The sequence below is a fragment of the Nomascus leucogenys genome, chromosome 19, assembly GCF_006542625.1.
Source record: "Nomascus leucogenys isolate Asia chromosome 19, Asia_NLE_v1, whole genome shotgun sequence".
Taxonomy (NCBI): Eukaryota; Metazoa; Chordata; class Mammalia; order Primates; family Hylobatidae; genus Nomascus; species Nomascus leucogenys.
The window spans coordinates 67,428,180-67,482,209 of record NC_044399.1 but is presented as its reverse complement, the minus strand read 5'-3'; the positions used below and the strand labels follow the sequence as shown (position 1 = coordinate 67,482,209).

The 54,030-nt window shown below is 37.1% G+C and overlaps 1 protein-coding gene across 4 annotated transcripts; it reads right to left on the bottom strand.

Moving 5' to 3' along the window:
- Positions 1-677: 677 nt before the first annotated feature.
- MYH8 (myosin heavy chain 8) lies at positions 678-33,291 on the bottom strand. 4 transcript variants are annotated; one of them, XM_003274686.3, is made up of 40 exons: positions 33,271-33,291; positions 33,005-33,046; positions 31,336-31,575; positions 30,208-30,351; positions 29,966-30,122; positions 26,692-26,719; positions 26,484-26,592; positions 26,304-26,396; positions 26,114-26,177; positions 25,388-25,486; positions 25,201-25,304; positions 24,911-25,049; positions 23,618-23,736; positions 23,378-23,527; positions 21,788-21,958; positions 20,306-20,615; positions 20,124-20,191; positions 17,926-18,013; positions 17,724-17,841; positions 17,306-17,429; positions 17,073-17,209; positions 15,373-15,628; positions 11,913-12,155; positions 11,645-11,821; positions 11,416-11,561; positions 11,239-11,329; positions 10,765-11,154; positions 9,921-10,047; positions 9,100-9,218; positions 8,776-8,972; positions 7,146-7,329; positions 6,896-7,061; positions 6,673-6,797; positions 5,472-5,780; positions 4,586-4,789; positions 3,447-3,572; positions 3,191-3,361; positions 2,901-3,005; positions 2,244-2,339; positions 678-959 (listed from the first exon to the last, which is right to left on the bottom strand). In XM_003274686.3, exons 3-40 carry the CDS (start codon positions 31,543-31,545, stop codon positions 810-812), a joined length of 5,814 nt encoding a protein of 1,937 aa, XP_003274734.2. In that variant the 5' UTR covers positions 31,546-31,575; positions 33,005-33,046; positions 33,271-33,291; the 3' UTR covers positions 678-809. The 4 variants fall into 4 exon arrangements, with proteins under 4 accessions (XP_003274734.2, XP_030656388.1, XP_030656385.1 ...); XM_030800528.1 differs by lacking the exons at positions 33,005-33,046; positions 33,271-33,291 and having other exon boundaries at positions 810-959; positions 20,124-20,177; positions 20,295-20,615; positions 31,336-31,545; XM_030800525.1 differs by lacking the exons at positions 33,005-33,046; positions 33,271-33,291 and having other exon boundaries at positions 810-959; positions 20,297-20,615; positions 31,336-31,545.
- Between the last annotated feature and the right edge of the window lie 20,739 nt (positions 33,292-54,030).

The window sequence follows — 54,030 nt, the reverse complement described above, 5'->3', positions numbered from 1 at the left end:
AAAATTAGCCGGGTGTGGTGGCGGGCACCTGTAGTCCCAGCTCCTCGGGAGGTTGAGGCAGGAGAATGGCGTGAACCCGGGAGGCGGAGCTTGCAGTGGGTGGAGATCGCGCCACTGCACTCCAGCCTGGGCAACAGAGCGAGACTCCGTCTCAGTAAAAAAAAAAAAAAAAATAGTAAATGCTTCCCTCCTACTTTTTAATTTCCCATTAGTACTTATAGTCTGGCTCATTACATAGTTATGAATTTATTTATTGCTTTTCTTTCCTTGTGGAATATAAGCTCCTGGAGAGCAGAAACTATATTTTGTTCACTACCATACCCACAGAACTTAAATAGTGGCTGGCACTATTTATTGATTTATTGTATTGATGCACATAGCAGATGCTCAATATCTGTTTGTGGAATAAATGAATGGGCCCATACGGAGGGCAGCCTCAGGGAGTGTTTTTCTTAGTAATTTGTAACAATCTAGAGAGATATAATAAAAACAAGCTCAGCAAAAGATATTTGTATGTGTGTTGGGGGGCGTGAAGAGGTGGAAAAGGGACTGTTGGGTGGTGCTGAAGGTATAAAATATTGAATGCTCTGCAAAGCCGTATATAATATTAAGATATTAACAGCTAGGTGAGAACTGTGAGCATAATTAGCTTTGCAAGTGAAAAAATGAAAGTCCGGTTTAATGTATACATTTATTGTAGTTTTTATTTATTCAGCTTTAAGAGGAAAATAAACATCATAAAGCAAGTGACCAAAAATAGCACATTTTGTGCCTTTCTTCAGCCACTTGATGGCATCAGGCAGGTATGTTTACTCTGCACTGATTTTTGTGGGAACCTCTCGGCTCTTCACTCGCAATTTGTTGACCTGGGACTCAGCAATGTCAGCCCGTTCCTCAGCCTCCTCCAGCTCGTGCTGGAGTTTGCGGAATTTAGATAGATGAGCATTGGATTGTTCCTCCTAAGAATAGAGATAAAATTATGAGAATTAGACTGTGTGGTTCTCATTGAACTTATCACCAGACAGGATTAGTTCCTCAAATCAGGTATTTCCTTCTTATGGTCTATTTAGCATATCAGACTTCAAACCTAGACAGAGTTTATAACTTCAATTACAATTTTTACTTTAAAGAATGAAAGGACAGTTTTGAAGTGGAGGAGACAGCTTCATATAAAGCCCATACATCCTTTTATGATGTGTGTTCTGTGTGGAAAGGAGGAAGAGACCTATGTACCCTTACAGACATCAGTAAGTAAATGTAAGGCCAAATTATAATTGGGGAAATATCACTTAATATATATTTTCATTCTAATATATAAAGAAAGGGAAAAGACGGGACTAGGCAGAAAGTCTCCTCTGTTATTTGACTCATTGCCATTTATGCCTCTCCCTTTTTTCTTTCCTTTTCTTCCTTCCTATTTACTTCCTACCTACCACATGTGTCTGGAAGAGTGAAGGGATAACCAGGAAGAGTATAGGTACAGAATCTTCTAACATGTTCTTATAGTAGCTACAGCAAATGTGGGGACAAGAGCCCCCACTGATGACACTAGTAGTGAGTGAAGAAGTCAGGTGGGGTAAAAGATTGATGTTTGGCTTTTGAGAACTTGATTTTTTCTATGTCTAGAGGGAGAGGAAAATTTATGATGGTATTAATTAGAATTTCCACTGTATATCATTTGCAGCTATCAAGTAAGTGAGCTGTTTAGAACTTGTCCCCGTCAGCCCTTACAAATTGCTTAATAATAAAAATATCTTGGCTGGGTGTGGTGGCTCATGCCTGTAATCCTAGCACTTTGGGAGGCTGAGGTGGGCAGATCACTTGAGGCCAGGGGTTTGAGACCAGCCTGGCCAACACGGTGAAGCCCTGCCTCTACTGAAAATACAAAAACCAGCCAGGTGTGGTGGCGCACGCCTGTTATCCCAGCTACTGGAGAGACTGAGGCATAAGCATCGCTTGAGCTTGGGAGGCATAGGTTGCAGTGAGCCAAGATCATGCCACTGCACTCCAACCTGGCTGACACAGCGAGGCTCTGTCTCAAAAAAAAAAAAAAAAATCTCCTTTTGAAGTCTTATTCTGTAATTTGGATTTGGCAGGACAAATTCATATTTATAAAATCATCCCTCTTAAAATATGAGTGGTAGATTTTCACTTTGTCTTCTTCCTTATTGACACATTCTTTTAAAATACCTTCTACTGCAGAAGAAATTTCCTTCTTTCCTCAAGGGCTTAAAGATACTTACAGCCTCCTCAGCTTGTCTCTTGTACGATTTCACCTTCGCCTGTAATTTATCTACCAAGTCCTGCAGCCTGAGAACATTCTTGCGATCTTCTTCAGTCTGAAAGTTTGAAAAAAATAATCTGCATTCATTCCAAAGAGATAAGGCTACTCTGGGTACTAAAATAAAACCATTTGGCATGATGGCAGGTGGGCCTGGGGTAAACTTGATCAACTCTGAGATTTTCTTCATAGAATTAACAGCACTCTTGTTAAATGTTTCCAGTGTGCAGGCACTGTATTAAAGAACTGCACACATCTTCTCTAGTCCTTACCTCCCTATCCTGGAAAATAGATGCTGTTATCCCTATTTTACAGGTGAAGAAACTGAGGTTTAGAGTGTTAAGTTCAAGAAGCAAGAGAGGCCAAACTAGGACTAATACCCAGTTTATCTGCCTTTAAAATCTGTGTTCTTTACTCTCATGCTATTTTCTAAACTTTAGAAATCTGAAGGCCTCTCTAAGTTTTAGTATAGGTCTGTGATAAGCAACTGTCTTTCCTCCTTATACGTACCCAGTTAATGCGTATTTGTTTGTGAGTGGTATATAAATAAATAGTCATAAGGTTTTCAGTTTCCTTCTGGGCAGGAAGACTGGATATTCTGGAAGGCTATTCCCTTTACCTGGTAGGTGAGTTCTTTTACTCGTCGCTCATGTTTCCGTAAACCTTTAACAACCTCTGCATTACGTTTCTGTTCATTTTCAACCTCTCCTTCAAGCTCACGTACCTGCAGCCAAGAAAAATACTTAACGCAGTCGGTCTTGGGGGATATTAATTAGCCCAAGACCTACTGAAGGCATGGGATGGGTGTTCCCAGCCCCAGGACAGGATGGGAGTCTTGTGTAGGAAGAGAGAAGGGTAGAGAGAGTGCCCTTTTTCCCTTCCCAGATTTAGAGAGATTGAGACACCCACCCTGGCTTCCAGTTTCTGGATCTGCTTCTTCCCACCCTTCAGCGCCAGCTGCTCGGCCTCATCTAGACGATGCTGCAGGTCCTTCACTGTCTGCTCCAGGTTCTTCTTCATCCGCTCCAGGTGGGCACTGGTGTCCTGTTCCTTCTTCAGCTCCTCAGCCATCATGGCAGCCTATTTAGGAAATAAATTAAGAAAGTAATGAAACTTGATGGTAGCAGGTGCATACGTGTGTCAGTAGGCCAAATGTTCATCTTACATCAGTGATGGCCTTCTTGGCTTTCTCTTCTGTATTGCGTGATTCTTGGATTACTTCTTCCACTTCACTTTGGAGTTGGGAAACGTCATTTTCTAATTTCTTCTTGGTGTTGATGAGGCTGGTATTCTGTTAAAAGTAGTCAGTGGAAATTTACAAAATTTTCAGTTTGCCTTCTTGAGATTTTACAAGTGTCTTACTTGTTGGTTCTTGCAGGGGATCTGCTGGCAACATTTCACTAAACTTTAATTATTTGTTCAGTGGAAAATGTTAATTATTTGAAAGGTAGGAACTCCTTTCCCCCAACTTCCCCAGTGTCCACCTGATTTATGCATAAGGACTTCTGAGGTTTGAGAATGCTTTTATTGGCGTACATTAGTTAATTGTTCTTTTAATTATATTTCAGTCAGACATCACTAGTTATTCTCTCTCTGGAAGGTTGGAAATAGAAAAGAATAGATTCATTCTGTGAGTGGCAGGCACTGAGAGTTTCTTGCTTAGAAGGAATCTATTCTGTCTGAATTTTCATTTGTTCCCTTGGAGAGCACTGAATTTGTCTTATGAAAACATAATCTTAAGATTTCAACTCAGTGTTTCTCAGAGAGAAGCAATATTGTCTCAATGGGTATTTGAAAATGTTTAGGGGCAGATATTTTTGGTTGTCAAAATGACTAGAGGGTGCTACTGCATTTAATGCCTGGGCAAGTCAGGAATGCTAAATGTGCTGTAAGGCATGGGGACAGTGAACACAGCATTGCTAAATGCTTAAGTGCTACCGATGAGAAACACTGCATGGAACATTTTCAGATTTTGGAGGCAACAGGTATCTTTACTCAATATTATTCTACCTCATGGTTTCCAAAATAATCTAAATAGCCAAACCTTATTTTTAAATAAAAAAATAATAGCTTTTTTTGGTGGGGGGGGGTAGAAACCCCAAGAAAGAAACAGGAACACACACCAAAAAACAAAAAAGCACCCATAATCTAATTACTCTAAGATAATGGCAATGAGTATTTTTGAGCATATCCCCCATCCTTGTTTACATACACATATTTCTACAAATTGAGTACTTTCATGTTATAATTCTAATGCATCACCCTACCAGTACACCAGCAATTTGTTTGATGTGAGGGTCTCACCTGGGTGTGGAGGAGCTGGACACGCTCACTGGCATCCAGGAGCTCCTGTTCTGCGATTTTCCTGCTCCTCTCTGTCTGTTCCAGAGTGGCCCGCAGCTCCTCTATCTCGGCCTGCAGCAGGTTGGCTCTGCGCTCCACAATCGCCAGCTGTTCCTTCAGGTCCTCCTGGCCCTGGAGAGCATCATCCAGGTGGAGCTGGGTTTCCTGATAAGTGAAAAACAGAGAAAGGGCTTAAGGGTTCTGAAGAGGATTTGAAGATCCCAGGAGATGAACTGGGAGATTTACTGGTGCCAGGAACAGAAGATGACCTATGCCTGTCGTTTGAATGCATCTGAGTATGGTTAGGTCATTTGCTTAGGGTGAGACAGAATTATCAGGAGACATAGATTCTTGTTCTGTTTCTGCCATTAACTGGTTATTGTGTCATGTGTGAGTCACTAATGTCTGTCATTTGTTGAGCAGTTTCCATATGCTCTATCCAGGACATGACATCTGTTATTTCATTTGATCCTCACAGTAACTCGGTGAGGTGGGTAGTTTCATTCTTATTTTGAAGAAAGAACAGAGGTTCTGAGCGGTTAAATAACTTGCTTAAAATTAGGCAGCTAGTAAATGACAAAACTAAGACTCAGCCTCAGGCCTGTCTGGTGCCCAAGTCTGTTCACTTTCTTTCATATCATGCTGTAATGCCTAGGCGTCTGTTTGTTCTCCTACATAACATTTTCTTAAAAATAGTATGTTCTATGTGTATTTAATTCAGTTACCTTTGTGTGGCCAGCTGTATAATTTGTTAAGAGAAAAAAAGGATGGTTTAACAAGGTGTTTGGGAAATGGATGACAGGTACTTTCCCTGCTTCATCTGGGAGGCGAATGTGGACCCATTTACCTTCAGGATTCCTTGGGTGTTCCTGTAGTTCCTTAAACTCTCTGCAGCTAAGCGATTGGCATGGTTCAGCTGGATTTCCATTTCATTCAGATCTCCTTCCATTTTCTTCTTGACTCTCAGAGCATCATTTCTGCTTCTAATCTCCGCATCCAGCGTGCTCTGCATTGTCTCCACGACTCTAGTGTGGTTTCTCTTCAGCTGGTCAATTTCCTCATCTTTTTCTGCAATTTTTCTGTCAACTTCAGACTTGACTTGGTTGAACTCAAGCTGGATACGCAGAATCTTTCCTTCTTCATGTTCGAGAGATGCCTTAACAAAACAGTGATCAATTAATAATGGAGAAGAGCCTGAGTATTTGGAGTATATTCCCTCGTGAGCCAAACTCTTGTCAATATCAATTTGTCTAATTTTACAAAGTATAATACAGTAGTTCTGGGAATCTTCTAGGTAAATCATTATTTTGTTTATTTAGTGACAGATTATATAGGGCAGCTCTGCAATAAAGGTGCTTTGTGCTATACAAATATTGTTCATATTAGTACTAATAAAATTATATAATTAAATTCATGTATAGTAAATATAAACCCTCAATCTGTTTTAGAAATTAAAATGTTCTTGTGTGATATACTGGCCCCTGACCTAGAAACTATCAGTTTTAAAATATGTTGATTTTTTTCCGATTACATAATATATGTGCATTGTATAATGTGGAGGCAATACATAAAAACAAAGGAAAACCTAGCTGTTGTTCCCCCCAGTAAAGAGATAAACATTTTAATGTGGTGTATTTTTTCTAGTCTTTTTTCCTACTTCTATATATTTTTACATAATGAAAATTATATTGCTTATGCAAATTTGTGTCTTTAAAATTACTGTCTACCATAAAATATTTTTCCAAAATAATCATATTTCATGGCTATATAAAATTTCATCATATGACTGTTCTGTAATTTGCTTACTTTTGTTCTTAGATTGGACATCTTTGTCTTAAAGCTTTATTCCATTTGACATTTTTTGGGTGATAAAATCTTAGAAATAGAATTGATAGGTCAGAGTATTTACATTTTTAAGGATTTTGATAACTATTGCCAACTTGTCGTTTGTAAAGATCCTGTAAGTTTAAATTATCACTAGCCCCACTTTTTTTTTTAACTGATGTTTGTCTTTGTTTTTCCATAACATAATACAAGGTAATATGTACCTCTGCTTCCTCTAAAGCAGCCTGAATTTCACATTTCTCTTGTTCTACTTGCTTCTTTATTTTCTCCAATTCATGAATTTGCTTTCCTCCCTCTGCAATCTGCTCAGTGAGGTCAGAAATCTCTTCTGTGGTTGAACAGACAGGAGAGAAATGGTCAGAAAGATGGCAACATGGAAAGGTCCTCCCAGGGATATATGGAGTAGGGAGGACTGTGAGGACTCACGTTGCAAGTTCTTATTTTCTCTTCTTAGCGTTTCTAGTTGATCCAGGGATTCCTCGTAGGCATTCTTCACCTTGAACAGCTCAGTGCTAAGAGAACGGGACTCCTTCTGGGAGGCCTCAAGTTCAGCCTGAGTTTCCTCATACTTCTGCTTCCATTCTGATAGGACCTGAAAAGCAATAAATCATGAGTTGATCCAAGGAGAAAGGAAGACCGAGTAAAACACTCTTAAAGTGTAAGCAGTCTGGGCCACCTTGTCAAAGTTCCTTTGCTTCTTATCAAGAGCTGCACAGGCTGCATTAGACCTTTCCACATCAAGCATGAGGTCTTCAACTTCATTCTGGAGCCGCTGCTTTGTCTTCTCAAGGGAAGCACATTTGGCGTTCACAGCTTCTACATGTTCCTCAGCTTCTTGCAGGCGCTGGGCCAACTTCTTCCTGAAAAGTTAGCCAGGCATTCAGGAGAATGGCCAAGACCAGAAGCAAAGTGATAACCTCCTTGGTCCCTTTTCACAGTCCTGTTTCTTTTCTTTTGTTTCTGTTTTGAGAGATGGAGTCTCCCTCTGTCGCCCAGGCTGGAGTGCAGTGGCGCGATCTTGGCTCACTGCAACCTCCCGGGTTCAAGTGATTCTCCTGCCTCAGCTTCCCAAGTAGCTGGGATTACAGGCGTGCACCACCACGCCCAGCTAATTTTTGTATATATATATTTTTTTTAAATAGAGACAGGGTTTCACTATATGTTGGCCAAGCTGGTCTTGAACTCCTGATCTCAGGTGATCCGCCTGCCTTGGCCTCCCAAAGTGCTGGGATTACAGGTGTGAGCCACTGTGCCTGGCCACAGTCCTGTTCCTATACTGGCAAATAGCATATGATTTTCAAAACGGTGGCAGCCAGAACTGCTTTCTAGATTGGTAAACTGTATGGAAAGATCCAAAGTGGTGAAGAGTTGGAAACAAGTCCTTGGAACATAGAATTCTTAGAGGCTGCTGTTGGTGCTGCCATTGTATGTGCTTTACTACCTAAGTAACTCAGGATTTTCAAGACTTCTGATTATGACTGTGGAAAATTATTAGCCAGGACAATCTTGTTGTTTGACTTATATATCCATTCTCACTCTAATATGGATTTGAGGTTAACTAGATATTTTACTGGCTAGAAATATACTGAGCATATGCATTTGCTTTCTCAGACTTTCCATTCCATTTTATGTATTTTTTTCTCTAGAGAATAGCCAGTTTCTTCTAATCATTATATTCGGACAATCTCTCCAGGGAAAGAAATTGATAGGTAAATCAGGACAATTCATGCAGTTTAAACAAAGGCAGGTTTTTTTTGCCTCCTGAATTCTCTACATTCTCAGTTCATTTTCAGTTGTGTGCCAAGTACACATCCTTATGGTAGAGAAAAACCTTTGGCTTGATGCCCAAGGAGATCTACTTGAAGTTCTCCGTTTGTCTATATGCAGACTAAGGCTTCACTTTATTTAGGCCAACCCTAAACATTATGTATGGTTTGGTGGCCTCCAACGTGAGTTTTAAGAGGTATGTCTTCTACTCAATGCTTAAGAAGGTGGGCTGTAGAATCAGAATGATAGGCTCCAAACCCAGCTGTATCATTTATTAAGCAGATACCTTTGGGTTAGTTGGTTAACAACTTATAGCCTCAACTTCCTCATCTGTAAAATGGGGATTAGAATAATGATAGCAATATAATATTGTTATGAAGGTAAATAAGCTGATATACATACATACATATATATATGTAAAATACTTGACACAGTATGCACTCAATAAATCTTAGCTTTTGCTATTGTTATGTTATCATCATCATAAATATCACAGCTGCTTCTGGGAGTTCCTCTTCTAGAGTTCACACAGCACATACTTGGCCTCCTCCAGCTCCTCTGTGCGCTGGATGGCGTCCGTCTCATATTTGGTTCTCCACTGGGCAACCTCACTGTTGGCCTTGGACAGTGCCCTCTGCAGCTCAGCTTTGCCTTCCTGCTCTTCCTCATACTGTTCCCGCAGCAGGTCACAGTCATGGCGGGAGGACTGCAGGGCGTGTGCCAGGGCATTCTTGGCCTGCAGAAGTAGCAGTTCAGTGACATAAATTCATGTATTCAGTGATATTTAACTTACACATCCCAAGTAGAGCCTAATTGGGCAGGTTTAGATTTGGTTAGTCAAAAAAATCTTTGGCAAAACTCACTTTAGTTTCTTCCTCTAGTTGATGTTTCAGCTCTTCAATCTGCTGAATAGATGCTTGCTTGCTCCTTGAAAGCTGAGAGACTAAAGCATCTTTCTCATCTAATTGTCGGGAATATTCACCTAGGAATAATAGACATAAGGGAATTTTTTACTGGCATAAAAATAAGCCTAAACTTTTTATATTTATATATATATGTGTGTGTATATATATGTATATATGTGTGTGTGTGTGTATATATATATATATATATATATATATATATATATATATATATATATACAAGTTGTATATACCTTACCTGAAATGCCTGGGACCAGAAGTGTTTCAGATTTCAGATTTTTGTTTGATTTTAGGATATTTGCATTACACTTACCAGTTCAGCATCCCTAATCTGAAAATGTAAAATCTGAAATGCTGCAGTGAGCATTTACTTTGGACATCACGTCAGCCCTCAGTTTTGAATTTTGGAGCATTTCAGATTTTTGATTTTCAGATTAGGGATACTCAACCTGTGTGTGTGTGTGTGTGTGTGTGTGTGTGTGTGTGTCTGTTTGTGTGTGATGTGTTTAATCTACACTTCATCTGCTTCTAAGTATTTTTTTAGCACTGGTTAGAACTGGAGATTTAAAAGCAGCATTGCCATAGAAGTGTTGTAAGTAAACTTGTCTGCTCAGTTTTGCTTTCTTTCCTTTTTGACCTTCTCAGCAAACTCTGATCATTTGTTTATCTTTCTCTAAAGTGAGAATATAGCTATTTATTAGAATCCCTAGAATCCTTTTTATGTAGTCCATGGTGTTGGGACCCAGAGAAGATGTCTTTACCTGCTTCTGTCTGCAGGCGCGCTCTCTGTGCTGTGAGGTCATTGATCAGCCGCTGCTGCTCCTCTTCCTTGGTCTTAAGCTCACTCACTTGATCTTCTAGAGAGTGGCACATCTTTTCAAGGTTTCCCTACAGGATATGTAGCAATGAAAGATGAGACATTGAATGCAATAAAAAGGTTAAAACTTGATTCTTAAAATATTTGTAGAGTAAATAAATTCATGTCAAGTGTGAGTAGAAAGTTAGGACATCAACTCTGTGGAACATGCAAGAATTTAGGCACGGTGAGTGCATAGTGTGCCTAAACTGGTCATTGTTGGAGACCATTTATTCCAATGATATTGACATTTGCTTAAAGTGGATTTTGAAGTCATCTTAATAAGCCGGGCGTGGTGGCTCATGCCTGTAATCCCAGCACTTTGGGAGGCCGAGGTGGGCGGATCACAAGGTTAGGAGATCGAGACCATCCTGGCTAACACGGTGAAACCCCGTCTCTACTAAAAATACAAAAAATTAGCCAGGCGTGGTGGTGGGCGCCTGTAGTCCCAGCTACTCGGGAGGCTGAGGCAGGAGAATGGCGTGAACCCGGGAGGAGGAGGTTGCAGTGAGCCGAGATCGCGCCACTGCACTCCAGCCTGGGCGACAGCGAGACACCGTCCCCCCGCCAAAAAAAAATCATCTTAATAGATCATAACCAGCATTTTAAAAAATACCATAGAGTGGGATATATTAGGTTAGAAAATATTTGAGTAGTGCTGTTAAATGCCTGCAAACAATGTTTAGTGATAAGAGAACAATGGGTGTTCTTACAGATGATTACCTTCATTTAGAGACAGTATTGGGTACCTTGGCTTTGGAAATGGCCTCTGCGTTACTGCTGAGGTCATCAATCTCCATCTTCAGCTCACTCTTCTCCTTCTCCAGCTTCTGTTTGACCCGCTGCAGGTTGTCAATCTGCTCCCCAAGCTCAGCCATACTGTCTGCGTGCTTCTTCCGAAGAGCAGCCGCCATAGCTTCATGCTGCAGGGTGGCCTCCTCCAGGTCCCTGCGCAGTTTCTGAAACTCAGCCTCCCGCTTCTTGTTCAATTCCACCTGAGCAGAAGTTGCCCCACCGGCTTCTTCCAGCCTCTCGCTGATCTCCTCCAGTTCCCGGGAGAGGTCAGAGCGCTGCTTCTCTGCTTTGGCCCGGGAGGCCCGCTCTGCCTCGATTTCCTCCTCCAGCTCCTCAATGCGGGCCTGGGAACGAAAGAAGCACGTAAACATAAACTCAACTTCAGTGTTTTTTTGGTGTGCAGAAAAAATAAAGGTGAGATGACTCACCTGCAACTCTTTGATCTTCTTCTGTAGTTGAATTTCTACAGCTTGCTCATCTTCAATTTTGCTTATCAAATTGCTAATTTCAAATTCTTTCCTTTAGACAGAAGAGCAAGACGTATTAATACTCATATGTATTGAAAGATGATATCACACAGAAGTTTTTTTCTAAAAGGCTCCTACTTTTTAAGCTTTTCATCAAGTTGCTGTTTGTCATTTTCTATATCCATTGTGGATTCTTGGGCCAATTTGAGGTCACCCTCCAGTTTCCGCTTTGCTCTTTCTAGATCCATTCGAAGCTTCTTTTCTTGTTCCAGAGACCCTTCAAGCTAATAAAAAAGTAAATATGGTAAAAATTGAAAGTATATATTTTTAAAAAAATCTTTCACAGGGATATTTAAAATGTGCTTACATCATCCACTTGCTGTTCTAGCTTGGTTTTAGCTTTGGTCAGGATGTTTACTTTGTCCTCCTCTGCCTGCAGGTCATCCAGGGTCTGCTGGTGGGTCTCTTGGAGAGCCTTCTTCTCCTTGGACAGTTTTGCAATGGTTTCATCCAGGCCTGCCATCTCTTCTGTAAGATTTTTCACCTACAAAGGTTAAGAAAGAGATTACTTCTCCTGTAAAGCAATTTAGTTGGTGGCAGAACCTCTATACAGTACTGTAGAATATGACTGATACCTTGTTCTCTGTGGCATGTTTCTCCTTCTCAACCTTGGCAAGTGTCAGCTCAAGGTCATCAATGTCTTTCTTGAGCTCTGAACATTCATCCTCCAGTTTCCTCTTCTTGGCTGTCAGCTCAGCATTGATCTCTTCCTCCTCCTCAGCTCTTTCAGTCACCTCTTTGATTTTGGCCTCAAGTTGGATTTTGTTTTTAATCAGTTGCTCACACCTTTCCTCTGCATCAGCCAAGCTATCTGCTTCCTATGGAGAGATTCATTCAGATACTTAGAGTCTGTTAGTTATTTTGAAACTTGTTTTTTTTTTTTGCACAAAAATAATAATGTTTTATTGAATTCTGTTGAATTTTTCAGTATGAATATAAATTTAATTTAATCGAACGTTATTACATGGTCTGGAGAAATGCAGCTTATTGGAAGTGAGACTATAGCTTTAGAAGCAAACTAGTTTGCAAAGTTATTAGATTGGACCTATTGACTATTTAAAAAATAATTTGTAGCAGAGTGGAAAGACCTCTAAATCGGGCAAAAGGAAGCCTGGGTTCTTGTCCCAATATTGCTTGCATATGTATGACTTTGGGCAAATTGCTTTATTTCTTTTATTCTCAACTGTATATATATATAAAATAAAATATATATAATATAAAATATATATTATACTTTATATATAATATACACTATATATTATGTTATATATAATATATACTACATATAATACTATATCATATACTATATATAATATATACTATATACACCATATATCATGTACTATATATAATGTATGCTATATATACTATATATCATATACTATATATAATATATACTATATATACTATATAAACTTTATATATTATCTATAATACGTACTATATATAATAATATATATTATATACTATATATAATATAGTATATGTTAATATATACATATATGTATTATATATAATATATAGTACATATATAATACATATATACATATAATATACATATATAATTATACATATATTATATATTCTAATATAATATGTTAAATATTATAATCTAATATGTAATATTATATTATATATTGTTATATAATATATAATATATGACATATTATATTATAATATATATTATATTGTATATAATATCTGTAATTATATAATATATATTATATTGTATATAATATCTGTATATAATGTAATATATAATATGTATAATATATGCTATATAATATATGATATATAATATAATATATATATTTTATATATATATATTTCATATATATGTTTTATATATATATATTTTATATATATATATATAAAGGGGGTTGGAATAAATGATTGCCAAGAGCTTTTCAGCTGTAATATTTAAAGATTTTGATTTAGCTAAGTTGGTTAGTTTTGGTTTTGATCATTCCCCATCCCCCTCAAACCACTAATTGCTAGGCTGTATTGAAAAAAGAAAAAGAAGAAAAATAACTTAAATACATTTCCATGTCATATTTTTAATACACTAAAACCTTCCTGATAGTTCATACAGTGCTATAATTGTTCAAAATTTACATCTCTATTTAAAGAATTACCCATTAGTCTTAAGATGAATTTTATTTTTTGGAACTTTTACCCCAACTTTTATTTTGAAAACTATTAAACTTACCAAATGGCTGTATGAATAATACAATAAATTGCCATATGCCATTTACTTAAATCTCGTATTTTTAACATTTTACTGTTTTTTTCTCTCTCTAAACACACACAGACACATATATATGCACACGTGCATGCGCGCGCACACACACACACACACTCTCCTAAATCATTTGAAAGTAAATGGCAGATATCACATTTTAGCATTTCTCTCCTAAGAACATGAACATTCTCCTATATAACTACAATACTGTTATTACAAATGAAAATATTATCATGATATAATAATATTATCTAATATACAGTCTGTATTCAGATTTCCCCAGTGTAACAAAAACGTTCTTTAAGTTTTGTGGTTTCATTGTTTTATTTTTATACACAACATGGGCAATAGGCCTAAACTGCAACATAATTTTCAGAGAGTTGTACCATTGACTAGGCTAGAGGTTCTTCTGCCCAGGACAGTTCTAGTTAAGGAAAGATCGATGAACTGTTCTTAGTCCTTTCTGCTTTTGTGCTTTTGTTTGCTTTTGTTTTCCTATTCTCTTCTAAATCTGGTTAATGTGGAAAGTCTATTTTGAGCCCCTGAAATTTTGAAAATGTTCAAACCCGTATGTCAAGTTAGGAAAAAAAAATAGAATGAACAGTGATATGTTATGAACCTAGATTCACCAGTTGCTAAGTTATGCCACATTTGCTTTGTCCATTCCATTTGTGGCCCTCTCCCCTCCCCCCATAATTATCAAAATGAATTTTAGAATATATGAGAAAATGTAATTCTCAGAAACTGTATAGCTCAATAAAGTTTTTATAAGTGACTAATGAAAGGATTCAAATAAAAATCAATCCAGTCTAATTTATTAGGTTACCTTGGCCTGGGGAATATTTTTTCACTTCCCAGTGTTTGTTTTGTTCTTGAGTTTAAGAAACGTTTAAATGGAATATAATGGGAACTTATTGGAGGATTCTTTTCTTTTTTCTTTTTTTGAGCTTTACTGCTTAATGTATTTATTTTTAATAGTGACACACTCAATACATATTTACTCACTGACTAATGATAACTGTGAAAAGATGGTAAGATAGAGAGGCCACGGTCCTGTGCTTTTGGAAAAATGTAACCTTCATATAAATGAAGGTATTAGAAGGAAAAATTGAAAGTTGCTAAAAAAGGTAGGAAAACTATCCTTTTCACAGGTTAGTTTATGATACTGTTAGGTTTGTTGAACCAAGGAAATGGGAGGTTACCTTTGACCAAAGTGCTCATGCCAAACCTACTCCCCACCCCACTGCCCCTCCTTCCTGCACCAATAAACAGACGCTAGGAACTAGAGATTTGTATCAGAGGAAGAATCAGGAGGACACATTGCTCTGCCTGACATGCTAGTAGTTCAGTTCCATTAAATACAGATAGATTTATTGAGCTAAATCTTGGGGCTTGGGAAAGGAGATACAGAAAGAAATAAGTTTGAATTTAAATACAATCTCATAGACTTGCATTTAGAAAATAGGGCTATACTTTCAATGCTGGGCTAAAGTGCCCAGGCAAAGGGGTAAAATATTTGGCTGAGACTTGGGGGATTGGCTTTAAGCTACTTTCTTCATGGCTGTTAAATTTTGTGATATTATTTAAACAAATTCTTCAATCTTTCCTTTTCCCATTGTAACTTGGAAATAATTGTGCCTTTTCTTCCCCATAGAATATTAAAAGATAAATGAGGTATTAAAAACAGCAACTTGAGATTTTTTTTCAAGTAGAGATCATTTGTAAATCCAAAGTATATGTGTGTTTCAAAAAAGCTTCCGTAACATGGTGCACTCAGAATATGGAGTACTCACAGATTGAACCTGGAGTTGCAGGTCATTTTTCTCTTTTAAGAGAGTGACCATTTTTTCCTCTAGCTCCTTCCTTTTTGCCTCTGACTTGGCGAGTTCATCTTTGGTTTTCTGGAATTCTTCCTTCATGGTGGCCATCTCTTTCTCAGTCTCTGCACTCTTGAGGAGGGGCTTAATCTTGAAAAAGAGTTTCATCCAGGGCCAGTGCTTGACGTTCATGAAGGCACGGACATTATACTGGATGCAGAAAAGTGCTTCTCTGCGATGACGTGAAAATATCAGTGTAGACTGATCCATTAGAGCCAATGTTATTGTTACTTATCACACACAAATTTCCCTTTTAATGAATGCCCCTCACAAATAAATATGTCACATTCTCTATATATTATGTTCAGGCTTTACACACACACACATGTGAACACACATTCTCGCGCTCACACTCATGGTCAGTAGCCCTCAGTATAACCACTTTGCTAATATGAGTACTGTTCATATTGAACAGATCTTCTGTGTTCTCAATCCCTATCAAACTAGCAAAGAGAGTGACTTTAGGGGTGAATATTTCGAATGTATGATCAGCACATACCATTTGACATATGACAGTATTAGTGATTTGAGAGTGGGCATGGCGATTGCATGTTGATTGTGCTGCCTGTCTGTGGGCATATGGATGAGAACTGAAATGACATAGGTTGCCTTCTGAATGGCCCACCTAAACTGAGCGAATGATTTGTCATCTCTTCCTTGAAGTTGCTCCTCTTATTTTGAACAACACTGAATTATCCACTCTATAAACTTTTTTTAATAGCTTCTTCAGATAATACACTGGCTTATCTCAAATTCTTTCAAGTGCCTCAGTCTTAACTGATTAATTGGATTGTTAGTATTTGCAAGGCATTCAGCATCTGTTGAGCTCTAAAATTTATTTTATTGAAATAAAGTGAAAAATAGTAATAAAAGGTACCCCTACTGCAAACTATAGCCATAGACTGGCTAGGTTTGACTACCTTGTAGCAATGTGTATGTTTCTTCAAGCTTGTTAAAATGGAAATTCTGTCTCTATAGGTCCAGTTTTTAAGACTTATAACTCTGTGGAAGCAGATACCTTGACACAAACCATAACATTCACACATGGGAAAGACTCAGGAACACTTCCAGTGCAGGCCTAAATGATTACAGATGAGGAAAATGAATGCACAGTGTGTGTGTAAGTAGAGGGAATGCAGTAGTGTTGGGTAGATAAACTGGGTGAGATTAGTTACAGAAAGGGGAAATTAAAGTTTTAAATTGGTAAATAGATAAATTAGGATGAGGGGAGAGATGAGATAAGAAGATAAGCAAATGAGAGAATAGTAGATAAGCAAATTGTTTAGCCTGGCTGGAAAAGGCTGTGTGGTTGGAAATGATAGATGAGGTGGGGAATAGAGAGGGCCTTGACAGGCAAGCAAGAAACTGGCTTGATGAAAATACTGCTTACTGCAAACTATTCCTGTGGCTGTATGTGAGATGACTGGAGGTAGGAGAGAAGTTTTGAAGGGAATCCAAGTGTGAGAGCTGAAGCAAAGGTGGCTGTGTTGTAGGAGTGAGTTCTGAATTGGGTGAGAGGAACTATTAGCCACCAAATGAAAGAATTAATGAATGAAGAAGACTGATTGATAGTCCTTAAGGGACCTTATAATTCTGATATTCTGAATGATTGTTACCTCCTTTGCAACATCTTCTGATATTCTACCCTCATTAGGAATCCCCTACAGACAGCTTGTGTTCTTGTTATAATTTGGGCTAATTTTTCATCTCTCATTTCTTCCAGAAGACCCAGAAGTCCAGCTTTGAAGAAAACCTGGAGAAAGAGAGAGTCACAAATCATCTCCATACTGCAGGAGATGCAGAAATGGCAGAAGGTACTTGGATCAGGTGTAAATAAATAATGATTTACCTTGGTATGTCCAAATTTATATTGAGTATGATCAATATCAATAGATGCAAGAAGTTTCTCAGAAGCCTTCTTGCTGTCAATGAACTGTCCCTCTGGAATAGCACTTGCATTTAAAACCTTGTATCTGCTCAGTTAAAGAAAGAAAGAATGGTTAGGAAAATGTGACCACATGCCAACAAAATGACACCAAAAAGAAATATCAACAAACATCTGAGAGTAGAAATAAAAGTAGAAAATCCAACTGCCGTTTAAGGACAGATAGTAAAACAATATGATTTTCTGTTGCATGCCTGTTATTCCTGTTATCCTTCTAACCTGTTGTATTATCCTACTACCACAAGGCTATATTATTCGACTTCTTAATTTTTTAATATATACTAATTCACAGTGTTAATGAAATACAACAAAGAAGACTGACCTTTGTTTGAAATCACCATATAAGATTCTGCTTGGAAATCCTTTCCTACAGATGCGGATGCCTTCCAGCACACCATTACACCTCAGCTGGTGCAACACAAGTTCATGTTCCATTGCCCCTAAAAATATAGAGCAGTACTTATTACTGGGCATTTAATTTTCAAACCTGTGCCTGTTTGATTATCTCACTCTCTGTGTCTTACCAGGAGTTTTGGTTTCATTGGGAATGATACACCGTACGAAGTGAGGGTGTGTGCTCCTCAGATTTGTCATCAATTTATTTAAATTTTCCTAGAAAACCAGACAGAAAGGACTTGATGAAAAAGTTCTATTTCAGGTTGTTTTTTGTAATTATGTGGAATGAACCTAGACAGTCCTTTAACTACTAGGCATGCATCTATGAGGCTTCAATTGCTCTGTATTTTGAGGGTCTCAAGAGTTCTAGCCTGCCAAATAACAAAAAGGCCAAAGTGCTTGGAAGGAATGCACATCTCCAGGGTACTCCTTTGTAACACGAGGGATCTGTCTTATAAACAAATTGCAATTCAGTAACCTTGTGATGTACTAGGAAGGGTTCTCAACCGAGAATCACAAGACAAAACATGATGGCTTTGCTATGCCACTAATGAACTGCCTGACTGTATAAAATCCCTTTTGTTTCTCTGGGCATTATCTGAGAATAGTTGAGATTGTTTGTGAAGTCTCTTTCATCTCTCTCAGTGCTAATAATTTTCACAGTAGCAGTTTACAGTGGTAACCTAAGTTAGCAATTGTCCTAACTTTTGCCTTTCCTTCCTTGAGTGTAATATTCCCTGGGACCTCTTAACCTCTTGTTTTGTTTTGATTTTTGAAGAATCTAAAATTGTGAAACTGGCCAGGCATGGTGGCTCACGCCTGTAATCCCAGCACCTTCGGAGGCCAAAGCGGGCAGATCATGAGGTCAGGAGTTCGAGACCAGCCTGGGCAACATAGTGAAACCCCATCTCCACTAAAAATACAAAAATTAGCCAGGTGTGGTGACGGGTGCCTGTAATACCAGCTACTTGGGAGGCTGAGGCAGGAGAATTACTTGAACCCGGGAGGCGGAGTTTGCAGTGAGCTGAGATCGTGTCACTGCACTACGGCCTGGGTGACAGAGCAAGACCCTGTCTCGAAAAAAAAATTAAAAAAATAAATAAAAATAAAATAAAATTATGAAACTATATAACCTTGGGTTGGTGGGTGTTGGGTACCTGAGACTAGATATACTCTTAAGAAGGCAGATTTTTTTTTTTTTTTGACAGAATCTTGCTCTGTTGCCCAGGCTGGAGTACAGTGGTGCAATCTCAGTCCACTGCAACCTCTGCCTCCTGGGTACAAGTGATTCTTCTGCCTCAGCCTCCCGAGTAGCTGGGACGACAGGTGCGCACTGCTACGCCTGGCTAATTTTTATATTTTTAGTAAAGATGGGGTTTCACCGTATTGGCCAGGCTGGTGTTGAATTCCTGACCTTGTGATCTGCCCGCCTCGGCCTCCCAAATCCTGGGATTACAGGCGTGAGCCACCGTGCCCGGCCAAGAAGGCAGATTTTTTTCTCCACATCTCAGTTAACCATTAGGAAATGAAGAAAATAAGTAATATGAGTTCCTAATTTTGAAAACAAGTTGACAAAACAAAAGTCTATTTGGTAAGATAATGCAAATTGGTTGTGAGAAAGAAAAAGAACAAGAGTAGTTTTCTTGTTTAGATCATAGGTTGTATGTCATGTCTGCATTTTAGTTTTATGAGGAGTGAGACTTAGCCATACACATTTTGATTAAAAAGCCATTATTAGTCCATATATAAGAACCAGTTTTTAAGCGACATAGGAAAATCACATTACTTTGTAGTGAAATTATTATTCTTTAATCTCAAGAGATATTTCGTATCTTAACGATCCATTTAAATCACTGGGCTTGGCTTTAGATGATTTTCAGCTGTAATGAAAAATTAAATTCACCTCAGAGGACAAAGATATGTTTTGGTAAAAGATGTCATAAAGAGTGTATCTGAGGCTCATTCTCAAAGAGGAACTCAGGAACATTTTCAAAGGGCAACATTCAAAGTGGAATAAGAATATGGCCTTCCACAGGGACAGCTTTGAAGTTTAGCTATACTTCTTTAGAAATCAGCCTCATTATATAATGAGAAAGTTTCTAAGGACATTTTGGGAATCCTGAATACATTAGATAATCATAATAAGGAATAATGGGTAAAGCATCCGTTCCTACAGGAGTAGTATTTCTTTGGCTATACTCTGACGAGAGCTGATATTTGAAGTGATTCCTATTAACATTTTATTGCCTCGTAATTTTTTCTAAATCCTTAATTATGATAATTCATAGAAACTGAGTAGATATTTCAAATTAAATTTGTACTTTACCCTGAAAAGGGCAGACACAGTCTGGAAAGAAGAGCCCTTTTTCTTAGCACCTTTCTTCGTGCTGCTGTCTGAGGTAAAAAGAAAACCCATCAATAAGAATAGAATACCAGAGGCTTATATGAACATGTATTATAATATTATGTGAGAATGGATTTAATTTAGATTAAGGACACAGAAAGTACCTGCTTCAGCACTAGCATATGTGGAAAAGAGACTGGCTAGAGTCTTCATTGCAGACTTCTGGTACAGCCCAACCACAGTGTCATTCAGGGGGTCCTTATTTTTGTCCAGCCAGCCAGTAATGTTGTAGTCCACAGTGCCAGCATAGTGAATCAGAGAGAAGTGGGCCTCAGCCTTGCCTTTGACCACCTTGGGCTTCTGGAAGTTTGCAGACTTGCCCAGGTGCTGGTCATACAGCTTGTTCTTGAAGGAGGTGTCCGTTGCCTTAGGGAACATGCACTCCTCTTCCAGGATGGAGAAGATGCCCAGTGGCTGAATTCAGAAAAGTAACATTGGTGTCAACCTAACTTCTCTCAAAAGATAGAGACACGATGGCTGTCATTTGATTGAATTATGAGCACCCCAATTAAATATATGTATGAAATAAACCAGGGTCACAGCTCGAAGAAGTCCCTTGTTATCACTAGAATGACTTTTCCACTGTTCTTCTCACATTCAATCTGTAGCATTACTTTCAATTAAAAGAATAGCTGGATACAAACTTCCTCAACACTGCATGTTAAAATGTTGTGTATTATCACACTTTTTCCCTATTCAGTGAATAAATCTATTGTCAGAGTTTTTCTTCACTATGAAAAGAGCTTACTGACTTATGATGTTGACTCTATGCAGTAATTAACCAGTATAAACAACCAAATTTTATTTAAGATATTTTGGGTATTTAATTTCTTTAAAATAGATTATAGGCCAAGCACAGTGGCTCACGCCTGTAATCTCAACACTTTGGGAGGCCAAGACAGGAGGATCACTTGAACTCAGGAGTTCAAGACCAGCTTGGGCAACGTGGCAAAACACCGTCTCTACAAAGAATACAAAAATTAGCCAAGCATAGTGGCACATGCCTGTGGTCCCAGCTACTCGGGAGGCTGAGGTGAGAGGATCGCTTGAGCCTCGGGGTTGAGGCTTCAGTGAGCTGTGATTGTACCATTGCGCTTCAGCCAGGGCTACAGAGTGAGGCCCTGTCTCAATAAATAAATAAAATAGATTATGAAGTAGCATATGCAGTTTGACTTCTTGACTTTGAACAGATTAGCTTTTATGAAAGCACTGTGTCATGTGTGCATTAATTTTTATATAGAAAAATATTTTCATTGTGGACATCATGGATCATAATGGAGATAGATCAAGAACTAATGAGGATAGTAGTTGTAGTAAAGCAGAACATCTCACATAGAGTTTTCAGTGCTGTGTTAAAGTTGGATTTGGTCCAATATCAGAATAAGAATGGTTAGAATAGACTAAAAGTAAACACTGTCAGATCTTTCTTATGTAAAAGTTAAAAAGAGGAAGTAATTTCTAAATAGTAATTTTCCAATTTGTTCAGATCACAAACCATGTGAGATTACAGCAATACTTTCTAGAATTGCTTAAGATTTCTGGAAAGTGATCCTCACAGTCTGCCCTTCTTTGGAAACCAAACCGACCTTCTCAATGAGCTCGATGCAGGCAGCCAGGTCCATCCCAAAGTCAATGAACGTCCACTCGATGCCTTCCTTCTTGTACTCCTCCTGCTCCAGGACGAACATGTGGTGGTTGAAAAACTGTTGCAGTTTCTCGTTGGTGAAGTTGATGCACAGCTGCTCCAGGCTGTTAAACTACACAAAATAATAGAGATTTCCAACATCAAATGAGTTTTTATAGTAGTAAAATTCATTACTGAAAAAATTCTTTTATTGAAAAAATGTGGAATGTAGTAATGAGATACAATTAAAACTAACTGTTGTCCCTTCAAAAAATGATCATTGGCCGGGCGCAGTGGCTCACACCTGTAATCCCAGCACTTTGGGAAGCCGGGGTGGGTGGATCACGAGGTCAAGAGATTGAGACCATCCTGGCCAACATGGTGAAACCCTGTCTCTACTGAAAATACAAAAAATTAGCTGGGTGTGGTGGCATGCATCTATAGTCCCAGCTACTCGGGAGGCTGAGGCAGGAAAATTGCTTGAACCCTGGAGGTGGAGGTTGCAGTGAGCCGAGATCGCACCACTGCACTCCAGCCTGGGCAGCTGGGTGAGACCCTGTCTCAAAAAAAAAAAAAAATCATTATTCACACGAGCCTTTCTCACGAATTCCAGGCATTGTTGAGGGTCCCAGATATCAATGTTAGAACAAGAGTTCTGGTAGAATTTACCTTTTCTCCTCTAAGATTGCATGGGCAAGAATATACTTTAAAAGCTCAACCATGGTTCTGTGTTATGGTTTCGATTCAAAGGTAAAAAGGAAAGGAGTTGATTGGAAAGCCTCACTTCTTTCACCACTCCCACTCTGCAGTTCAAAATAAAGTTCACATTTTCACCTTTGGCTGTTATATTATTAAGGAAAGCTGATCTTAAGACCTTTAATATAAAGGTCTTGATGTATAAAGTGAAATCATTAGGGTAATTTCTCCTCTCTTTATATCAGACATTTAGCAAATCCCCCTTGTCAGGTATGTGAAAGCAGGGACCTGATATAGTATTGCAGTTGAAGATCCAAAAGAGTCTTTGTAATAATTTACTCTTTTATTTTATAGATGATGAACTGATGCCCTGGAGGTAAAATAGTTTATGTAAGATGAATCTGGAAGAGGAGAGACAGACTATCATCTGTTCTAGGCTTCTACCTTTGGGCCTTTTCTTCTCTATGAAGAAGCCTTGTATGGATCAAATGCTGTAGATCTGGGTTGCTGTCCTGGATTTGTCTTATGCACCTGTGGGATCTTTAGCTAGTGTTTTGATTTCCCTGCATCTCAGTTTCTTCTATATAAGTTGAGGGAATATTAGCTACTCCTTGGGTTGTTTTGAAGATTAAATTAGGTAACATTTTGAAGTCCCTAGTGTACACTGCTGGCCCAGTGAGTGTTAGCTATTATTAGTAGTACATTATGTTACCTCCTATTTTGGAGATAACCTTTGTTCTAGGTGCAGTGTTGGAGCAAGTAATATGGACACTATAAATGTGGATGAATAATGATAATACCTAATATATCAAAGCCCACAGTTGCCTCCTTCTTAATTCTTGTTAAGATAACTCACATCAAATATTTCAAAGCCAGCAATGTCCAAGACCCCGATGAAGTACTGCCTGGGCTGCTTGGTGTCCAGCTGCTGGTTGATGCGGGTGACCATCCACAGGAACATCTTCTCGTAGACAGCTTTGGCCAGAGCACCCACTGCGTTGTACACCTTCACAGATAGAGTAATGTTTGTTGGTGTTGTTAAAGACATGCCATGAAGGCCTGAGATGTGTGTGATTCATTGAGGTCATGCACTTACCTGCTGCACTGTCTGGCCTTTGGTGACATACTCATTGCCAACCTTGACCCTAGGGTAGCAGAGGGCTTTGAGTAGGTCTGCAGAGTTCAGACTCTGGAGATAGGCCGCCTTGTCAGCGACTGCAGAGACACAGTTCAGGACATGTTATTTCATGAAGGATATCTTCTTTTACCTAATCTTTCCATTTTTCTCCAATTCAATTTATTATTTAAATAAAAAGCTTAAATAATTCTATAAAAGGCCAAATAAGGTTCTCTAACCTTAGAGCATGTGGTTGCCAGTAAATGGTTGATTGGTTATACTGACCTTTAGTGATTTATTACAAGTAGTTTTTAAGAAATTTTTCATCAGCCGTAAACATATGTAGTATTTATTGCCGTCTTGCAGTTTTTTTATGAGTAAAAGCCATAGTCCCTGTTTTTAAGACACATTAGGTGCAGTTGGAAGGATAAGATAAATATTCACTGTTAGGGTAAAAGTCAGAATATTTTGATTCTTATCTTAGTTTTTCACCTCCCTATTAAACCTTGCTGGATTAATTTCTTTATCTAAAAATGTGGAGATTAAATTTTACTGGGTGATTCCTACAGAGTCCCTTTCTAAAATTCTGTGGTGACTATAATGTAAATAAATGCCACATGTCAGGTACACCAGTAACTGATGAAACGTCTAGAGGAAGAAGAAAAAATGTCAATTCGAGGTGGTCAGGAAAGGCTTTAAGGAGCAATAACTATCTTTCTGTGGTAGATTCTGTATATTGCCTGTTCTTTCCATACGTAGAATATATGATCTTTTTTCTCAATTCCTTTTTTTAAATCTTACTTGCCGCCTATATTGTCTATAGATTTATATACAGACAATACACACATGCTTACAGATGACTCTAGGGGTATCTTTCTCCCCAACCCTGTATTTGGGCAGATTCTCTGCTGTCAGTTCCTAGGGTCTTCCTATCTAGTGCTGAAATAGAGCAGTCTACAGTTATCTCATATACCCACCTTCATTGCCAAGGCCAACCAAGAGCACTATTATACCTCATTCTATCTCATAGTTTGTGCTTATAAGTGGCTACTGGGGTTTGTTTGTGACTTATTTGGGCTGGATGGAAATGATGGAGACATGGAGATGTAAGGAAGGGAGGGGGTGAGGAAAGCATGCAGTGTGTGTAAAAGTGTATATGCCCTTCACAAGTCACAAGTCCAGCCACAAAGGAGATGTGAGTGTAAAGTAGGATTTTTTTTTTTTTTTTTGCTACATTCTCTCATTAAACCCAGATAAAGTTTCATTTGGTACCTTCTGTGCCATCTGGCTCAGCTTGCTCCTCACGCTGCTTTTGCTTAAATTTCATGTTCCCATAATGCATCACAGCCCCTGTGAGTTTATAGATGGACACTTTCTCTTCAGGAGTGAAGCCCAGGATGTCAATGGCACTCTACCAGGAGAAATGAGAGGACAAAGGTTAGGGCTGAAGAGACTAACTTATAAGAGAATTTATACATATCCTAAGGTAACCACACCTACAGTAGGTTGCTGTTGTCATTTCCATACGTAATGGATTTTTTGAATTTGTGTGTTTGACTTACATCAGTGGCCATCAACTCTTCTTGGTCATCAATACTGGGAACTGTGATCTCCCCCTGACTGACGAAGGCATAGTCGTATGGGTTGGTGGTGATCAGGAGCATTTCTGGGTCACAGAATTCAGGGCACACATTTTACATTAGACATTGTTAATAAAAAAAACTTCCATGTATGACTTTAAGTTCTTACCAATTAGATCTGGCTTCTTATTGGAAGTGATCTGATAAAAAATATGATAGCTTCTTTCCGCCTTTAGCTGGAAAGTAACTCTGGACTTTTCTAAAAGATCTGGAGAGGGAAATAGATACTGAGTTAGAAAAAAGTATCAATGCTTCTGAGATAGTAAATGAACCTCATGTCTTTGGTCAAATTTGGGGCATTACATTTGGCTCCAATGAGATTTCAACTTGATGACCAACTGCAGATGGACAGTGATTCTCACTGTCTAAGAGCAGCAACTGAAGCATACCTGCTCTAGGACAAATATATTTTTCACATGAAGGATCCATGACCTCTGTATTTTAGTTGATCCCTAATATCCCCCCCCTTTTTGGATCACCTAGGATTCACTCTGTGGTGAGGGGCTACCTTGGAAACATCTACCAAAACTCAGATCAGGAGCAAACCACAGAGATGTATTGGAAACCCATAGGTAGCCCAGTTTTTGTCCTGGAAAAAAACCATAGTTGCTTCTGAGGCAGGAATTTCTCTAGGATGTGTTACAGAACCATCAAGTCTGAGATTGAGATAAAGGGAGCACTCAGTGGATTATGGGTAAGCCTAGCATTAGCTTACAGGCAGTACTGGCAGCAGATTACCCTTTTAACAGGCTTCATGCACAGCAAGGGTGGCAAAATATCCCTGCAAATGAAATCACTTGTCTCTATTTTGATTTTCAATGGTCCTGTTACTCACATGTTTCTATATCAGCAGATGCCAGCTTCCCCGTAGTACCAAAGTGGATTCTAATGAATTTACCCTTGAAAAGAATATTTAGTATTAGAAAACTGAAACACAAAGAGAGATGCAACTGAAATAATAATTCAGACATGGCTACTCTGGAAGTTAGGGGTTGAGTAGACCCCTTTGTGACGAAGAGACTCACAAAGCGAGAGGAGTTGTCATTCCTCACAGTTTTGGCATTGCCAAAGGCCTCCAGTAGGGGATTGGCGCTGATGATTTGATCTTCCAGAGTCCCCTGCAAAGGAAGGAGCAGTTCTCACATCTGGGACTCCAGATGTCTGAGAGCCTTGACAGAGGCTTTGACTCTGGTTACCAGACCTACCTGCATTTTGCCAGATTCATCCTTCTTCTTCTCTCCAGTAACTGCAATTGTTGCAAAGTATTGGATGACACGCTTGGTGTTCACAGTCTTTCCGGCACCAGATTCTCCACTGTCAAACAGAAATCAGAGAAGAGATCAGAGAACTATGGCCTGCATTGTCAACATCTAAGACAATCCTTGCAAATCAGAGAAAAAAAATATCACATACGTGATCAGGATGGACTGGTTCTCTCGATCTGTGAAAGAATTCAAAATCATCAGTTAAAAAAATGCATATTCAATATGAAGAGTATTGAATCAGTTCAGATCAAACACAGCTTGTTCTTTTTAACTTTTTGAAGATGTCACCTTTGGTTTTGGTTTTGTGTTTATCCTCCAGAATAGCCAATTGCTTCTCACTGTAAAATTTGTGAAAATGAGAGCAAAGAATCATCTATTCCTTTTTGTATTTATTAATTCTTAATTTTGGTAAGATACACATAACATAAAATTTACCGTCTTAACCATTTTTAAGTGTAGAGATCACTGGCCATAAGTACATTCATAAAGTTGTAAAATCATCACCACCCTTCATCTCCTTAACTCTTTTCATCTTGTCAAACTGAAACTCTGTGTCCCTTAAACTCTTAACTCCCCATCTCCTACTCCTCCCATTCCCTGGCACCCACCATTCTACTTTCTGCCTCTGTGAATTTGACTACTCTAGGTACCTCATGTAAGAGGAATCACAGAGTATTTGTCTTTTTTGTGACAGGCTTATTTCACTCAGCATGATGTCCTCAAGGTTCATTCATATTTTAGCATATGTCAGAATTTCCTTCCTTTTAAAAGCAGGATATCTTGTTGCATGTATATATCACATTTTGCTCATCCATTCAGCTGTTGATGGACACTTGGGTTGCTTCCATGTTTTTGCTATTGTAAATAATGCTGCTATTAACATAGTTGTACAAACGTCTCTTCCAGACCCTGCTTCCAGTTCTTTTGGGTATATACTCAGAAGTGGAATTGCTGGATCATACTGTAATTCTATTTCTAATTTGTTGAGGAACTACCATACTGTTTCCACAGTGGCTGAATCATTTTACATGATCACAACAGTGCACAAGAGTTCTAATTTCCGCAGTTCTTGTCAAAATTTGTTATTTTCTGATTATTTGATAGTAAACATCCTAATGAGTGTAAGGTACATATTTGATTAATTTTTAAAACATTTATTATGGAAAATTCAAACATATACAAAAGTAGAGACAATAATATAATGAGTCTCCATACGCCCATCATACAGATGCAATGGCTATTAACATTTGGCCAATTTTATATCCTCTATACCCCATCCCAAGCTCACTGAATTATTTTAAAGAAAATCCCAGACATCTTATAATTTTATTTATAAATACTTCAATTAGAATTACAGAATTTTCAAGTCATAAAAGATCTTAGAAATTGCTTAGGCCAACTCTTACATTTAAGGCATAAAGAAACCGAGACCTGTAAAGGAGGAAGTGACTTTTCTAATATTAAGTATATAGCTAGTTAAGGTCAAATATATCCTCCTGGCCTCTTCCTAGCTTTTGATGTCATTAATTTGACTTCTGGCAATACTAAATAAGGAAGGGGTCTGGAATTGTGAATATTTGTGTTCATCTGCTTTTATTTTCCTTTTAATCTTATGTGCATTTCTAAATAATAACAAATGTCACTAATTATGTGACTGATATGTTGTATTTATATCAATTTGCTGATTTGTTAAATCTCTAATTCTATAGTGTTAGATTATAGATTTTAGAGAATTCTAAAACCTAAAAATCTATTGAGGGAAAATAGATACAAATCTGGATGTTATTTAGATGTAGATATAGACATAGACTTTAGAAAACTTTAGCCTTCTCTTCAGGGAAGTCGATGAAGATTTTGCATCCTATTCAGATAGATTTGTTTTCTAGTATAAGCAAAACCGTGGAAGATTATATCACATCTAGTGGGAGCACAGATAAGAAAACAGTGTTCTGGTCTCTTGGCAATGCTAAAATAACATTCACCAGCTCAAAGGCTAGAGCTCTGCACCATTTTGTACAAAAATCATGTTTGGGAGCCATAAGTAACCTTGAATTTGGAGCAGCCCCAAACCCTGGGGAGCGGGGAGCTTGCTGAGTGGGAGGACAGGGGTGGTGTACATAGCTGTGTAAATGCAGCTGTTGAGTATTAAAACCTCTGAAATGAGCCAGCGTTTGGATAATTTCTGGGAGGTAGTTAGCTTCTGTTGACAATCAAAGAACAGTTTACTGGCATAGAATCCTTGTAGAATTGATGGCCAATTTGTAATGGGAGATGCCTATTTTATCCCTTCCTCTTTATTCTGCCCCTTGAAAAGCCAATTTAAAAACAAGTGCAGGCCGGGCACAATGGCTCACGCTTGTAATCCCAGCACTTTGGGAGGCCGAGGCGGGCGGATCACGAGGTCAGGAGATCGAGACCACGGTGAAACCCCGTCTCTACTAAAAATACAAAAAATTAGCCGGGCGTGGTGGTGGGCGCCTGTAGTCCCAGCTACTCGGAGAGGCTGAGGCAGGAGAATGGCGTGAACCCGGGAGGCGGAGCTTGCAGTGAGCCGAGATTGCGCCATTGCACTCCAGCCTGGGCAACAGAGCGAGACTCCATCTCAAAAAAAAAAAAAAAAAAAAAAAAAAAAAAAAAAACAAGTGCAAAAAAACAAACCAAAAAGAAAGAAAAAACACCTTAGTTTCCAAAATTCCATGGAACAGCAGGAAACTCAGGAATAGAAAGTATTTCCAAAGGCAGTGCATTTGGTGTGTGATGATAAAAGGTTTTAATGCTGTATTTGGGCCTATAATGTGTATCAAAGCTGGTTGTTTATGTCTTGGTAAGGCAGGAGTAACAGATTTTGATACAATTTAAACATTTTTCTCAGAAAAGATTTTTTCCTTTCATTGAAATAGGAAAGTGCTTCAAATCTTTGGGGGGAAAATCTTAGCTTTCTTTACTCATGTTTTACCCTTAAAGGCTGGCAATATTAGCTGTGTCATTCAAAAATAAACATAAGAATTCACAAAGTTTTCCAGCTGTGGCTGATAACTCTTTTTGTTAATTGCTGTGAGCCTGGGTATTTTTAAAAAGTCTATTTGAACATTTTTTTCTATCCAAATTGGAAAGTAAAAAAATATGGAAAACAATAAATATGTTTACAGTGGTCTAGTAATTGTTTCAGCTAGGCTCCCACTTAACTGTGTTAGCTTGGGAAGGACAGTGAATTCAGTGAGCTTCACTTTACTCATCTGTAAAATGGAGGTAGCTGCTGGGAAGAGCATAAGATGTCATAGCTGTGAAAGTTTTTTTGAAAACGGTAAAGCCCCATGTGGCTAGAATGTATTATTATAATAAAATGAGGCTTGGAAGAGGTCTGTCTGTTCCGCAAAGATTCTATTTACACATTTCTGTAAATAGATGCCTCACTCACTCACCAGTCAACATGAACTGATAGGCGTTGTCAGAGATGGAGAAGATGTGGGGCGGGGCCTCCTGGCGCTTTTTGCCTCTGTAGGCAGCCACTACCTCGGGCTTGTACACTGGCAGCCACTTGTAGGGGTTGACGGTGACACAGAAGAGGCCTGAGTAGGTCTGGGAAGATCAGAACATTTATCATTTGGATCTCGTTTTTACTCAGAGAGAGACATGAAATAAAAAGGTGTTTACAGACACTCACGTAGATCATCCAGGCTGCATAGCGCTCTTTGAGGTTGTACAGCACTCCAGGCTCGTGTAGATGAGTCATCATGGCCATGTCCTCAATTTTGTCAAATTTTGGAGGGTTCATAGGGAAGACTTGGTCTTCCCTGACAGTTAGAGTCTGGTGAGTAAGCAAGAAACCAGTTCGTTTTTGTTTGTTTGTTTGAGATAGAGTTTTGCTTTTGTTGCCCAGGCTGGGGTGCAGTGACGCGATCTCAGCTCACTGCAACCTCTGCCTTCCTGCTTCAAGCGATTCTCCTGCCTCAGCCTCCCGAGTAGCTGGGATTGCAAGTGCCCATCACCATGCCCAGCTAATTTTTGTATTTTTAGTAGGAACGGGGTTTCGCCATGTTGGCCAGGCTGGTCTCGAACTCCTGATCTCAGGTGATCCACCTGCCTCAGCCTCCCAAAGTGCTGGGATTACAGGTGTGAGCCACTGCACCTGGCCGAGACCAAATTTGTTTTAATGGTTGGAGGTAGGGTTTATGTTTGCCTGTATATTTTGGTACAAAACTATAATCACACATACTTCTCATTATATTATTTAATGTCCTCTTAAAAAAGGCATGAAATATATTCATTTCAGAGTTTAATGTTAAGAAAACCTGTTTCCTATGATGAGCTGGGACACTATCTTTTTAAAAGATTTTTTTCCTCCCACATTCTCTTATCCCAGATTTATCAGTTTATATCCTTTTATTCTTATTTTAATATGCTAAATTTTTATTTTTTTCTTTCATTCATTAAGAAACTTCGTTTTTTTGGAAGTAATGGGGATATTAATACATTATTTAACTAAGCAAATATTTAACTTCTGATAGGAGGAGCTTGTTTTCATTTCTCTCAAGTTTGGAGATTCAGACTAGGAAGTGGGGAATTGAAGAGAAATGGTGAAGGCCATACATAGTGGGGTGAGGTCCTGTGCGAAGTTGGGAAGGGAAGACATGAAGTTACTGCTGTGAATTCCTTTTGCCTTCCACATCTGATGTCTCTACACTGACTAGAAGGGCGTTTGCATTGGCAACAGGCTTGGAGATTCCCAGTAAGTTAGGCTTCAACTTTTGAACCAAGAAATGGGGAGTATTTTCTCCCTGTTTTCACTTACTGCTCCACCTTCAGTCTTTACAGTTATTTTCCCTCCTTCTTTGCTCTGTATAGTGCTCTTCACATAGGATTCCTTGGGCTCCGCCACAAAGACAGATGTTTTAGCATCAAACGGCTTGTTTTGGGCCTCAATCCGCTCCTTTTCCGATTTTCGAAGATAGGGAGCAGCTTCGCCAAAAACAGCCATCTCAGCGTCCGAGCTTGCACTCATGGCTGCGATTTATTTAGCAAAGGATTCTGCCTAGGGAGGAAAGAAACGGGAGAGAGAGAAATAAAAAGCAGAAGTCACAAATGTGAGTTAGGATTTGAAATGAAAGAAATGTTGAACATAGCCTGTGCTGTAACTATTCCTCCAAACTGGCACTCCCCAGTGTTCTAACATAGTCTAAAGGACAGGTTTGGAGTGAGACTGTAATTTGAGATTTCATTTTTAGGACTGTGAATTTCCTTTCCAGGTCACATATCTTGAACCTCAGGGATAGGGTACCTACAATTGAATTAGAATGAAACCTCTACAGCTAAAACTATTGATGGATTGTTTTATAGCAACTGTCATTATTTAATTCCCTCTCCTCTTTCTGCATAATGTTTGTCTATGCCATATGCCAGGACAATCATATAGTGAGAAAGGAAAGTTCGTCTTGTTCAAATGAAGGTTCATATTTTCAAAGCTATCAAAAAACCTTTGCCTTTTAAGATGACCATTTTCTCTCATAAAGCAAATAATTATTTTTAACATCTTTTTGTTGATATTTGTTGTTATATCTCTCAGTGGATTGTTAGAAGAATATAATACATTCTAATACTCTGGATTTTTTGTCATTTGGCTTGTTCCCAACAGACTTAGCATTGCCTTGATTCCAAAATCTTTTTTGACATGAGAAATTTCAGCTGTCAGTTAACAGATCTAACCACAGAGGAATGAGAGCTTCAGCACAAAGGCCCTTCTTCCCACATAAATTCCATGGGGTTCTTTTCTTTCCACCCAGAAAACAGAGAAAAAAGTTTAAGAGTACATCACATGCATGCAAGCCATTGTTTTCTGATTAATAGATAGGCCTCTGCAATGTGGACATGTTAGATTGGTTGAGTTTTTCGTTTCTTTTCAATTAGTAAGTTACTTAGGGAAGGGCAGGATCTCTTAAATTAGTCATGGTATTTAGTCATGGTATTACACCCCGTGGATGTAACACTTGAGACCTTTTAAGTAAATAATAATAAGTCTAACAACAAATAATGAATCATCAAAGGTAGCTAAAATATAATGGTTTTAATAATGGTGTTTGTGTTTATATTTTTAGGTAAGACTCTTTCTGGGGTCTTTAAAAGTGTCTATAAAATGTCTTAAGTGTTCAATGCTTTGCCATAGAAGAAGACTGGCATGAACTAGTCTGTTGTCGCTGGACAGTTCTAAGCACAGCTGAGAACTCACTGTCAAAGCTAATTCTGTCCTAAACGGTCTTTTAATCTTGGAACTCAAATGAGGATAGTCTCTGAGGAGAAGACATTTTGAAAAAGTTATTTTCTTGTATTTATAAACACTCATTCGGAAACGATCTTTCCTGATATGACTGCAAAAACATGGAAATGGTGTATAATTAAGGATTGTTCACAGCTTCATTAGACTATATCCCCTCTGTCATCAATAAATTAATAAAGCCAAGTCTTACCTCTGGAGTTCCAGATGAAAATGCAGGTTGAAGTGTTCCACTCTGTAAAACAACAAGCTTCTTGTTAGTGATGCTCCGAAATTCCAGTATTATAGTTACAGAATTGAAATTATAGTTACAGAATTGAAGTTTCCCTACCCTAAAGCTTGGTTCTATGAAGACAAAAGTTAAAATTGAGAGAGCAGTTTAATGCTCACAGATAGCTACGAGGTCAGCCCTTTTGCCCCACCTGGGGTTTTTCGAGTTCCAAGGCCCTCATCACTTACCTCTGGGTTCTTGGTGGAGATAAGGCACAAGGGTCAGTCCTGCTTATATAGGAACTAATGTGCTGATGCTGCAACTACCTCCTCTTTGTTAGGGCAAGACATTTGGTAACATGAACCCTCAGCATAGTTTGTAGTGACATTTGTCATGTTTGGATATAATTAGAAGTATTCATATCATTTTGAGTATGCAAACCAATCTCCTATAAATAATTTGACAGAGACCGATCTGCCAGCAGAGAATGCTTTCTAGTGTGCTGGGAAGGGAATCTTTGACAGTGCCTGATGGGGCCTCAGAGTAAGTTATTAAGAGCTATATTCAATTTGGCAAACTCTTTCATGCACGCCTGTGGTAGCCAAATGATCAGATACCCGGGACACATGGCTGTCAGGGCCTTAAGCACGTTTCCTTATTTGTTACCACAGGAACCCCCCACTGCATTCCCTTGGGCCACTACAGACAGCTCACTCTTGAAGTCCAGGCTTAGACAGCAGAGATTCTACATTGAGTCTCCACCATTGGGCCAGTGCCCACTCATCTAACATTGAAAAACATTATTAGTAGAAAATAATATGTGTTTATCACAGAAAAAAATACAGGTAAGTAAAAAAAGTCTCTGTAATCTCTAATGCAGAAATAAGATAGAGGCATATAAGTGGGATCATGTTATAGATGCATATATAGTACATGTATGCCTTGTAATCTGCTTTAACAATTAATATATCATCTCACTAATGTAATTTATACCCTATTCTTTAAATAAATTATGATTTTTTAAAATTAAACTCCTTTTTTTAAGGTCAGATATATTGAGGTATAATTTACATAGAGTCAAATTCACCCTTTTAAAGTGACAGTTTTATGAGGTTTTTTGCTTGTATTTTTAAAAATTTTTTAAACTTTATAATAAAATTTACTTCTTTTGTTGTATGGTTCTATGAGTTTTTATACATGTATTGATTCATGTAGCCACCACCACAGATAGGATGCAGAACAATTCCAGGCCTATGAGTTTGGTAAATATTTGCAGTTGTGTAACCTCTTACATTGTGATTACATAAAAATTAAAGCCTTAGAGATTAGGCTAAATTTTCCCTTTGATGAACACTCACAACACTGGTATCTCCCTTTTCTCCCAAGGTAACTATGGATACCCATTTGGTTTGTAATATTGCAGACCTTTTCTGTACATTTACATATGTATTTTCTGGGAAAATATAAATTAGTAAAACTGGTCTAAGGAAATTGGCCCATAGAAAATTTATGATATATCATATAGATGTTTAAAATATAGATAGTATTATAGTTTATTTATTTACAAACTTTCTTTTTTCATTCTACACTCTTGGATCATTTGCCATGTTAGTACATAAATAATAATATGAAGAAATTTCAAACGTATACAAAAGTAGAGGGGGTAGCATAATGAACCTAGTATATTCATCATCCAGCACTGATAATTATCAGTCCATGGTCAGTCTTGTTTCATATATGTTCTCACCATTCCCTCTATCGCTGGATTATTTTGATATTACTCATTTTTAAATTTCTGTGTAAAATTCCATAGGTTTAAGATTGTAATAATTTTTTTATACAAGTTCTAAAAAGTTCCTCCTGATTTAATAATGATCTTTACTGTGGGATCTCAGTCTTCTAGAGGTTTTACATCTTTAGGTAGTCAGAGTTATAAAAAATTTTCTTTTATATTTTTGGTTTTTTGTGTGTATTATATAAGAAAAACTTTCTCTAACTCAAGAACTCAGAGTCATGCATATATTCTTCTGTATTTTCAATCTAATGCTTACAAAATAGTGAGATTTGTAATCTTGTATTTTCAATCTAATGCTTAAAAATAGTGGGATTTGTAATCCAGCTGTGTGTGTGTGTGTGTGTGTATGTATGTAATCTGTTTCTGGATTCCATATTTTGTACTGTATTTCTATGCCGACAGCATAGGTTGTGAAGACCAGTAGGGCCAATTTTCCCTAATTATTCAAAGTTGTCCTGTTAATTTTTACCTTCTACTATATGAGTTTTAGAATCATGTTTTTCAGGTTATATGGAGAATTCTATTGGGATTTTGATTTTGATTAAATTGATTTAATAGATTAATTTGATAAGAGTTGATAGCTTTATAAAAGTGAGTCTTTCAGTTCATAAGTATGATATATTTTCCTGTTTATTCCAAGTCCTTTTAAAAAATATTTTTTAGTCATTTTAAAAAGTTTTTTCCATAATGATCTTATATTCCTTGTTAGGTTTATTCCTACAAATTTTATAGTTTTTTGTTGATATGTTGAGTAGGATTATTTTTTCTATTACACTTTCTACTTGGTTACTACTGGCATGTGGCAGACAAGTTTGCATAATCAGAGCTTCACTTTTGTTTGTGGCAGTAGTATACCAAACTATATATTATTATATTCAGACTCTCAGCGTAGGGTAACCATATGACACTGTTTTGGCTAATGAAATGCAAGCAGAAGTTGCTGGGTGGAGCTTCCAGAAAAGCTCTTTTCTAAAAAAGGGTAGACTTTGCTCATACTACCTTTTTCTTTCCTATCTCTATCTTTCTCCTACGTAGAACACAGATGTAATGGCTAGAAATACAGCCTTAAAAGAAAGGTCAAGAGATTTTTGGAGACCTTAGCCTTGACACCTGTGAGCTGAATTTCATTGTGTGAAGAAAAAAGTAAAGCACTAATTTTTTGAGGCATTGTTTACTCAGGTTTTTTTTGTTACATACAAACACAATCCCTAACAGATACATGGTGTTTCAGAAAGTTACTGACTTTTCTGTGTTAACTGTTACCTGGCCCTCTTGCTGAACTCTCTTATCACCTCTAATAATTTATTTGATGCTCTTGGATTTTCAATGTGTCATGCACAAATAATCACAATTTGTGTCTTCTTTCTCTTGTCACTTATATGTTATTTTTTCCCCTTCTCTATTGCATTGTCTATGACATTTAGGACAGTGTTGAATAGTATTAATATAGTATTAATACTGAGATACTTGTGTAGATATCCTGTGCAAGATAAGGGCATCCTTACCTTGTTCTTGACTTTTATTGGATTGCATCTGATATTTCACCAAACATAATATTTACTGTATACTTTGTATCTAGTTTGCTAATCATTTTGATCATAAAAATGAGTTAAATAGTTCTATTTCTAGGTATATGCCCGAGAGAATTGAAAACATGTTTATATAAAAACTTGTACATAAAGTTCGTAGCAACGTTATCTATAATAGCCAAAAAGTGGGAACAATCAGATGTCCATCAGGCAACAGGTAGATAAGCAAAATCCTGTTTATCCTACAATGGAATCTATTAATACAATGAAATATTATTCAGCCATAAGAAGGAATGAAGTTAGATGCTATCATATGGGTGAACCTAAAAATATTATGTTAAGTGAAAGAAGCCTGACACAAAGGGCCCATATTTGATGATTCTGTAGATCTAAAATGCCCAGAATAGGCAAATCCGTAGAGAAAGAAAATAGATTAGTGATTGCCAGAGGATATGGAGAGAAGAGAATTGGGGAGTGACTGAAAATGGACATGAAGTTTCTTTTTGGGGTGATGAAAACATTCTGGAATTAATAGTGATGGTTGCATAACTTTGTGAATCTAATAAAAACCACCGAATTATATACTTTAAATTGTGAATTTTATGGTGTGTGAATTATGTCTACAAATAATGGATTGGATTTTACCAATTTTTTTAGATCTGTTGAGATTACTGTTTTTCTCCCCTAACCTATCAATGGAGTGAATTATATGGTAGGTTTTTCTCACCTTTACCACCCTAGAATTCATGAAATAAAAGCTATTGATATAATATTGTTTAATCCTCTGCTACTTTCAGTTTTCTAATTTTTTATTGGAATTTTTACATCTGAGTTCATATATGACTAGGTCAAAGTTTTATGTGCTATCATTTTTTTGTTTTGATATTAGGATCATATTAGTCTTGTAAAATAAACTGAGCAGCTTCCCATTTGTTTGTGTTTGCATTTGAGATGTGAATTATCTGTTCCATGATAGTTTGATAGAGTTCCTCCATGGAATTCTTTTGACCTCTAGCCTTTGTGGAATATAATTTTTTTTACTCTTATTGAGTTTTTTTATGATTATTGATTAGTCTTTGTAGAGTTTCTACTTGTCTTTTGGCCCATTTGGATAATTTATATTTTCCTATAAAATTACTTATTTTGTGTGAGTTTTTATATTTTTGGGTCTTTTTTCGTGCATATCTCTTTATAATAAAAAATCTCAGTTTAGTCATCTATTTCATTTTATTATTTATATTAATGTTGTTCTTTTTATTTTAAATCATATTTGCCAATGTTTTATCTTTTTCATTTAGTTTTACTGAATAGCTTTTATTTTCTAATTTATTATTTTCTTTTAGTTTTATCAATTGCTTTATTTCCTTAGATTTGTTTTAATTATTTATAATTAGTTTAAAATTTTGATTCTCGTTTCAACTCCCAAATTATTTAAAGCATTTTGTTTTTTAAACTTCCAGGTGTATAAATTTGGGTGTTGGGCAGGTGGATTTCATCTAGCTGTTAATTATTTTTATCTTTTGTGAGTGTGTGTGATTGTGGTGTGTTCATATCCTAATACGCCCAATGGGAATGAGGATTGTGGTTCCTGTGATTGTGTTCGTGTGTGTGGATGTAAGTAATGAAACAATTCAAATAGTATCCAATACCCCACGAAACTCTCATGATCTTCTGTATTATAACTCATATCTTCCTTCCTTAAAAGGTTACTATGATTTTATTTTTATGATAATTATTTCTCTGCATTTCTTAATGTTTTAAAATTTGTATATGCATCCCTAGTTTAGTTTTGCTGGTTTTGAACTTCATGTGAATACAACTGAATTTATTTTTTAGTATCTTACTTCTTTTGCCCAAAATTATTGTTGTGAAATTTTTCCATGAAGTTGCATGTAACTGTGTTTTATATTCATTGTGTACAGTATTACATTGTATGATAATATGATAATTTATTTATTCATTCTACTGCAGGCAAATTTTTGGGTTGTTCCCAGTTTTTGGCTATAGTTTATGATTGATTGATTGCGTGATGAACAGTGACTGTCACCTATATGATATCTCATTCTAGAATTAGTTGACATTTCTTTTGTGGCTTTGTTCATAGATCAGGGTATTTTTTTTAAACATCTTTATTTAGGTAGAATTTTACATACCTTAAATGTCATCCATTTTAAGTATACAGTTTAATGAATTTTAGTAAACTTATAAAGTTGTGCAGTCATCACCACAATCTAGTTTTAGAACACTTTTATCAATCCAAAAAGTTTCCTTTTGCTCATTTGCTGTTAAGTCCCATTCAACCCCAAACCTTGGGGAACCACTGATCTGCTTTTTGTCTCTATAATTTTGCCTTCTTAAGAAATTGTATAGAAGTGGAATCCTACAATAGGCAATTTTTTGTGTCTGGCTTCTTTCCCTTAGCATTTTCATTTCAACTCCCAAATTGTTTTGTTTTTTAAACTTCCAGGCGTAGAAAGTTGGGTGCTGGGGAGGCAGATTTTATCTAGCTATTAACTTTTTATCTTTTGTGAGTGTGTTTGGTTGTTGTGTGTTCATATCCTAGAAGGAAATTCAATTTTTTGTATTTCATCTATGTTGTTTTATGTGTCAGTAATTCATTTCTTTTTATGAATGTACATGTGGTAGTCCATTATATAGAAGTACCACATTTTGTTTATCCATTCACCAGTTGATGGACATTTGAATTCTTCCTAGTTTTTGGCTTTTATAAATAATGCTGTTATTAACATTCCACAGAAGTTGTTGTTTAGACATTTGCTTTTATTGGTTTGTTTTCCAGGAATGGGTGTTGGATATTATAAGAAATGGCCAGACTGGGAAGTAGCAGTCAAAAGATATTGCATGTATTCTGGTTGGAGAATTGCAGTAGTGGAGTTCTAAGTAAAAGAAAGCAAGTTTCCAGGAATAAAAAGCTTTTACCACACAATGAATTAACAAGCCATCCTACCTGACATCAAAACACATTTTTAAAATATGGGATTAAAACAATATATAATTAATGTAGATAAGTATAACAGTAGAACATAATATATTCCAGAAATGGGCTCTTGTATATATGGCAAGTTAGTATAGGATAAAGGTGCATTTCTGATTCACTAGAGGAAAGGAAGAACAATTCAGTGAATTAAAATTGAGACTTACCGTTTGAAAAAATATTAAATTACTTTCTTGGCTGACACCATTTATAAAAATAAGTTCTAGATGAATTAACACCTTAAGCATAAAAACAAAGAGGTATTGAAGAAATTATAGGAGAATATATTGATACTGTTGGAGTAGGGGGAGATCTTTAATAAGGCAAAAAGATCAGACATTTGACCACATAAAAATGTAAAACTTCTCAATGATTAAAAAAATCTACACAAACAAATTGAAAGACAAGTGGCAGGCTTGGACAAGCTATTAGCAACTTAAATAAAGAAGTTATATTCGGCAAACACACACACACACACACACACACACACACACACACACACCTCCTTCAAATCGAAAAGAAAGGGAGATACAAGCAAGTAGAAAAAATAGCCAAAAGATAGAAATAGACAATTCATGGAAGATGCAATACATATGACTAATAAACATGAAAACATGCTTAATCTCAAGAGGTACAAAATAAAATAACAAAGAGCTAGCGTATTTTACCCATCAAGTTGACAAAAAAATAATAAATAATAATGGTAGCAAATGGTGGTGCGGAGAGGTGAATGTTATATGTTGTGAGTAAAGTTGTAAATTTCCAGGGCAATTTGTTGTATCTTTTGAAATTTAAAATCACAGTGATTTCACTTCTCACTTTCTTTCCTGCAGAAGCACACTGAAATAGGAAGGATGCTCAAGACTGTGCATTTAACATTTCTTCTAATAGCAAAATTTTGGAAACAACTGTCAATTCAGTCACTTGTAATTTAATTAAGTGGCCACCTGTTAAGTGGTGGTGCTCCGATGATGTGGTCAGTGGTTGAAACTTGAAACTCGCCTTAATCTGACATTTGGATCAGCGTAATGCATTTTCCACTGGTTCTCTTTGAGATATACTGAAAACTGAAAATCTTATTTAAAATAGCAATAAACAATGAAGTAAAGAGTTTTTATAGGTAACATATATAAGAATACTAAACTGTGAGATATATTTTGCTAAAGCCTAATTATTGGTATATTTCAACCCTTTTATAATGTACAGATATCTCTTCCACCATTCTTGTGTGACAACTCATTTATTTTAACTTAGAGTAAAGGCCCTTCCAAGGTCTGGCTTACATCCCTTGTCCTTGCTCTTCTTGCTAGTATCCACTTACAATTAAGCCCAGGGTGAACATTAAGTTACCGTACCCAATGGCCCTTCTGCTCTAAGAGTCCTTGCCAGAAATTAGCTTACAATTCCTAAGATTTCCTCTGCCCTAAGAGTTCCTCTATTTTCTCTCTCCAGTGAGTAAAAGCAGATGAATTACAGCCACTTTAAGACATCTCTGCCTTTTCTAAAACTCTGTAATTCTCTTCAACCAAAGGAAACAACTGACCTTTCATGTGACTCATGCCAAAGAGGAATGTTATTTAGATTCATCCACATTCTTGCATGTATCAGTAGTTCATTTCTTTTTATTGGTGAGTAGTACTCCGTTGTGAGGATGTACCATATTTTATTCATCTGTTCTCTTGCTGGTATATATTTTTTATCTTTTTATAGACATATCTTTCATTTCTTTCAGTTAAATAACAAGGAGTGGAATTCTTGGATCAAGAGGTAGGTGTCTAGTAACTGTACTGTTTTACATCCTCGCTAGTGATATATGAGCAGTGTGGTTGCTCAGCGTCATTAGTCTTTATAAATTTAGCCATTCTTGTCGGTTTGTAGTGGAATCTCTTTGTGGTTTTACAATGTATGTCCCTGGACAATGATATTGAGCAACTTTTAGTTTTGTTATTAGGCTTTCATTACTCTCTTTATGAAATGTCTGTCTTTTGCCCATTTTTGTTGGATTATTTTTAAAGAATATTGTTTTGTTTGTGTTCTTTATAAGTCATTTTTTCAGTATATGTATTGCATATATTTTTTCTGGTAGGTGGCTTGCCTTTTTGTGTTCTTACCAGTATCTTAATGAGCATTAGCTTTAACTTTGAAGAGGACCAGTTTAACATTTTTTCTTTCATATTTAGTGCTTGCTGTGTTGTTTAAGAAATTTTGCATGATATTACAAAGATATTCCCCTGTATTTTCTTCTAGGAGATGTATAATTTTAGTATTTACATTTAAATCTGTTGTCTACCTTGAATTAATTGTTGTATATGCGTTATTATTTTTTCCATACAGTTGTCTAATTGATCCATCATCATTTGTTGCAGAGACTTTTCTTTCCACATTGAATTGCATTAGCAACTTAGTAAAAAGTCCGCTGTATACATATTGGATCTATTTCCAGACTCTCCATTCTACTCTATTCTGTTCCATTCAAGTATTTTTCTACCCTTACACTAATACCACATTATCTTAATTACTGTAGCTTTGTAATAAATTTTAAAGTCTGCAGAGTAAGTTCTCCAATTTTGTACTAGTTACTTTTCAAGACTGCTTTGGCTATTGTAGGTACTTTATATACTTACATGCATTTTAATATCAAACTGCCAACTTCTACCAAAAAAAAAAGCTTGATAGGATTTTGATTAGGGTTACACTAAAACTATAGATCAATTTGTGGAAAACTGACAGATTTACAATATTGAGACTTCCAGTCCAAGAACATGGTGTCTCTCTCTCTCCTCTCTCTTTTAGTCCCATTTTTTGACAGAAAGTGTTTACTGTTTTATTATTAAGCAAGATATCTTAGCTGTGCTTTATTTGTAGGTACCTCTTACTAGATTGAGAAAGTTTTTTTTTATTGCTTGTTTGCTGAGAGGTTTTTTTTTCATGGACGGGTGTTGGATACTGTCAAATGCTTTACTTCATCTGTTGAAATAGTTATATGATTTTCTTTTTTATTCTGTGAATGTTATGAATTACCTGATTTTTGAATATTAAACTTACCTTGCATTCCTGTGATAAATTCCATTTGGTCATGATTTATTAGTATTGTTGTTCTTGTTAATATTGTTTTCATACATAGTCATGCACTGCATAATGACATTTTGGTTGACAGCAGACTGCATGTATGATGGTGGTCCCGTAAGGTTATAATACTGTATTTTTACTGTACCTTTTCTATATTTAGATATGTTTATATACACAAATACCATTCTGCTATAGTTACCTACAGTATTCTGTACAGTAACATACTGTCCGGTTTTGTAGCCTAGGAGCAGTAGGCTATACCACATAGCCTAGGTGTGTGGTAGGCTGTACTGTCTAGGTTTGTGTAAGTACACTCTGTGATATTTGTACAATGAGGAAATTGTCTAATGATGCATATTTCAGAACATAGCCCCATTGGTAAGCAACACATGACTGTATTGTTAGACATTGTTGGATTTGACTTGCCAAAATTTTGTGAAGGATTTTTTCATCTATTAGGGATATTGGACTATAATTTTCTATATTGTTTTTCTATTCTCGATTTCATTAATTTCTCCTCTAGCCTCTATTATGTCCTTTCTTCTACTTGCTTTAGATTTCATTTGTTTTTCCCACCTGCTGTGCCTTAGGTGGAAAATTAGGTTATTATTTGAGCTCTTTCTTCTCTCTTTATATAGACATTTACAACTATAAAGTTCTCTCTAAGCACTGCTTTAGCTGCATCCCATATGTTTTTGTATATTGTATATTGTATCTTCATATTCATTCATCTCAAGGTACTTGCTGGTTTCCCTTTTGATTTTTTCTTTGACACATGATTATTTAGGAGTGTGTTGTTTAATTTCCACAAATCTGTGATTGTCTCAATTTTTTTCCTAGTATTGACTTCTAATTTCATTCCATTGTGGTCAGAGAACATACTTTGTATCATGCCTGTCCTTCTAAGTTTACTGAAGTTTGTTTTATAGCCTAGCATGTGGTCTGTCCTGGAGAATGTTACATTTGAACTTGAGAAGGATGTATATTCTGTTGTTACTGGGTGGTGTGTTCTATAGATATTTGTTAGGTCTATTTGGTTTATAGTATTTTTCAAGTCTTCCTTTTTTTCTTATTGATCTTCATTAATTGTTACATCCATTATTGAAAGTGGGTTATTGACATCTTCAATCATTATTGTGGAATTATCAGTTTCTCCCTTTATTTCTGTCAGTTTTTGATTCATATGTTTTGATGTCTCTGCTATTAGGTGCAAATATATGTATAAGTATTATGTCTTCCTGATGGGCTTATCCTTTTATTATTTTTTCATTATAAAATGTTGCTCCTTATCTCTGGTAACTTTGTTTTAAGTCTGTTTTGTCTCCTATCAGTATAGCCATTCCATTTTATTATGGTTCCTGTTTGCAAGATAATGTATTTTTTCATCTTTTTACTTATATTTGTGGCTTCTGTAGACCGCACACAGTTTGACCATATATTTTTATACATTATGACAATCTCTGGCTTTTGATTGGACTGCTTAATTCACATTCACATTGATTCACATTTAGTGCTGTTATTGGTATAGTTGTAATTATTTCCTATATGTCTCATGCCTTTTTTGTTCCTCTTTTCTTTCTTACTGCTTCCTTTTGCATTGAAAATTTTCTAATGTAGCATTTTAACTTTTTAGTAATTCTTTCACTATATTTTTATTTTATTTTGAAATTTTTCTATAGAGATGGGTTCTCACTTTATATCCTATGCTGGTCTTGAACTCCTGGCTTCCAGCAACCCTCCCACGTTGGCCTTCTAACATGCTGGGATTAGAGGCATGAGCCACCATGCCCACTCCTTTCACTATATTTTTTTAATAGATACCCTAGAGTTTACCATATACTGTAAACCTTAACTTATCAGAACCAGTTTCAGATTCATACTAGTTTTATTCTAGCGACATATAGAAAAGTTACTTCTACATGGCTCTATTCCATTTTTCCCCATTTTTGTCATATTACTGTTACCTATAGCTTTTAATGTTACAAACCCAACAGTACATTGTTAAAGTTATTATTTTACTATTTATAGTCATTTCCTTAGCCCAGTACAGCTTTGTTCCCACACAACTCCTTTATGCTATGTTGGCAAGTATGTTACACATATATTACATTTCTTTATGTTACAGGCCCAACCATACAATGTATATGTATTATTTTATACAATTGCTTTTTAAGTCAGTTAAGAGAAGAAAGGAGAAAAAATATGCATTTATACTGTCTTGTAATTACATACTTACATTTTCTGGTACTCCTTTTTTTATGTGGATATGAATTGCTGTCAGGAGTTACTTGCGGTCAGCTTGAAGAATTTCCTTTAGTATTTCTTATCAAGCAGGTTTGCTGTCAGCAAATACTCTCAGTTTTTATCTGGGAAACTGTTTATTTCACCTTCACTTTTGAAAGATAGATTTGCTGGATATAAGATTTTTTGGTTGATGTGTGTGTGTGTGTGTGTGTGTGTGTGTGTGTGTCTTTGACCACTTTGAATATGTTATTTATTTCTCCTGGCCTCTATTATTTCGGCTGAGAAGTCGACTGCTAATCATACTGTTCTCTTATAAGTAATGAGTCATTTTTCTCTCACTGCTTTCAAGATTTTCTCCCTGTCTTTAATTTTCAGCATTTTTACTATGATGTATCTATAGATCTATTTGCATGTATCCTACTTGGTGTTCATCGAGTTACCTGGATGTATAGATAATTGTTTTTCAATAAATTCAGGGAGTTTTCATCCATTATACATTTGCATATTTTTTCTGCTCCTTTCTCTTTGTCCCCTCCTTCTGGTATTCTCACTGTGTATATCGGTGTACTTAATTGTGTCCTACATTTCTTTGAGGCTCTTTCATTTTTTATTATTCTTTTTTCCCTCTCTGTTCTTTGGCTTTCATAAGCTTTATCAATCTCTCTTCGAGTTCACTTATTCTTTCTTCTGCCAATTTAAATTTCCTGTTGAGCTCCTCTAGTGAATTTAAAAATTTCATTTATTATACTTTCAACTCGACAATTCTGTTTTTTTAAGATAATTTCTACGTTTTTATTGATAGACATTATTTGATCTGACATTGTCATTATGCCTTCCTTTACATCTTTCATCATATTCTCTTTATTTTTGTGAAAATGTTTATGATAACTAGTTCGATATCTTTTTCTGTTAAATTCAACATTGATTGCTGTCACAAGCAGTTTCTGTTGCCTGATTTTTTCAGTGTATGGATCATGCTCTCTTATTTCTTTGCATGTATCATAATTTTTTGTTGGAAACTGGACATTTTAGATAATGTATTATAGCAACCTTGGGTAGTGTTGCCCTCTCCAGGGATTGTCAGTTTTATTTTCTTACTTATTTGTTATTAAACAATTTCTTTATTACCTTTATTATTTTTAAAAATTTTAATTATTTTTAAAATTAGTACATAATATTTGTACATATTTATGGAGTACATGCGATATTTTGATACATGAATACACTGTGTGATGATCCAGTCAAGGTATTTGGGATATCCATCACCTCAAATATTTTTCATTTCTTTGCATTGGGAACATTTCCGTTATTTTATTCTAGCTATTTTGAAATGTACAATATACTGTTGTTAATTAGAGTCAGCCCCCTTTGTTATCAAACACTGAAACTTATTCTTGTCAGCACAAGAATATTTGTTTTTAACTGGCTGGTTTATTTTAGTGAAGTTTGTTTCCCACCCACAGTTTAAAGCTTCTGATACTGCTCCTCAGGGAGGTGCAGCTTTGGTATGCCCACTGCCACCCTGTGATGACAGTGGTTTTGAGAGGGCTCTCTTCCTCTCTTTCCCTGACCACACCCAGATGTCAAACTCCACTACTTGGTGGCCAATAGCTTTATTGATTTTAATAATTCCTTTGGGCATAAGTTGTTCTATGAACTAATCCAATCAAATTCTACCTCCTTTGAAAACATAATTTCTGAGGTCAGTGTTTAATATTTGTTTTGATCCCAGGGGGACTTCTCCCAGCTATCTTATTACCTGGTTCTCTCCTAAAAACTAGCTGGCATACAGTTTAGCCTATATCTTTAATTTCATGGCAATTTGTTTTTACCACAGTGTACCCTGTTCTTGAAAGTGCACTTGGGTTTTAATTTCTCTACTTTCTGTTGCAAATGAAATCAGTTCCTTTGGGCAAAGATTAGGAGCTCTGTTTTATGACTCACTTCTCCCCTTAGGCAAAATCTGAGCCAGGGCTTTGGAGCTGGTGGTGGAGACAATTTTAATCTTCTGATTGACACCTCCATTCTGGGAGCTGAGCACTTGGTGGGGATGAGCAGCAGCCTAAGGCCCTCTTGGCTTGTCCCTCCTGGTGTGGAACCTCCACCTCATAAGTCAGGTCAAGGGTGATCAGGGCCCCAATATTCTCAGCACCCAGGGTAGAGCTTCTGTTCCTTGAGTGGTAGCTGGGCAGAAAAGAGAGCCTAAGCCTTTCAATCACACTTGCTCGGGTCTTAGCCTCAGAAATGGGTAGCTGGAGGTGAGATGAAAAATATTAATGTCTTGCACTTTCTAGAAAGAAAGCCCTCTGACTGGGAGCTCAAGGGAAAGGAAATCTGTGGTTGGCTGTAGCAATCTGGAGTGGAGTCCCACCTCTCTGTGCTGGGATGGTAAGAGGCAGGAAGTGATTTTGGTTCAATACCACAGAACCTTACCTTTCTTACTGAATTTGCGTAGATTTTCTTGATAGATGTTTTTTCCTTTTCTGTTTCTTTAGAACCATTTACAGAGACTTTAAATGTTGTTTTGTTTAAGATAATTTTCACCTATTTCACTGGGAAGAGGATTGGTGGAGCTCCTCACGCTGTCATGCTGGAAGTCAATCCTCCCTATAGCACGTGTATGTATGTGTGTATATGTTTCTTTGTATGTCATTTTTAGTAGTTTGCTTTAGGTATTACATTATGTGTGTCTCATCACTGTCTTCTGTTGTCATGTTATCAGTTCAAGTGAAACATAGAAATTTTACCTCCCTGTAAGTCCTTTTACCCTCCCAGTTTGTAATTGTCTTAAATATTTCCTCTGTATACTTTTAGAACCACACCAGAAGGTGATATAATTTTTGTTTCAATCATCAGACATAATTTAGGAAACTCAAGAACAAAAAACCTTTTCTACCTACTTTTATTTTTGCTTATCATGTTTTTTTCCTCTTTGATGTTCTAAGGTTTCTTTATTCACTTTTTTCCTTTCTGCTTAGAGACTTTCCTTTAGCCATTCTTTTAGGGTAGGTCTGCTGGTGACAATTCTCATAGTCTTGATTTAAGACTTAGGTTTAAGACTTAAAATAGTCTTAATCTAAGAATGTCTTGATCTCCCTTTCATTCCTGGAGCTTATTTTTGCTGCACATAAGATTTTGAGTTGACATTTTTTTTTCAGCTACTGAAAAATATTGTACCATTTATTTCTGTCCTTCATGATTTCTGATGAGAAATCCCCTGTCATCTAAACTGTTTTTCTCCTATAGGTAAGATGTCATTTTTCTCTGGCTGCTTCTAAGATTTTGCTTTACTTTTAGTATTTAGAAGTTAATGATATGCCTAGGTGTCGATTTCTTTGAGTTTGTCTTGTGTGGATAAACTCCTTCTTGAATCTGTAGGTTTATGTTTCCTAACAAATTTGTAAGTTTTCAGCCATTATTCCTTTAAGTACTTTTCAGCCCCACCCTCTTCTTCCAGCACTTTAATAACATGAATGTTAGATCATTTGTTTTAAGGCTCTGTCTACTATTTTTTTTCATCCACTGCTTTCAGTTGTTCAGGTTGGATTATTTCAATTATTCTTATTCCAGCTCACTGATTTCTCTGTCCACTTCTTTTTCCTGTTGAGCCCACCCACTGAACTTTTTAATTCAGTTATTGTATTTTTCTGTTCTAAAATTTCCACTTTTTTTAGTGTCTTCTTTTTATTTGCTGAGGCTTTCTGTTTTTCCATTTGTTTCAAGCATGTTCATAGTTGCTCTTTGAAGCACTTTTGTTATGTCTGTTTTAAAATCTTTGTCAGATAATTTGACATCTCTATCATCTTGGTTTTGGCTTTTTTAACTCATTTATCTTCTTTTCATTCAGTGTGAGATTTTCTTGGCATAATGAGTGATTTTCAGTTGAAACTTGGGCATTTTTGTATTGTTCTTGGAATCCGGATCTTATTTAAACCCTTCAATTGGCTTTCTATTACATTTCTCTAATAAGGGAAGTAATATGGTTTGCTGTGTCCCCACTCAGATCCCACTTTGAACTGTAATAATCCCCACATGTCAAGGTCAGGGCCAGGTGGAGATAATCGAATCATGGGGTTGGTTTCCCCCATACTGTTCTTGTGGTAGTGAATAAGTCTCACGAGATCTGATGGTTTTTGTAAATGGGAGTTGCCCTGCACAAGCTGTCTTGCCTGCTGCCATGTAAGACATGACTTTGCTCCTCATTTGCCTTCTGCCATGATTGTGAGGCCTCCCCAGCCACGTGAAACTGCGAGTCAGTTAAACCTCTTTCCTTTATAAATTATCCAGTCTTGGGTATGCCTTTATTAGCAGCGTGAGAACAGACTAATACAGGAAGCAGGGCTGGTGATGCTACCTTACTGCTTCCTGATAGAGTTGAAAGTCCAGTTTCCCTTCTGTTAGCACTTGAATGGGGAGTATCTTTTCATTACTGTTGCATGGGGGTAAACTCATTACCACTGAGCAACAGTGAAAGTGCTGACTTTCCTCTAGGCCTCCTCTGATGGTGGGAAGGACAAGGGGTGCCTTGTTACTCCCAGTGCGTGGGAGTCAAAGATCCCAATGTTGTCACTACTGATATAAAGTAGGAGGGCATTACTGACCAGCAGGGATGAAAATCCCATTTTTCTGCTTGGTTGGCATCATCATCCTCTAGTGCAGGTGTTGGGCATCTTATAGCCTCATAAAGGCAGAAGTGTAGGCTTTCCACTCATCTTTTGCTGGGGTGGGCAGGGGTCACCATCTTATTCTCTCTTGTTTGATTCCACTAGAGAAGCTGTTGTCTAAAAAGCTATTGTCTAAGTTTTCTGTCTTGCTAGGCTGCCTGTTTCTTTGTCCAATGTCTAAAGAGAAATGCCTTTGTTGGGCTTTTAAAATCTTCATCTACTTGGGTTTCTGTATTGTCTGCTTCTTCAGTTCCAAGTCTGGGGCATATAAGTCTAAAAGAAAACTCAGGGAATTTGTGTCATTCCTTGGGTCCTGAGGTCCTGTATGAGTTCATCCTCATGCTGCTAATAAAGACATATCATAGACTGGGTAATTTATAAAGGAAAGAGGTTTAATTGACTCACAGTTCTTCAGGACTAGGGCTTGCACCCTCTGAAGCAACATCCTGAGCTGCACTTTGGCTCTTTTTAGCCATGGCTGGAGTGACTGGCACACTGGGCGCCAAGTTCCAAGGCTGCACACAGCAGGGCCCTGGACCCAGTCCAGGAAACCATTTTTCCCTCAGGAAACTTACAATTGTGGCAGAAGGGGAAGCAAACATGTCCTTCTTCAAATGGTGACAACAGGGATAAGTGCTAAGCAAAAGGAGGAAAACCCCTTAAAAAACCATCAGATCTCATGAGAACCCACTCACTGTCATGAGAACAGCAGCATGGGAGTAACTACCCCCATGATTCAATTACCTCCCTCCCATGGCACGTGGGGATTATGGGAACTACAATTCAATATGAGATTTGGGTGGGGACACAGCCAAACCATATCAGATCCCTGGCTTTTCCATCTTTTCTCCATCTTCCAGAATCTGGAGATTCTGGAATTATTATACAGAATCTTATACATTATACATAAAACTTGTAAGTTTTATGTATAATGCCCAGGGTTTTTTGTTGTACTTAATGAGAGGAATAGGGAAAAGTACAAATACTCTTTCTTCCTGGAAGTGGAAGATCCCTTGTAGATTTTTTTTTTTTTGTAGTTTCATCAATTACTGAGGAAAAGGTGTTAAAATATACACTGCTTTAGGATTTACTTATGGATAGTATGTGTAAGATACCTAGCACTGTGCATGGCACAGGTTAAGTTCTTATTATTCATTCACCCCATGGATATTTCTTGAGCACCCATTACATGTCAGTCAATGTTCATCAGATATTCAACAGTGAGCATAACAAAGTCCCTGCCCTTATGGAACTTATATTTTAGCAGAAGGAGACAGATATTAAACAAATAAATTACTGGTTAAGTGGTGCCATGGACAGATATGATGCAAATCAAGGAGATAAGAAGCATAACTGGCAGGGTAGGGAGAAATGGTTGTTTTTTTATACTGGGTGGCCAGGGAAGGTCTCTCTAATAAGGTGTAATTTAACCAGAATCCTGAAGACATTAAGGAGCAAGCCACATGGATATCTGGGTGAAGAGCCTCTGCTCTGGTGAAATGACAGATTACTGATCTTATTTGTAAGGGAAGAATGTCATCAGAACCTTTTGCTTGTCAGGGTACGGTGGAACTCAGAACAGTGTATTATTTCCAGAAGGAAGAGTTAGATAATCATGCCCTAGGTCTGGCTTTCCCATCTATTAGTCATACAACTTTTGGCAAAGCACAATCTTCTTTGTACCTCACTTTCCAAAAGGATTCTGTTTATCTCACATGGTTGTGAGAATCCAGTGACTGATAAATTGCACATGAAAAAGCTCTTTACAAATGAAGCAAAGGGTTCTATAGATATAAGATATTATAATTGCATCATTATTACTGCCAGTGCTATCTAACTTGGAATCAAAAACATTTAGATTAGATTTTAGAGATTATTTTTAGCTCAACCTCCTAATTTCATGGATAAAGAAACAAGCCCAGAGGAGCTGCAGCCTAATTTATAGATGTAAATGTGGGGCTATAGAATATAGCATCTGATTTCTTTGTGAAAGATAACGGTAATATAAAGCTGTGGTTTTCGGAATGTGGTCCCTGCATCAGCATCACGTAGGAAATTGTTAGAAATACGCATTCTTTGGCTCCAATCTATACCTACTGAGTCAGAAATTCTGGAGATCGGGCCCAGCAGTCTGTGTTTTAACAATCCCTCCAGATGATTCTGGTGCTTGCTAAATTTGAGAACCATTGATTGATAGGGAGGTTCACAAACCCCTTCACTCATAAAGAATGACACTGGAGAATTTAATGCCCAGGGTGAGCCTTCAGCAAAATTGTGATTAAATGGCCTTTGTAGGGGCATTTAAAAATCTTCCCTCTTTTCCTGCTTCAGGGTTACCTTTTCTTCAGGCACTTCTCAAGGACCCTTTTTCCTTAGATGCTTTCTTAGTTGTTTGGCCAATAACTCTAGTCAGGGTGTTAGTTGAAATTACTACATTTTCAGTTTAATAAGAGAGTAAATAAAATGACCATCCTTTAGGGTCCCAAGAATTCAGACTCTAATAGGAGATTTGGATATAAAACACATAGAAGAGGTAATGCTCTGGAGTAGAAGGATCCTGAGATTTCTTCTATTCTTAACACCTGTTTGGTTATTTGAACACTTATGAATGGAGTGGAAAGAAGATTTATGATATTTCCAGTATCAGTCACAGAATTTGCTTCTAGTAACCATGGTTTTTATGTTCTCAGAACATAGAGAAAAAAGGGGATTGGCCTTATTACAGATTCTCTTTTTTTTTTTGAGACGGAGTCTCGCTCTGTTGCCCAGGCTGTAGTGCAGTGGCGCGATCTCGGCTCACAGCAAGCTCCACCTCCTGGGTTCACACCATTCCCCTGCCTCAGCCTTCTGAGTAGCTGGGACTACAGGCGCCCACCACCACGCCCAGCTAATTTTTTTTATTTTCAGTAGAGAGATGGGGATTCACCGTGTTAGCCAGGATGGTCTTGATCTCCTGATCTCGTGATCTGCCCGCCTCAGCCTCCAAAAGTGCTGGGATTACAGGCGTAGGCCACCACGCCCGGCCAAGATTCTTAGGAGGTTTTATTAGTGTCATGATGCTTGACTTACCAAAAACACTAGGGTATGGTCATCTTTGCCTAGTTCTGTGTGTGTACACTTTAAATAGTTTTATCTGTAAGTTAGAGAAGAAGTCCCTTGCTTTTTTTTTTAACATTTCAAAGTCTTTTTCCAGTCTCGTTTTTTTTGTCACACTAAGTGTTAGTGTTACAATCAGGTAGGAATTGAACTTAAACTATCTCTCTTTGTCCTAATTCAGACTTGTGTGTTCTTGGAGACAGCCTCTGCCTTCTCCTTCCATGCGTCCTGTTTGGGTTCTCAGATCCAGCAGCACTAGATTAGAAACAGTCACCAAATCTCAGTAATACCTCGTATCAATTAAAGGAAAGATGAAGAGCGCTATAAGCTGTCCTAGATTATTACGTGTGGCTTTATTTTAGTAGATAAGGAAATACATCTATAAATCAGCTAGTCTGTGAGGAAGATGAGGAAGAATATTGACCAGAATAACTGTGACTATATATGCTTGCTCCTTTAATCAGGAAACTCGTAATAATTGACCCATATATAATAGAATACACTCTCGACTCTCTACATAAGCAATTATTTAAGTTAGGAGTCAGAATAATAAAGCAATTGCCCAGTGCTTTTGAGGTCAGTAGATTAACTCTACAGAGCTTAATTAAAAAGCGATAATAAATGCTTGCTCTAGGGAGGATATTTCATTAGTCTTCATCATGGCCTAGGTGAAGTATTCCTGATAACTATTTTCTACCCCTTTAAAATTCTCCTCTTATGAAGCAAGCTTCTCACTACTAGTTAGGATTCCCACATTGGCGAAGGAGATTTCCCAAAGCGGCTCCTCCATTAGAAAAGACTAACTTTGAAAAGACAGCACCACTATAAAGAATAAATTGATATTCTCTTATCTTATTTTTGGAAGAAGCAAAATTTTAAATTTTAAGAAAATATCAGAGAAGAACACTATGGCAATGGCTATGATAAAATTTTGGTCATACTTTTTTTGAAATTAAGAATGAAATTTCCTTTATGGTTCCTCCTTAAAATATGCAAGATACTGAGAAAAGTCAGGCTCCTTTTCTGGAGCAAAAATGGACAGAACTTTTTGGATAAATCTTTCTGTTGACCTTCTAATTCTACATACAGTTAGATTTTTGGATAAATCTTTCTGTTGACCTTCTAATTCTACATACAGTAAACATAACTTCATCTTCATCATGGCCTAGGTGAAGTATTCCTCATAAGTAAGCAGAACGGTATGTAAAATTAGAAGGTCAACAGAAAGATTTATCTAAAAAGTTCTATTTTTCTTGGAGAAGGAGAAAGTTCAGAGGAAAATAACTTCTTCCAAAAGGAAATGAAATCTGTACCACAAAGTAACTGGGAGGTTTGAATGCTGTGAAACTGTTTAACTTCTTCCATTCTTTCAAGCCCTTTCTTTATACTGTGTTAGAACTGTGCTTTCATTCTGCATTCTTGTTTATTTCCATCACCATCATCCATTCTTGTTCATTTCCATCACCATCATCTCTAATTTTGACCATTTTAATAGCCTCCTAAACAGTCTTTGAAGGCTTTCATCTTTCCCACCTTACTCATTCCTCCATACTGCTGCCATAATTGTGTCAACTCTCCTCTTTAAGAAATTGGACCAATTTGATGTGTGTCCTTGT

Coding starts and splice junctions, on each gene's coding strand:
- MYH8 (XM_030800525.1), bottom strand. CDS start 31,545: ATGAGTGCAAGCTCGGACGCTGAGATGGCTGTTTTTGGCGAAGCTGCT. Junction 17,430..17,723: donor TATGGTGATTTCAAACAAAG/GTCAGTCTTCTT, acceptor TTAACTGAGCAG/ATACAAGGTTTTAAATGCAA. Junction 11,562..11,644: donor TAGAACAGCAAGTGGATGAT/GTAAGCACATTT, acceptor CTTTTTTATTAG/CTTGAAGGGTCTCTGGAACA.